Source organism: Salvia splendens, chromosome 2 (assembly GCF_004379255.2).
Source record: "Salvia splendens isolate huo1 chromosome 2, SspV2, whole genome shotgun sequence".
NCBI lineage: Eukaryota > Viridiplantae > Streptophyta > Magnoliopsida > Lamiales > Lamiaceae > Salvia > Salvia splendens.
In genome coordinates this window covers 23,878,142-23,950,230 of record NC_056033.1, presented here as the reverse complement: position 1 = coordinate 23,950,230, position 72,089 = coordinate 23,878,142, and the positions used below count along the sequence as shown (strand labels likewise).

The window sequence follows — 72,089 nt, the reverse complement described above, 5'->3', positions numbered from 1 at the left end:
CTTCATTACCTTTGATTTAAGACTTTGGTGTTAAAAGTATCTGTTACAAAATGAACAGGCAAAACACATTCTGAAGGAAGGGAAAATCTCAGAACTGCAAGATCCCAGTTTGGCGGATGCTTACGACCGCAATCAATTTGAGAGTGTGGTTTTAGCTGCAACCCTTTGTATCAGACAATCTCGTCCTGCTATTAGCCTCGTAAGCATTATTATTAACTCGCGGCTAGTGTTAAAACTTGTGATGAGATTAATTAATTTATGAACTTAAACAGGTTCTCAAACTCCTTCAAGGGGACTTGGACGTTATTGAATGGGCGAGACAGGAGGCCTCACATATCGATTATGTGAACGATGAGGAATCTGCAACAGATATCCAGTCCTTCATCAGTCTTGCATTGCTTGATTTGGAAGATGAAACCGCGTTTAAAAGCGTTGTTGAGCAGAATGTCTCGGTGGAGGAGGACTAGTTAGTCCTCAAGCTTCGACTAAATCATCCTCTCGGTCTCGAATGAGAGGATCAGAATCAGAAATTTCACTTCCTCATCAACCTAATTATCAAAAGCTGCTTCTGCTTCGGATTCATAAGTTTCGAGATTCTTTGATGATGTAGCAACAATTGCTACTGAATTGTATCTCTATTTATATTTCAAAAGCGGCTATGTTTTTTATTTATGTAAAGTTTGAGTGTATAGCTATGTTGCAGTTGAACAATTTATGTATCATATCTCCATTTGTGAAATCTGTTGTGAATCATGTAACCCAAGGAAAAATATGTTAACTTTGGAAATAGCGAGACTACTTCAAGTTCGGTTGTGTTAGAGAATCAGACCTACAGCCAAACCAAAACTCCCCTTACCAAATTTAAATCAATCAACTAGAAATATTGAATCATATTGAAATTTTGCTTAATGCCAATTATCATGGTAAAAATAAATTGTACTCCCTCTGTCACAAGTACAGCTATCAATGCAGCCAACCCGCTGGCTGACTCGAATAACCTGCCAAATTTATAGGATTAGGGTTGAAAATTTCTAGCCGATAAAATTACAACCCGATTAGCCCCTACCCGATCAACCAGCAAACTGTTAGGGCTAGACCCGAAAACCAATAAAATTTCTATTGTTCTGTTTATTTGACTCAAAATTCGACACTTCATTGATTATTTTATAATATAGATATCTAAAAAAATAACTTTCAATTTTACATTAAATATATAGATTATGGGTCCTCTTATATTACTTATAGCATCATAATCCAAAATCAAGACCAAATCTCCACCCTTAGATTTTAAAATGAGTGGATAAGATTAAATCTTACGAATTTCAATAAATAGTAGACAAGTCTCAACAAAAGGGTAAGATTGTCATTCTGTTATCATATCATAAATTTCGTGTTTTTTTATATATCAACATAGTGTATTACAAATATCAACACAAGTACACGAACATATCAACACAGTTTTGTTGAGAGTTTACATGCATTCTATTGAGATTTTTTGATGTATTTGTTGATAAAAAATCTCCTTATCAACATATATGAAAACTGAAATAAAACTCATCAAATTTCATCACCCAAACATTGTCGGAACATATGCAATTGAGATCTCGTTAGAATCCTTATAAAATTACTTTTAGTTTGATACATTTTTTGCCAAAAAATAATTTAAATCGAGAGTTACGTAAATTTAAAGTTTTAGGATAATTTTAATAAGAGAGAATTGACATTAATACCCTTTAATTTTATTTAATAATTATTTAAATTTTAAATATAATTTACTTGGCATTATATCAACTACTAGATCTCCAAATCTAATGGTTAAAAATTGGTCTTAATTTTAGATTGCTAATTAGTTAGCAATTGATCACATCCCTATAAACTATATATTAATTTTTATTAATAGTATAATAATAGATAAATAAATTAGAAACAAATTCACTAAAAAAATATTTAAATTTCTAAAACATGCCTTAAAATTTCTTGAAATATGTTTATGTTTTATTTTGCACAAAACTCAATAGTATATGACCTATTTGGTCGTATGTTTATGTTTGAATTTAAGCATATATCTCAAATTTATCATAATTAAACGTTTTACATTTTTATAAATATAGCTAATTTTCATCATTATTTATGCATGCTACCCGATTAACCCATCGGGCTATCCCGAAACCCGAGATTTTAGAGTTAGGGTTGAACTTTTATAACCCGAAAAATACAACCTGGTTAACTCGCACCCGATTGATCCGCAACCCGATTAGGGTTGACCCGAAATCCGGTGGGCCGGCCCGATTGACATCCCTAGTCACAAGCTATTTGACGCGTTTTCTGTTTATCTGTTTTGGAAAAATGATACTCCCTCTGTCCCTGACAAGTATGAACATTTGATTCGGCACGAGTTTTAATGTATAATTGGTAAAGAGAAAGATAAAGGGTAGTGCAAATAGTGTTAGTGCAAAGTGGACTCCACACCATTAGTAGTGTAGTGTAATGGAATAAGTCGTAAAAAAATTATATGTAAGGGTAATATATTGTTGAACTATTCCAAAAATTTGAAAGTTGATACTTTTTAGGGAAGGACTAATAACGAAATAGTTCATACTTTTCTGGAACGCAGTGAGAATAATAAATAATTAGAGTTGAAAGAGAGTAATGTAAGAAATAAAAACTGTATATAAGGAAATGTGAAAGCTTCTTTTTATATTTATATAGTAGACACGAGCGTACTCAAGTTGGCGCACAAAATTAAACAAAGGGGTTTCACACACTTGATCAAGACAGACAGGCTCTGGATCAAGAGAATGCTGACTAGTCGTTGTTTGTGCAACCTGAGAGACTCGGGCTTTCAATAATCCTTAACCCACAATACTACTAATGTAACACCCCAAAATTTTTGTGACTTTTATTTAATATGTCGATTTGGAAATTTCATTTATGAAATTTATGTTGTTGCTACGTGACTGAGTTTGAGTATGTGGAATAAACCGTCATGGGGAAATTGGAATGAAATGCTATTTATATTTTAATGTGGGGAAAATCAATTTAAATAAGATCATGCATCTTGTTCTAGCCAAATAAAGTGGCTATTGTCGGCCCCTCCAATTATTAGAAATTTATTCTTTCTTGGATTTAATTAATTGTTTTGGGATATTCATCCAAGTTAAATCCAAATCAAATTATCCCTAGTTTGTACTACATGAAATTCAAACTCTAGCCTATTATTTTTGTGAGTTTCGAAAATCTCCGATTTTAATTAGGAGGATGAATTAGTTTCTTCGATTTAATTGGTACCTTGTTGGTTCCCTTGATCTATTTTAAATCTAATTAAATCTTGCCACCTTTTATTTCCCCACCCTAATTAAATTAAGAAAGCCAATTTTCGCCCCCCCTCTATTTTGTAAAGGAAGAATATATTTGTTTCCTATTTTGTGGAACTCCATTTATTCAATGAAATACCAAATTAATACCTAAGTCAAATTAATTAGGATGTGAATATTACCTTGTGTCGCACGCCCCCTTGTGTTTAATTTCCTTGCGGAAATTTATTTAATTGTTACCTATTTTATGGGAGTCTTTTCCTATAAATAAATTACCAAATTTCAATCCTATTCTATTTAATTGATGATTTAAATTATTTCCTTGAGCATTCCCCATGGAATTTTCGGCCCCCTCCCTTATCTTCCTACTTGGAGATTTAAATTATTTTGTTCCCTTATTTATGAAATATCCATTATTTTATTTCCTAAGTTGTGAATATATTTCTCTCCAAGTAAATATTGCTATTTTTCCTTGCTAATTAAATCAGCAAATTTTGAAAATTCTCCCTCAAAATATACGCCTACTTTGTACCTTAATTTTGGGAATTTATTTTATTCTCCCACAATTTAATTATTTTTATTTGGGTGTGAGATTTAACCTAATGAATAAATAAACTAATCCTAAACCTAACCACCCTAATTCACACGCCCCCTCCCTCATTCTCTCCCTCACACGCCTCCTTCCCTCCTCTCTTCATTCTCTCCAAAAATCCTTCATTCATCCTTGTTCTTGCATCCGTTGGAGTTGAGTTTCAAGAGTTTCCGACGAATCGCATCAATTCTTGTTTCTACCGATTCGTTTTTATCAAGAAAGGTATATTTGATTCACTTTCCCTCAATCTTTCCATTTAATCCTTTTTCTTGAATCCTACATGCATATAGTGAGTGTAGGAACCATAGATGACAAAATTAATCGGTGGGAATTTGTGTTTGCATGAGAATTTTGATGAATATGCGATTTTGAATGAGTTTGTGTGAAGTTTGATTTGAATCTTTGGTGAATGATGTGAGTTTATGTGCAAACATGATTATGAGAACCTTTTTAAGCATGAAAAATTTTGTTTGGATGATTGAGGAAGAAACCCTATTTTCGAAATTCTTAAGCCTGGAATCTGTGATGTCGGACAGTGGATTCCGACGTATTTTTGACCAACCAAACGATCAAATTTTGACACGAAATTTTAACTGAGTAAAATTCAAGGTGTTTTCTGTATTGTGTGTGAATTTCAGCCCTTGTTGATGAAATATGAATTTTTAATGAATTTTTGAAGTCGAGAAACTTGTTTTCTCACCCAGAAAGTTTCGTTTTCTATTTGACCGACCAAATGGCCTCCTTTTGATGTGAATTTTGAACTAGATAAAATTTATGTGTATTATGAGTTGTGTGAAAATTTCAACCTCATTGGACATCGGATGAATTTTTGGTGAATTTTTCAAATGAGCTGCGCAGTGCTGCCAGAATTTTATGTTCCGACCAGAGAGTTGCATTAATGTTTTGACTAAGCAATTGGCATTATTTGAGTGAGAAATTTTAACTGGATGAACTTGAATGTGTCTACTGTGTTGTGACCAAATTTTATCTTCATATGAGGTCGGATGGATTTTTGGTGATTTTTACAAACCCACCGCGCAGTTCTGCCAGATTTGTTGTTATGTGGAAATATCACTTGTTGCCAAGTTTTAATGAATTATATGATGCATGTATGATTTGGGAAGGTACCCTGTGACGTGATTATGTGTGACGCGTTGAGAAATATTATGGCATGTTTTTCCCTTATGTTGATGAATGTTGGGATGGGTAAATTAAGGGAATGATAAAAGGAACGATAGGACATGCATGATAATATAATTTGATGGAAGGCTAATGGTGTTGTCGTTGGCAAGGGTGATTGTGGATACGTGAGATCGAGGAACAAGAGTTTCCATAAGTTGGGTTTTGTGTTGTTTAAACAATCGAGGTGAGCTTTCTTTTCAAATCTCTTTATTTTCCGAAAATACGATGTGGTGTTATAAGGGTGGTTTAACTGTTATGTCATGCCATGTTATTTTGTTTGTGAGATTGTTGCCTGATGCCTAGTTCGTCTGAGCTTGCTCCGTTAGGCTATATGGTTGTGTTGTGAAACGAATTCGGGTCTGAGTAGGGCCGCAAACCCTATCAGGCTGTGTACACTGGTGGGATCGTGAGCCGTCCTTGCTAGTCGACCGGTCTCGTGGGCGAATAGTGTGGCCACACTTTCGTCGCACTGTGATATGATGATTGTGATTGATGGATTGATGTGAAAAGTGGGGAGATAAATTGTCTGGCCAGACTTGAAATATTTTTGTGTTCTCGTGATATTTCTTACTAGTTCTTAAAGCGATGGAATCCACAGTTCTTAGAGCGATGTTACCAGTCTCGGCTTGCGAACGAGGTGGTGCGACTTTAATAGCTATAACAAACTAATTAAATCAACAGTTCTTACTTGGATTCTAAGAAGTTATTTTTCAGGACCTTTCAAATAACCATGAGCCCATTGAGTACAACAAGTACTCAGCCCTGTATATTCTTTTCTTTATGTGCAGGTTGAGCGGGATGTTGCGGAGGATGTTGAATTGGCCTAAGAACTTTGGATGCGTTGTGTCTTCATACATAGGCGTTATCCTTGACTCTCTTCAAACCTTATTTCCGCTGCTATATTTTGATCTATGTCTCAAGACTTTAGTCTTTTTCGTACTGTGTTTGAGCATGTTTGGTTGTGTTAGGTTTTAACCGAGTATTTACATTGTTATCTGAAAATGGCGTTTCCATAAATTAAACTAAATGTTTTTCTTTAGAAGTTAATTGGATTTTTCTTAAAGTTTATTTTCTCCGCTGCTTCTTTTAAAAGTATTTATCATAAGTCATTTCTAATTAATAGTAAAATTTTAACCTTAATCTTCTTTAAACTAAAATGTTTTTCTTCCTTTAAGCTAATTGAGTTTTCGTAAACTGTTATCCTTGTAAGTTGTTGTTTTTGTCGTCCCTTGGTCACGATCGCCGCGTTTGTAGTACCCCTAGTATGGGCGGTCGTGACAGAGTGGTATCAGAGCTTCGTTCTTTCACTCTGGTCTGAGAGTCTTTTTTTTTTACCTTAAGTCTAAACTAGTGAATCTTAAACTAGAAGTGTCACGAAGGCTCAACATCCAAAGCATCGCGCTCAACCAAAGAAAGTGAGGTATGTTTTAAGTTGTTGCAAGCATGTGAGATCGATGCATGAAATTGACGATGATATGATGATGATGTTTTGGCAAGTGTATGCATGCGAATGAATGTTATACGTGAAATTGTGATGATATGATTATGCGGAATATGAGCATGATTGACAAGATGATCTAAGCACGTGTTGTATGTTGATTATGTATTTGTTATGGTGTGATTATATGGAGTATGAGCAAGATTAGTATGATGACTAAGTATGTGTTATATGTGTGAAAGTACTACGACGTGAGCATGTGAACATAGGATGATGGAGTGTTTTACATGAAGGATGAAGGTTGATGAGTTGTTTTGAGTATGTTAAAAAAAATAATTTTGAGAAAAAAAAAGTAATTTTAAAATGTTGTTTCAAACATATATGTGAAGTGCATGAGTGTTTTGTTTGGAATACAAATGTGTTATGAGTTTTGAAAGATTTGCATGGTTTGATATGTATAAAAAAAAAGAAAAAGGATTTTGTGGTTGATGTTTTGTAATATTAATGACTAGTTGTTCTAGTGGAGTTTGATTGATAAAAAAATGTTTATGTTGTGGAAAGTTGTTGATTTTTTTTAAAAACAATATCTTTGAACTTTAAATGAAAACATGTTAGTTCTTTCTTTTGGGAAAATTTATTTGATCAATGGAAAATATTGTGTTTATGAATTGTACAAAAAAAAAATTTAATTACCTTTTCGTTTGGAAAATTGAGCCATGGAAGTGTGATGTTATGTATGTTATGAGGTGCGAAGTATGATGCGTTATTCTATGGAGTGTTTTATACGAGTGATGAAAGTTGATGTGAAACACGTTTTAGTTTGAGTCAAAACTTTTACTTTAAAATTGAGATGTGGGAAATTTTTTTTTGGGAAGGTGTGAAAGTGTAAAGAAATTTTGTTTCAAAAGTTTTGAATATAATTGTGAAGTTCGAAAGTGTTTTGCCATGGAATGTGAAAATGTTGTGTGTTTATCTTGAGGTTTGAATGAAGTAAATTGTGGTAGATGATGATCTATGAGAAGGCGAATTGTGTTGTGGACTTAGAGTACCTAAAATATAAGCCTAGTTGACAGCGCGAATCATAGTTCTAAGTTGAAAACTTAACTATTACTTCTCTGAGCAATGAATCGTACGAGAACATGAAAGTTGAGGCAGACCCTTAAGTCAAGGTGCGAGACGAGAAGAGCTGAAGCTAAGTGATATTTTCATGCAATGACGAGCGGTCATACTCGCGATTTAAATTAGTATAGTGTAATCTTGCGTAAGTGACAACACGATGGAGATGATCTTCATACCCTGCTAAGGAGCACGAGGACGACAACAATATCCTACGAGGATAATCATTATGACATGCAGAGAACTTTATGAAGATATGGACTCCGACTATCATTATTAGTGGCATTGACACGAAGAATCCCAGCGTGGAATCCACAGTTCTTAGAGCGATGTTACCAGTCTCGGCTTGCGAATGAGGTGCTGTGACTTTAATAGCTATAACAAACTAATTAAATCAACAGTTCTTACTTGGATTCTAAGAAGTCATTTTTCAGGACCTTTCAAATAACCATGAGCCCATTGAGTATAACAAGTACTCAGCCCTGCATATTCTTTTCTTTTTGTGCAGGTTGAGCGGGATGTTGCGGAGGATGTTGAGTTGGCCTAAGAACTTAGGATGCGTCGTGTCATCATACATAGGCGTTATCCTTGACTCTCTTCAAACCTTATTTTCGCTGCTATATTTTGATCTATGTCTCAAGACTTTAATCTTTTTCGTACTGTGTTTGAGCATGTTTGGTTGTGTTAGGTTTTAACCGAGTATTTACATTGTTATCTGAAAATGGCGTTTCCATAAATTAAACTAAATATTTTTCTTTAGAAGTTAATTGGATTTTTCTTAAAGTTTATTTTCTCCGCTGCTTCTTTTAAAAGTATTTATCATAAGTCATTTCTAATTAATAGTAAAATTTTAACCTTAATCTTCTTTAAACTAAAATGTTTTTCGTCCTTTAAGCTAATTGAGTTTTCGTAAACTGTTATCCTTGTAAGTTGTTATTTTTTGTCGTCCCTTGGTCACGATCGCCGCGTTTGTAGTACCCCTAGTATGGGCGGTCGTGACAACTAACTAGTAAAGGGAAGTAAGTGTCGAATCACTGATGCACTTTTTATTAGCACTATAAATACCTACAAGTATACAAAGTAGGAATAGTATAGCTAAAGATCAATACCGGATATCGATCGCGGGGAAAGCAAACACAAATTGTCTATCCTCTGCTAAAACTCAATTACTTTAGAAAATCGAAAGATTGGGAGATTTTTGAAAACAAAGAAACTACTAATTGCAAATAAATCATAGAGAAAAAGTATACAGATAAGGGGAATTCCAGGGATGTGCTTTTACAATTATGGTTTTACAAATTCCAATTACAACAAACTAGCACAGTTCTTACTTTGACAGAACGAGTCACCTAACTTATGCTCATGCGATGCAAACGTTGATTACGAACATTAGGGTTGTCAATCCTAAATATGTAACTCCTAGAAGCTCCTAAGACCCTTATAAAGTCTCCACTCTCAATTAACAGTGTCGTTTTAAAGGAAGCTAATTGTAGTGTCTATTAAGTGGATCTAACTCCCCAACCTCCTCTCACGATTATGTAGCAAGTTATATTAAATCATCACTGAATGTGTCGCTCAAACGTGATGTATTATGGAACAACTTAAGGAAGAAACAAAGTAATAACAAACGAAGGTTAAATAGAAATAGGAATTGTATAAACCAATAAAAGTTACTAACACATCCCTAGAATCCTATGAATATAGTTACACATGGTAGAATAAGCTAAAAACATAGATTGAAGGGAAGACAATGAAAACATAAGAACTAAAACAAATAAAACCCGAAGGTTGAATCCTTGTAGCCTTGATGATCTCGAATCCTTCTTCAACTCCTTGCATAATGAAGCACTCTAACTTTTGAACTCTGGCAGTATTTTGCAAAGAGAGGAACTTTTTTTTGATGAAGTTTTGGGGCTATTTATAGGGGAGAAATCGCCCCTTCTCAAATAAGGAAAAAGGGTTGTAAAATATGGTAAATCTTGGGAAGAAAGTAGGGCAAATTTGCTCGCCGCTTTTTCCTGGCAGGCCGCTGCACCTTGGCTAGCGGTTGCCATGAGTTGATCCGAGGCTTCTGACGTTTGGTTGGCGGTCGCTGCACTTGTTTCAGCGGTCGCCATCCATCATCCCGTAACTCTCTAGACTCTCGGTAGCGATCGCCACGCATTTTCCAGCGGTCGCTAGGCGTGTCCTGATTTCATGCACAACTTTTTCGGAGGCCGCTACTGGCTTAGCGGCCGTTGGGCGCCAGCGGTCGCTGGCAATGTTGTAGCGGACCGTTGGACATGCAGACCAACTCCAGATTTCCAACTTCGCGTTTTGACTCCCTTTTTAGGCTCAAATATACACATTTCTCACAAAACATGTCAAAATACCAAAATAGACAAAATATACAAATAATGGACATGTAATGTGACTTTGACATTAAAAATGGACCAAAAGATGGCCTTAAAACCGTGAAAAATCCGAGCGTATCAACTCCCCCAAACTTATATTTTTTTTGTCCTCGAAAAAATATAGAAGACACAAGAATAGACGCACGGAATGCACAAAGACTAGACGTCATAATTGCCTCAAAGTATGGAAAAGATATATCAAGCATGTATTAACGCAATCAAATCAAGCAAGACTTATTAGTGCACTTCCATTACTAACTCGTGGAACTTCCAAAGATGGGAAATGTTCTCTCACTCTCAAAGTGTATAAGGTAATGTGTATAGGCACTCAAATCACGCATCATGCAAAGTTTACCATATGCTTGCTCAAAGTCTAATCCCTCATCTACTAAATGTGATTAAGCATCAAAAGTTCGAAAGGTCTTTATTTTTTGTTGTAACGTAGGCTCTTTGGTAGGTATGGAATATTTAGCTAAAAAGTGACTAAAAATAAAATCTCAAGTAGAGTAAAATAGACTCCACCTTTTCTCAATAACCCATGACACTTTTGATAAGTCATTCTTCCTTCAACTCACTTTCCAATCCTTTAATTTTTCTTTCTTTCCTTCACAACCTTCTTTCTCTTTCTTTTCTATCCTTTCTTTCTTTTCTCATAGGCATCATTTCTAGATTAAGCACACTTTTGAAATTTTCTATTCACAACTTGCACTTTTACAATTAAGCACACTACTTTTCATAATTTCCCCCTTATATCTCCAATTCCTTTACAAAAGATAAAGTAAAAGCTAAACTAACCCAAGGAATTGTCCCCATTGATTTGACTTACAAAGAATAGGCTAAAAGGCTCAAAATTGGCTCCAAAGGGATAAATAATTTTTTGTGAAAAGGGTAAAAAATTTTGGATATAAAAGTAGGTATGAAAAGATGGCCTAACATCCTCCTAAATCAGCTTAAACACTATGTAAATTTATGCAGACTAGAAGCAAGTTCTAGAAACATATACATGAATGCAGATAAATCACACATGAAAGAAATTAATGCTCAAATCTCACAGGGTATAAGCATGATTCAAGGTGAACAAGGAATTCATTACTTATGCACCTTTTCACAAAACCATCAAATCAAAATGCCAAGCCATACTTAATCAAAGATGAAAGAAATTTATATCATAGGAAACTCGGTCTAATGTGTCCCTAAGCATGCGTGTTTCTAAGTTCTTCATGTTAAGTTCATGACAAGGATTCAACTTCGGGAATTTTCAAAAATAAAAAAATAAAACAAACACAAAAATCTAAGCTCACGGTCCACCACTTCATGTTAATGTGAATGGCCAGCGGGCCGCTGCGGATCGCTGGGCAGAGTCCAAAGACTCTCTCTGTGCGTTCCCAGCGGGCCGCTGCGCAAGCGCCAGAGGACGCTGGGAATGGTCCAGTACCTGCGAAAAACTCCAATACAGCAGAAAAACAAAAATCACACAAAAACTAAACTTAAAAACTGGAAAAAGCGTTGGGTTGCCTCCCAACAAACGCTCTTTTAAAGTCATTAGCCATTTGCTTCTTCACTCGGTGGCCATTTGCTTGAAACAATGTCCCATCCGGAGCTAGCAACTCAATTGTCCCACTATCATAGATTTTCTTGATCATGTAAGGACCGGTCCATTTGGACTTCAACTTTCCGGGAAAAAAGAGAGAGTCTAGAATTGTGCAACAAAACCACATCCCCAAGGTGAGCTCTTGTGGGCTAATCATCCTATCGTGGTAGGCCTTCATCATTTCCTTGTAAGTAGACGAGCTATCATACGCTTCCATCCGAAACTCGTCCATCTCATTTAGGAAGAGGCGCCTTTCCTCCCCGGCCTTTTGGAAATCTTTATTCAACTTCTTTACTGTCCAAAAGGACCTATATTCCAACTTAAAAGGCTAATAACATGATTTCCCAAAAACTAATTGATAAGAGGACATTCCTATAAGAGACTTGTATGTGGTACGATATGCCCACAATGCGTCATCCAAACGGAGTGCCCAATACTTTCTATTAGTGCTCACTGTTTTCCGTAGGACAGACTTGATCTCCCTATTTGCAAGCTCGGTTTGCCCATTGGCTTGGGGGTGGTAGGGTGAGGCGACTTTATGCTTAACTCCATACTTGTCCAACACGTTGTCTAGCCACCTATTGTTGAAATGAGATCCTCCATCGCTTATGAGAGCGCGGGGTGTACCAAACCTGCTAAAAATGTTTTTCCTCACAAAGACAGTTACAACTTTAGAGTTATTAGTTTTGGTAGGAATTACTTCCACTCATCTAGACACATATTCAACTTCAAGTAAAATGTATTGGTACTCCCCTGACTTTGGGAATGGTCCCATAAAATCTATCCCCAAAACATCAAACAGTTCTATCTTAATGGTTGGCCAATAGAAACTACTTTGAAGGATTTTGATCGCGGTCCTTTGTACACCAAAGTGTCCTCCGGTTGGCGATGAGTGACACCTCTCAACTATGGCTGCCCAATCTTCTTGTGGTACACACCTCCTAAGTATAGTATCTGCACATCTTTTGAACAAGTAGGGCTCGTCCCAAAAATAAGATCTAACATCTCTATAAAATTTCTTCCTTTGGTAAGGAGTGAGGTAGGGAGGGTGTACCGTGGCTACTAAATAATTCACAATGTCAGCATTCCATGGAAAAGTGGCCTGAGTGAAGAACAAATGCTCGTCGGAGAAGTCCTCATTGATTTCTTGTGATAGATCTTCTTCCTGCACCGGGTGCTCCAACCGAGACAAGTGATCCGCTACTACATTCTCACATCCTTTTCTATCTCTTATCTCCACATCAAATTCTTGAAGTAGTAGGATCCACCGCATTAGTCATGATTTTGCGTCCTTCTTTGCAAACAAGTGCCTGATAGCTGCATGGTCAGTGTAAAGAATGGTCTTTGTCCCAACAAGATAAGCTCGAAATTTATCAAAAGAATAAACAATAGCAAGCATCTCCCTTTCTGTGGTCGTATAATTAGCTTGTGCAGAATCTAAAGTTCTACTGGCATAAAAAATGACTCTAAAAATTTTATCTCTCTTCTGCCCTAGGGCGGAACCAAAGGCAATGTCGCTTGCATCACACATGATTTCAAATGGTTGGATCCAATCGGGGGTGATGAGAATGTGAGCACTTACTAAAGCCTTCTTCAATTCCTCAAAAACCTGCAAATAGTCTGAAGTAAAATTAAATTTCACATCTTTTTCAAGCAATTTACAAATTGGCTTAGAGATTTTTGAGAAATCCTTGATGAATCTTCTATAGAATCCCGCGTGCCCCAAGAAGCTTCTCACGGCCTTCTCGTTGGATGGAGGTGGTAGTATCTCAATGGCAGCAATCTTGGCTCTATCAACTTCGATCCCCGCAGAAGATATTTTGTGTCCTAGAACTATACCTTCTTTCACCATGAAATGACATTTCTCCTAATTAAGAACAAGGTTAGTTTCTACACATCTCTGCAAAACCTTAGCCAAATTTTCAAGACAATGATCATAAGACTTCCCAAAACAGAAAAATAATCCATAAAAACCTCCATCACATTCTCAATCAAATCATAAAAAATGGCTATCATGCATCTTTGGGAGCATTACATAAGCCATAAGGGAAAGTAAAGGCAGACTTATGTTGATCCTCGGGAGCAATTGCAATTTGATTATAACCAGAATAACCATCCAAGAAACAATACTAATCGTATCCCTCTAATCTATAAAGCATTTGGTCAATAAAAGGCAAAAGATGTGATCTTTCCTAGTGGCGGCATTTAACATCCTACAATGGACATAATACGCTGATGGATTTTCTTTTAAAATAAGTGCTTTAAGTCCATTAAATTCACCCCTCATATTTGAAGCCCCATCATATCCCTGACCTCTCAATCTTAACAAAGAAAATCCCAACTTAGAAAATACGAAGTCAAATGCCATTTTCAAGCATTTTGAGGAAGTCTCTTTAACATGAACTAAGGCTAAAAATCTTTCTATTATCTGTCCATTTTTGTTCACATATCTAATAACAATAGCCATTTGCTCCTTCACCGAGCAATCTCGAGACTCATCAACCTTTATGGAAAATAATTCATCACCAAGTTCCTTCATTATTTCAAGCGTAGTTTCAACTGCACATGCATTCATTATTTCTTTTTTAATTGATGGAGCAATCATTTGATTATTTCCAGGAGCATTGTTCAATACAACTTGACCAACTTCATCATTCCTTAAACTATAACAATATAATAGCTCCAGAAAGTTGCCCCTATTTGAAGAAGTTGACGTCTCATCATGTCCTTTAAAAGCCAAACCTTGATTCAAAAGGAATCGAATAACATCAAGAGTCGCAGTCAAACGAATCCTATATTCCTTTTCTTGTTTTGAACTAACTCTACTAACAATATAAGTCACACTCTGCTTTTGATTTACAAAATTTTCATATTCAATTCTAGCTTTGTTGTGTGAACTACCCGTTGACCCAACGTGAGCTCTAAATCTTTCATTAGCCTTCTTCCAATTAGAGAAACCACCACTAACAAATGCTTCATGTCCCGGTGCTAAATAACCACGCTTGAAAAGTAAACACCAAAAACAATACGCAACATCTGTTGTCGTACTATATTCAAGCCAAACATAAACTTTATACCAAACATTCCTAAAACCTCTCTTATCTTTTCCATATTGTTTTATTGGAAAATCATGGCCATTTGGTTGGCAAGTACCTTTGGCAACATATTCTCTACGAATACGATCCCGAATATTCACATCAAAACTATAAATAGAGTCTCGTAATCCGGGGTCGGCTTTATTTTCTCTTTATCAATTTCAATCTCGTCCGGATTATTTTCAACTACCACATTATTTCCCAATTGTGGTGGTCCTTGCTCAACATTAGCACTAGAAGAACCGATAGAAACTCGAGGTCTTTTATTAAGATATTTATCCATTAACCTTAAAATAAAGCAACACAAATTTAGAATTTATATTTAATCATTTTTCATATACAAAATAAATGAATAATCCACAACTCCAAAGCAATTAAGCAAAGAATTTGCAATATCTACTTAAATGATGATCAATTTAATAGTGCTAACTGCTACTTAAATGTGAAAACTGAAAAAAAAAACAAATAATAGTATTACTAATGAATAATGATTTATTGATTTTACCTACCTCGAATCCTCGATACAATGAATAATTGATTGTCAAATTGCCAATTGTTAAAATATTCTTTCAAACTTCTTGCACAAAACCTGTGAAATTTCTTCCAAATAATTTATGGTATGGAATAAATGACTTTTTTTTATTGCTGTTATATAATTCGTAAAGGCAGTACAACAACCTTTTGCCTTCTCCATATTTTAATAGGTTAAAACGTGGACTACTCCTATTAGAAGTTGGGTCAATTCTAGAATTAATGAGTAAATTGTAAAGCCCAATTGTAAAAGCAGGCAGCCCAAATTAGAATCTCTCTTCCTTCTTCTCTGCAGAATCGGCGACTGGGGTATAAGCTGGGGCAGGAGATTGGCGGCGTGGTGTCGGCGGCTGAGGGAGGGCATTATCCGGCAATTCTCCGGGGACAGCGGTGGGGTCGGCTGAACCCCCGACCCCACCTAGATCCGCTGCTGATTATAGTCTAGGCTAGATGGCTGTACTACACTTAATCACATGTAAAATTATCTATTTAATACATTTTTTATATTTCTCATATATTTTTAAATGTTTTTACTAAACTAAAAATAGTTACATTTAAAATATTAAACCATTTAAAAGATTTTATATTTATAATAGTAGTTCATATATTTTTGTTAGATAATTTTAAAATAGTGTAAAATACTTCATTACTATTCCCTCTGTCCTATCATAAGAGTCACATTTGGTATGGCACGAATTTTCAGAAATGTAAAGAATAGTGAGTTGTAAAAGTTAGTGGAATATGAAGTCCACTTTCTTATATGGTTTTGTAATAGAATGTGACTGAAATGAATTAGTGAAATATGAGACTTACTTATCATTTATGGTAAAAGTGAAATGTGAATCTTATTGTGGGACCGACCGAAATGGAAAAATGTGACACTTATTGTGGGATATAAACAAATGTAATATTATTTATTATATATGCATATAAATTTATATTATTACTATTATTTAAGAAATTTCAATTGAAAGAATAAATTTTGAAACTATACTCTTTCGTCCTAAAATAGTTGATGCACCTTTTTAGACACGGGATTTAAGAAATTGATGTCTTAAAAGTTAAGGTGGATAGAGTAAAGTAAGAGATTGAATAAAGTCAGAGAGTGGAAGAGACAATAAAGTATGAGAGGGGATAAAATTTTTGCCAAAAAAAGAAATGACTCAACTATATTGAGATAACTTAAAAAAATACGTCTCAACTACCTTAGGAGGAAATAAATATATTAATATAAAAATTTGGGAACCATGCTTAAATTTAAGTTAAATTTTTTAGAAATAATTAAAATATTGAATTAGTAGTTGCAGACATTAATTGGATTGGCCTTGGGCCTAAGCCGTGTTAGAATGAAGAGAAGATACGCATTAGAAACCTTACATTGATACTACATTGATAATTTTTAAGAATAGAATGATACTTTTCCTATATATATCTTATAATCTCTATATAAAGAACTTTTTAAGAATAGAATGATACTTCTAGAATAGAATGATACTTTCCCTGTATATATATCTTTGTAATCTCTATATAAAGAGAATTTGAGTAGTAATAATCATTAATCAATGACACAAAATTATTCCTCTCATAATATCTAATTCAACATGATATCAAAGCCGTGTTTGACTTCGGGATCGGTCACTGTCTCGACCCAAATCGTGATAGAATATCAAATAAGCAGTTCAGAAATGGTACAACCTAGAAACATGATATCTTGGGTAGTACTCCCTCTATCACAATAAATAAGAAACATTTAGTGTTCGGCACATGGTTTGATGCAATGTTATTTTGTGAGTGAATAAAGAGAGTAAAATAAGATGAGAAAAAAGTAGAGATGATGTTGTTTGTATTTTAGGAAATGTTTCATTTTCCATGGGGCAACTCAAATAGAAAAATGTGTTATTTTTAATGGGATAAAGCGAGTATTAATTAAATGGCTAGCATATATCAGTTAATACATTGATGCATGTGCATGCTTGATATGATAATATTCCCAAAAGATATCTTATTTCCTCTTTTAGAAATTTTTTTCTCTCTTATTAATATAAATATACTCTTTTCTCTCTCCACTCAACACACAAAACATCTCTTAAAATCTTGTGTCATTACCCAAGTGTGTCATCTATTATGGGACAGACGGAGTAGATCAAAATGGAACCCAATTTTCTTTTAATTATGGAATTGGACGGAGACTATGTATTATTTTTTTATAGTGGTACAAAATATTATTCCATTGGAAATATATTAAATTATGAGTTTATTGATTTAATACTCCCTCCGTCCAAGAAAAATAGGGCACTTTCATTTTCTGCACTCGTTTTAAAAAAATGATAATAAATAGGGCTACTTACTCATTTCACGCACATTTCATTTAAAATTAATACTCCCTCCGTCCCAAAGAAATAGGCCATTTGGGATCGACATGAGTTTTAATGTATAATTGGTAAAGTAAGATAGAAGGAGAAAAATTAGTTGAAATGGTGTAGTGGATTGTGGTGCCCATAAATGATAAAGGAAAAAGAAGGAGAAAAATGTTTCCATAAATGGATATAGACTATTTCTGTGGGACGAACGAAAAAGGAAATATGGCCTATGGGACAGAGGGAGTATATATAAGTGGGATACATATTATACTAACTTTTTCCACCCACTTTTCTTAACACTTCTTAAAATATTGAATAGGACTTCTGAAAGGAAATGAGCTAATATTAGATTAATATGGATTAAGTAATTATAGTTGGGCTACAATTATATTAGTCCATAAGCCCAACAATCATGGAACCCTAGTGACTCTTCATCTATATAATGGTTATTTATTCTCCATTGTGGGGAGGAGAAATAGAGTAACAGTAGAGAGAAATTACGAAAAGCTTTATAGAGAGAATTCCTAGCATTCTTCTAAGGAGCAATTGTACGGGATAGTTCCTGCATCGGATTGGATTGCATGTGGACCTCGATAGTAGTGGATTCAACTTGCAGGATCAATCGTAGAAGAAAACAACACAACAAGTAAGATTTAGTTCCGTTGCGTTTTACATGCTCAACGTGCAATATGATTGTGAATCTAGATCTGTTATTCTTGTATGCAATTTCCGTTGCGCTCATTAGATGAATAAAAGAATTACTAACAGTATTATCAGAGCCCGGGGCTCGATTCATAATTAATATGTGTGTTAAATATTTGTGGATTTCGGTAATCTGGTTTTGTGATTGGGTTTGTAGATGAAATATGATTTCACTCGAAACAGTCTTCAATCTTTTGAAGATCAAATTGAATGAGGAATGGAATTAGAAATTTCTATCAAAATTGATTCGTAATTAACTTTGGAAGTTAGCGATTAGATTTCTATCCCTTTTTGAAGGTTAGAGATTAGATTTCTATTCCTTTTTGAATGTTTTATGGAAAGCGAGGAAGCTTTACTTTTGAGTTTTTCAAGAAAATTTTGAGATTTTGAAATTCTGGAGAATTGTTGGTTTAAATAAATATCTTTTCTGAAATAGTTTTAAGCGTGAAGTTAGTTTATAGTATTATTTTTTGCTCACAGGTACGCAGGTGTCGTGTAAAGCAAGGATGTGTCCTACTGATCAGGATAGAAACCCCAGCTAAGCCTGAACCTGTCTATCAAAGAAATTCCTCAACCCACTTCTACTGATTGGTATAGTGGAGGTAAGGGTCGAATCCCACAGAGATGATGCGTTTGGTAATTGTGGTGATATTCTGGAAGGGTTGGTTAGCTACCACGCTTGGGTTGAGATTCTACCTAGACAGGAATTAAAAGGGTGTACTCTACTGACTAAGTGGTGTGAAAGTGATCGACATGTGGCTGTGTACGTGAGAATGTGGGACAAAGTGTTTCATGGCCATGTGGAAAGTAGGGTGTTACTATAAAAATCTAAACGGAATTTCAGAGAATAAAAGGTAGTTAGGTGCCTGCGCTGACAGATCTGTAGGGTACAAGCATGAAAAGCAAAGGACAAAAACAAAAAAGTAACTAGAAGGTAAAAGTGGTCCCAAACTTAGATGTGGATGTTATCTTCTTCAACAAAAATGCAGAAATCAAACAAACTCAGATTCCATGAATAACATTTGCAGATTAACAACTTCACAATTCAGATCCACAAATTAACTCACTAAAATTCGAAGATTAACAAAGCGAAATTAAGAACTATACATATTGGACGACATGCAAGGTGGCAGAATCACGTAAACTCAGATCTTGTACTTGAACACTTCGGAATTTTGAATCTAGCAACTCCAAATGAAATCATGCCTTTAACACCTTGAAAACACCACGACAACTAGATCTAAGCTACCTAGGCAGAATGAAACAGATTCGAACCGAAGAAATGCATAAAAACAACTTCATTACATTAAAGGCGTCTGGATCTAAACGAAACACTTCAAAAGCAAACAGGGACTGAAATTTCAACAAATCCACGTAAGGAAACAAGCAAGGATTAACTAAGAAAGCAAATAAAGATTGTTTTGCCACTCCGGGCAATGGAACTGCTACGACTACGAAATAGACTGGCTGGAACGATGGAAAGCGAATCTCCGGCGAACTGATGGAACTTCAGGTGACCATGGCTGTGGCGAGGAATGAGAAAATGTAGGATAATGCTGAAGGAGCTGATCTACCGAGAGAGGATACTCTAACTAAGTGTGGATGTTGATGATCATCCTCCTCTCTCCAAGTGGCTTCCTTTTATAGGGAGGCCTGCCCTTGTATTTTAGGGTAGACTCTCTTCGTGAAATGACTCTTTTGCCCTTGTTTGTGGTTGATCCTTCCCAGCAATCCTTCTTCTCCATCTCGAGCCTTTTTGGCATGCATCTTGGTCAGTATTGCACCCTTCTGGCGCTCTTTTTCACCTGTGTTGTCCGAACCTTTTCATACTGACTAGAACCCTTTCCCTGCACACTTTAGCAATTGTTTTGCAGATATAATCCAATTAAGCACGTTATACTGACCAGTAACCAAGGCCTAGAATGCGACTTATCAAACTGCTCACACTTACCACATGCTTGTCCTCAAGTGTGAAGAACAAACAAAAAGAAATAAGTCAAATTCTAGCCTAGTTACACCCCTGACCGACTCTATCCTAAACTAGACTCTAAACTTTGACGCAAGTAAAAAGAAAACACATAAGCGACGGACAATCACATATAACAGACACACAAAACACTTAAACACATTGATCGGGCTATATTCTTAACCATCCCTCCCCTTGGGATCAGGTGCAATCCAGCCTTAGACAGCCTTGAACTTCTGCCGCCCCCTTTTCCTTCCCAGTCAGTATATCTGCTCGTCAAGATCACCCAAACTCTCGGCCAAACACCAGATTCGCTCAGTCACTCATTCCTCACCGGGGATGTTAGGACTATATTCTCTCATAATGCTAAACCACAGATGCTTCAGATTCAGATCTCATGTGTGGCTCCTGAAGGGCTTAAAGGCTTGTAACAGGGCTATTGGTTTGTAGAGTATGGGGTAGATGTTCCTAAGGCTCTAAGGTTTAAAAACTGCTACTTTATTTCGATGTGGGGGAACTGTGTGCATTTGGGCTCTTGGCTGTTACTTCTTTTTGGCTGGACGTTTCCTGATATTAGGCTCCAACTAGTCAGTAGCTTCCTTGTGGCTTCGCCACCCTTATTCATTCTTCCTTTTTTTGTGGTCAAGTGTTTTTGACCATTTTCTTCAACATTTTTTTATGTGGCTTCGCCACCCTTATTCCTTCTCATTTTTTTGGACCTGGGATTTTCCTGGTCGATTTTCTCCTTTTCTCTCGATTTCTGTCTCCAGTTGGCATTCTTCGTACGTCCTCCTGGCCAGTTGCCTTCTTGCCTTATGCGTCGCGTACACACAGTCCCAGTGGCTAGTGGGTTATATCTGGGTATAGAATTGGCTAGAAAGAGGGGTTCTAAGGGTGGTTTTTTTTGTGGGGATTTCCTATTGCCTTCAGGACTTGCTACACGCGGTCACCTTACCCTAGGCATCATGTGGCAGCCACTCTTTTCTTTTCTAATTTGGTGGAAAGTGGTTCCACTTAGGCTTATAACTCACCATTTAAGAGGGCTTTTGCATCTGGCTCTAAGGATGGGTATTTCTCTCATACTTGCATCATCTATACTGACTAGGAGATACTAAGGGGGTGGGTTCCATTGTCCAGCATGCCTTATCTCCCTCAATTCCCCTCACCGTCAGTTCGAGGCAGTTGAGTTTTAAGCCCATTCATAAACACATATATACAAATCCTAGACCCTAACAAACACTATCACGCACAGTTAACACAAACCACACATATATACATGTCATACTGGCCATTGTATCCCCCCTCCCACTTCACAAGTGTCTGCCCTCGGATACGGCTGTAAAGTGGAAAATTGGAATGGCTAGTATGGCCAACGTACATACACATGAATAAAACAAGAACAAAACATACTTAGGCTAAATTTCTCACACTTAGACTATGCAATAGGCTAAATGGGAGGGTTGAAAACCTAAACAGAGTTAAACAAACACAAACACATATATACACAAACTCCCTACTCTTAGGCTATGCAAGAGGCTAAGTGTGAGTTAACATGCATACGGCAAGAAAATAAACACACACGCATGCGCCAAAATCGCAAACCCTGTACTTCTCACACTTAGACTATTGCATAGTCTAAGTGTTGTGAATGGGGTTTGCAACACACATACTACACAAAAATTATTCTACCTAAAAAAAACAACAGAACAACAAATAAAACTAAAACTGAAAAAAAAATAAAGAAAAACTAACCGGTAGGGGGTGGTCACATATTCCTTCTGTTCCTTCGCGGGGCAGGGCTGGGTGCAGGTGGTTCTTCTAGTTCCTCTTCCTCGGATTCGGATTGATTCTCCTCAGATTCTGTCGGTTCAGCGGCACCTTCTTCCTTTGATTCTTATGCCTCTCTCTCGGTTCCCTGTGGTTCATCATTCTGGCCCCCATGGCCGCTTGTTCCCGTTCCTTTAACTGTCTTTCCTTTCTCCAACTCCTTCAGAATTCTTTCCATCACATTGGTCAGCCGTGTCAATTCTGCTCTGGCTTGCCGGTTTTCCTCCACCAACTCTGTCACTCCTCTTTCCAAATTTGCTTGCCTTTGAGCTTGCCTCCATTCTCCCTGGCCTGTTGTCGCCCGTCCGGTAGGGATAGCCTCTTCTCCCATATCGTAGAAACGTGGGACTCCCTCCCTGATGTAGACAGTTTTCGTGCGGACAAAGAAGGGTATATCAAACGGTCCAGGAGGATCCACCATATTCAGGGGGGACAAATCGTCAGCCTCCACAATGATGACATTGTTCCTCACAAAGACTCCCAGCAGGTGGCATTGGGAAAGATTTCTAGCAGGATGTGTAGCGATGAGATGGCACTGATATGCGGTCCAAAAACCCAGATGTAATCTCCTTCCGCGCTTGGCGCACCAAAGGAGGTAAAGTTCTGTCATCGATGTCCGGACGGCTGAATTTGACTGTGACATCCCTAACCCGAAACGTACATCATTTTGCATCATTGCATATTTTATTCCGTATTTCAAAATAAATAATGAATATATTATGTATAATATAAATTTGTTTAGTATATTAAATCATTGAATTAAAGTAGTAGTATATAATATATATAAATAAGTATGTGTACAATATGAATGTGTGTATATGGCTACGTATAGCCATGCACAACTAATTATAGTTATAAATTAGTATGTGTAATAATAATGCGTGTGTATGTTTAATAGTATGTGTAATATTATGGGAGTGGGTGTGCATGGGACACGTAGGTGTTGTTGTGCATGGGACACGTAGGTGTTGTTGTGCATGGGACACAACACATATTTACAGAAATAATTAGTCTTGTGCAAGGAAAATAGGTACTACACGTGTAAGTAGGAAAGGAATTGCATGACCTTTATGCTTATGTGTTTGCTTAAACACAAAAAGAGGTGACTAATGGCTAAGCCGACTTCTTTTCGACACATAAGAGATTATTATTGAGAAAATAAGGGAAAAAGAACATAAAAAAAAGTAGGAAGAGAACGCTCACCACCACAAGTACGGGAGAATTATTTAAGCTCTTTTGAGGTTTTTAATCATAGGATCGAGTATTGTAGGCCGGGAAGCAGGAACATGTGCTCGGTTAGATTACTTGTCGTGATAAGGTGTGTATAAATCACACTTTTAGTTTTACATGTGTTATGTGGTTGATTGTTATATGTTGAATTTTAGTAAATTATTGGATTATATGGTGTGAAATTGATATGATTATGAATTATTTGATTTTGATGGTCGAATATGATATGAATATTGGATTGCTAAAATGGACATGTTTGTTTAGATATATTGGATAATTTGATGGAATATGATATGTATATGTTATTGGTGCAAAGGATATGTTTATGATACTGATTATGTGAATCATTGGATTAAAGAGGATCTGTGACAGCCTTGTACTGGATCTGAAATTTTAGAGGGACCTATGAGTCTAATTACAGAGAGGCCTTCGGGTCAAATACAGAGGACCTATGAGTCCAGTTACAGAGGGACCTATGAGTCCAATTACAGAGGGACCTTCGGGTCATAGAGGAATCCCGGGCAGATACCAGGCATATGCATATGAATATGAAATAGTTTGTTTTTAAATTATGTTATATATTGTTTCTGATTATATGTATTGATAAAAGAATATGCTTGATGTTTGTATCATGTGAGATTAAAGGTGGAAATTTATATATACTGAGTTGTAGCTCATATAAACCACTAAATTTTTCAGGAATAAGATAACAGTAAGTTTTCACTGACATGGGTCATAGGAACTCCACGTGTTATCAGGTTCGGCGGCTGACGCATATTGACAACCTTCTCGTCCTCATCATTTTGCATGTAGATAAATGGATAGTATATAGAGTGGTGGGAGGATTCCACTACTGTGTAGAATGTTTTGAAATATGTACCGGATAAGTGTTGGTTTGAACTTATATAATATGGGTGTTCTATGAATTAGACACGTGTATTGATTGCTTGTATGATAAGGGATTTATTTATTAAAAGATTATAATTACAGAGGGGTTGAGGTGTGACATTGACTGACCTAGCAGGTTGAAGTCAAGATAGAGTTGAACCAAGCGCAGGATGGGGTTGTTGAAGTGAATGGAGCGGGATATGGTGGATAAAAACTGCCCAGCGGCTGGGTGAGTGAGTTCCTCCCATGCCTCCTGAGGTTCAAAGTCAATGTGCCTGTGGGGAATCCCCATTTTCTCTATTCCTCTAATCCGGCTCTATGGCCTCCTCTAAACTACACATCCCCAATCTGACCATCCATTCAACCAAACTCATGCTCACTTCTCCTCCGAACAACCTAAAGCTTATTGACTCCTCGTCCAAATCGGTAGTAACCTTGAATCTGAAAGTTGTGAAAAATTCCTTCGCTAGCCTAACAGGGATATTCGTATCCCTATTCTCCAATAACCAATCAAATCCCAACGCACGCACATAAGATAGAAATGGTTCACGAGCATCCAACTCATCGAGGGAAGGAAGATGGAGTACCTTTCCACACTTAACTTGTTTGCTTCCGTCATCCTTATCAGCAAAAGCATCTTGGAACTTTTTGGAGTCGAACAGCTTCATCTCTTCCACCACTTCATCTGTGAGTTCTACTGACCAGCGCCTGTATCTCAGCCTGTCCACCGGAGGGTGTTTTAACTCCCGATGGTCATGTGGGAGATGCATCTCGCTAAGTTCCTCGTCTTTTAACGAGATGTCGCTTTCTGACCCTGACTCGTCGCTGGCTATGTACTCGCTGTCACTTGTCTCTTGATGGTATGGTGAGATTCCTTGCTCTGGCTCTCTGATCTCAATGCCGGTGTTACTTGTGCGTTGTTTCTTACTTCTTGGCCTGGTTGTCACAGGGGCTTTCCCCTTCCTTTCCTTTCTTTACGGTATCTCTCCTCATCTTCATTTTCATTTTCTTCTTGTTGCTCTTCTGCAGTTTGTGTTGAAGGCTTATCCTGAGCAGTAGGTTGGGTCTCCACGCGGATATGGGTACTGTCATCTCTTGGCTCGTCGTGACTTACTGACTCAGATGCGAGGTCCAGACCCTAGCCATTTTATCAGTTTCCCCCTCTGGTCACTCGGCGTGGGGGTGACCACTTCGGTTGCCGTCGAAGCATCTTCCAGGTTCGTAGTTGATAAGGATTTCTCCCCAGGTTTTGTAGGAGTAGTCCTTTCTTCTTCACACGAAACCTCCACTGCATCTGCTGCTCTGTTTGCTTTCGCCTTGCTGGATGTCCACTTCCCTAGGCATCTTTGCGACACTCGCTTCAGCTTCAGCCGTTCCGCCTTAGGACCGCTCTTCAACACCAACTTCCTCTTAACTGCCTTCGGTTTCGACACTGGAGGTGCCTCTGGCTCTAGCCCCTCTTTTCGTACTACGGTCTCACCCTTCTTGATATGTGCATCACTCTCCCCTGCTTCTGGCTGGGGAGTCACTGATTTTGGCTCTTCTTCTCTGGTCCGCCTCTCTTCCACCTTGTCTCAGGCTGGTAGGCAAGGCCTTCTGGGTCGTTCCTTGTACTAGCTTCTTCACCCACTCCGACTGCCTCCGATGCGAGGTCCAGACCCTCAGCCATCTTGGCAGTGCCATCTTCCATCCTGGTCACCTCGTTCAAAAGCGCCTCAAACTCCTCATCGGTCATCAGGCCTTGCTTCCTGGCCGTTTCGTTCAGATCTAACTTCTCCCTTCCCATTCTATGGGGAACGGTTTCCGCTACCTGTGTTCTCTCCGAATCAGCTCCTTTCTCCCGACTCCTCTTCTCTTCGCCTTCTTTCCCTTTGGTCACTTCTGGATCTGAGTCATAATAGGTGGACAGGGGGTCAACTTCCATTGGTTCAAGAGGAGGGGAGGGTTCCGAGTATTCTGAAGGTGCGGTCGTCGAGGGAGATCTCCTTTCTGGTGGAATCGTTGATGAAGCCGGAATGGAAGTCGGTGGGTGCACTGTGGGTTGAACATTCGTTTCTGGGGTAGGTACTATCAGGGTTTCTCCGGTTGCGCTCGATTCCCGTTCGACTTGACTAAAACCCGCCAACGCAGCTGCCCAATCCTTGTTCGGGTCCTGCAGTCTGAGGAACTCCGCTAGTGCGTTCAAGGAAACCATCGCTGGAGCCTGAGGAACCTGCTCTTGTTGTTGCGGGTTCGGTGGTCGCTCCTCCGTTGGCGGTTGTAATTCTGGGGTTTCATCCCAGTGGGTCAAAGGGGGTTTGGTTTCTCAGCCGTTTGTTTTCTTGCCATTTTTTTTTCCCATGGTTTGAATAGGTGAATTTTTGTGGTAGTGTGGGTGTTGAATTTCGTGAAGAACGGTGAGAGTTTTTGGAAGAGAGAATGGGGGTGAGGGTTTGTGAGGTAAAGGGAATGGACGGTTGGCTTATTAGAGTGGAATGAAGCAGTTGAGGGTTTGTAACCGGCTATAGGCTGTTTCCAGGTCACGCCACTTCGTGTGGGAGACGAATGGAAGTGCTGGCTTCTGATTGGACGTCGCCTGTCCTTTCTTTGCACACGCGCCCTCCCAGTCGCTATCCCTCCTGCAAACGTTGCGCCAAACACAAATTCAAATTTCACCCTATCCTTTTCAACTCTCTCCTAACAATTTCCCCCCTATTTTCCAAGAGTGGAAACAAAGTAAAAAGGACACTTAAATACAATTGGGAGTTTCACCGAATTGGTATTCTTGTGGTCAGTACGTACTCGAAATTAATATTTAAGGTCCGAATTTTTTTTTTTGGATTTAAATTTTTAATTGGATGCAGAAATTAAGCTATAAACTATCAAGTATTTACAATATTTACAATTTACTTTAGGTAATTTGGAATTCTACTTGGCCAGCACACGTGAACTTCGTTAAAAGAAAACTTAGCCTAGTGGAACTCCAAATTCCCATCCTACTGGTCAGTATGCAACTTTAGTGTGTGGTTGTAGTGGAATCTCATCCACTACACCCAGATCACTATTATCCCTAAACACCTTCAGTCTATGTCCATTTACGATAAAAGGTTCAGAATTAGGAATACTCCCTGAAATCTCCACTGCTCCATTAGCACGGAGTGCGATTATGACATAAGGTCCTGTCCACTTCGATTTGAGCTTTTCAGGCATTAGCTTTAATCTCGACTGGAAGAGTAGTACTTTCTGGCCAACATGGAGGTCTTTGGTCCTTAGATTTCTGTCGTGCCATAGTTTAGTTCTCTCTTTGTACCACATAGCGGAATCAAACGACTCCAATCTAAATTCTTCTAACTCCTGTAGCTGCAGCTTCCTTTCCTCCTCACAGGCTTTAGCATCCATATTAACTTTCTGTACTGCCCAGTATGCTCGATGTTCGATCTCCACTGGTAAGTGGCACATCTTCCCAAAAACGATTCGGTATGGGGACAGTCCTATGGGAGTTTTGTAGGCTGTCCGATACGCCCACAGAGCATCCTCTAACCTCAAACTCCAGTCCTTCCTAGAAGGGTTGGCAGTTTTTTCCAGAATGTTCTTTATCTGTCGGTTAGAGATCTCCGTTTGACTGTTCGCTTGTGGGTGGTAGGGGCTAGATAATCTGTGGTGCACACCGTACTTCTTCATATGTGTATCTTATGAAACATATAGATTAGATCTTCCCTCAGGACATAGACTAGATTTACATAATTGTTATTTTGTTCCAGTTATTTCAAAGAATATTATTTCCATTCCGGCGTTAGACATTGAAGGTTTTTCCTTACATTTTGCAAACAACAGATGCTCGTTTTCTTTTAATGGATTGTTTTATGGAAATGCCACTCTTGAAAATGAATTATATATGCTTGAATACAAACGAAATATTCTCAATGTGCAAAACAAAAGACCTAAGCTATGTAATACGAATAATGCAACTTATTTTTGGCATTGTAGACTTGGTCATATTAATGAGAAAAGAATAGCAAGATTGAGAAAGTTAGACTAACTCACTTCATTTGATTTAGAATCATATGGAGCTTGTGAATTCTGTCTCGAAGGAAAAATGACAAGTAAACCATTTTCTAGGAAAGAGGTGCGTGCCAAAGATTTGCTAGAGTTGATTCACACAGATGTGTATGGACCGTTTCCAACTCAAGCAAGAGGTGGTTTGTAACGCCCCACTTTTTGAACCATAATTTTCGAACCCTAAAGTACTTGCATTTAATGCTTTTAATGTTGCGAAGTCCGTGGATTAATTGTCGAGTGGAATTATTGTTGGATACTTTTCGTGACCAAATTTTGAGTTGGAATTTTTGACTGGGTCAACTTTGTTGAGTATGTGACATGGTTGTTTTTGAATAATTGATGTGGGGTGAATCTAATTGTTTTTGAATAAATGAAAATTTGTTATTAGAGCGATAAATTGTGAAGTACATCACAATGCGAATGTAAATAATTCCTTTCCGTGAGGAATATTTATTGGACTCGATTCCGTATTGGATCCGATAAATTGAATAAATAATATAAAAATTTAGTCTATGATAATTAAATTGTGGGCGGCACAATTTAATTAAAATACAATGAATTAAACAAATCAATTTAAATCTTCTTCCTGTTGACTTGGTCACCAATTCGATAATTCAATTTAATTAAAGATTTTTAGAGATTTTCCTCCTCCGTGATATGCAAATAAAATAGTAAACAAATTCAATTTAATTCAAAAAAAGGAAGAATTCGAAAACCTCCCTCAACCCACATTAAAAACCGTTTCCCCTTTCAGTCGTCTTCCTCTCCTCCCATCAAATCATTTTCCAAAATTTAACCACCAATCAGCCTTTAATTCCAATTAATTGAGAATCAATTACCACAAATTCTCTTATAAATCATAGTCTTTCTACTCACGCCGCTTCCACAATTCCTTCCCAAATCAAGTTCCACTTCTGCAAGAATTCACAAGAACAAGGCTGCGTTTCTTCCTATTCCAGTCGGAACAGATTCCCTGTTTCGTTCAGTTGCAAATCTGCAAATTGAAGGTATACCCTTCTTCCACCCAATTCCTCTCCAATTCCATATTTGTGCATCTCATGAAAAACAATAAACGAAACAAATCGATAATTTGAACAATCTAAATCAAAGATTCGAGCTTTAATTCATGAATTCAAATCAAGAACTTATCTGCGAGGTTTCGGGGTTGTGCGGGGCTGTTTGGATTGGTTTCGGGACATTTCGGGGTAAATCAGGGCAACGGAGCGGCGAAGGCTGACCGACGGACGCTGCTGATGGTGGCGACAGCAGCGTCTTCCCGGTGAGACAGCAGCACCGTCCTTTTTAGGCGAGCGTGGCAGCAGCGGCGCGCGGTATGGGATCTGTGGGGGCTGTCGGCGGAGGCGTACATGATGCAGGGGCTGGAGCGAGCGAGCTTGAAGACGTTGGCGAGTGTAGTGACCGCCGCCACGCTGCAGCTCTGCGTCCGCGATCGGTGCTGGTGTACCAGGGCACTCCGATTGCATCCCTGATCCGCTGACGACGGCTAAATTGGAGAAGCTGACGGGAAATCTGGAGTATTAATGCCGATTTTGTTGAGAGAGAGAGAGAAGTAGAGAGATGGGGGATGAAGAGATAGGCGTGGAGAAGGTGGGAGTATAAATGGGCAATTTGTTCTTTTAAAAAAAGGATTTGGGCCCTGTGTTTGTCTTTTTAGAAATTGGGCCTATTAAATTAAGGTAGATGATTTATTTAGTGTGGGCTCTATTTATTTTTGTTTGGGGCTTCTTAATTAAATTTGAGAGATAAGGTGGGGAAATTTGGGTTTTGTAAATAAATTTTTGGTTCGATAATTAAATTAGTTGTGGGAAAATTATTACGATAAGTTAATCATGAGATTAAATAAATTTTACGAGTTATTTAATTAATTTCGAAACTTTTCAAAGGACGAGGAATTTTATCCTAAGTCCGGAATAAATATAAAAGCGAAGGGAAATAGTCGCGATAATTTAATTATGCGCTTAAATCTTAGGATTTAATTCGATATTGTTGAGAAGAATACGAGGAGCCAACAGAGGAATTATGGGCGTAAGCGGCCGACCGGCGTCTCACGCGACGCCTTGGGCGACCGCCAAATAATCCAAAATCGAGAAAAAAACGAGATAAAAGACTTTACTTAAGATGCATGCATTTTTATTTATTTATTTGAAAGTGTGTTGATTTATGTGTTATTTTAATTCTAAAGGTGATATCTCGCAAGGGAATCGTGAACGCAAAGGAAAGAAAATAGTTTCGTATTAAGCAATCGAGGTGGGCTTTCTTTTAAATAAGGACAACGTCCTAATTATTTTATCGATGGAAAGGAAACTGTATTTATCATGCCGTGATTTGTGTTTTAACGTGCCTATCTGATATGGCTATGCGCCATTGTTATATAAATCGAATTCGGGTTCTCGTAGGGCCGCAAACCCTACTTGGACTAGTGTACACCTATGGTAGATCGTGTGCTAGCGTACGGGCTGGCCGGTCTAGTGGCTTGGTTTGTGGCCACATTCCAAGTCATGTATTGGCAGATATGGCTAACGTCTATGAGAAATAACTGATCAGTCGATGTTTAAAATGGAAGTGATTTTGAGTGCCTCGGGCATTTATAAAGCTAAACCCCGATGGTTACTTGTGAATGGCATGATAATTTACCGTTTATTGAAAATGTTTTCGGCATGAGCCACTGAGTATTTTTTTTAATAATACTCAGCCCTGCATGTGTTTTCCCTATGTGCAGGTTGAGCGGCGACGAGGATGTGGTGGTGTTGAGCAAGTGAATTTAAGATATTATTGTTGTCTTTGAACCTTGAGTGTCGTTGTGTCTTCACACATGATGTCACTCTTTTTCTTGGTCGTTTCCGCTGTGACGTTTCGTTTAATCATGTTTTATTTGAGCCGACAACTTTAATTGTTAGGATAATGGATATTTTGAATTTCTTGTTGGATAATATCTAACTCTTGGTTATTTATTGGGATATTAATTGTTGGTCCAACTTGTGTTGAAACCCTAATTCTTTTCGTCTGTTTATTAAATTCTTTTAATCACGATCGCCCGTATTTATTAACCCTAAAGGGCGGTCGTGACATGGTTATTCGTATTTTATATCTTTTACTGATGATTTATCAAGGTATGAATATGTGTATCTTATGAAACATAAATCTGAGGCCTTCGAGAAATTTAAAGAGGTTAAGTGTGAAGTTGAGAAACAACCTGGGAAAAGTACCAAGACTCTTCGATCAGATCAAGGAGGGGAATACTTGAGATGAGAATTTATTGATTACTTGAAGTCACATGGAATCCAGTCGGACTGGACACCTCCTGGTACACCTCAAATGAATGGAGTATCTGAAAGGAGAAATCGAACATTATTAGATATGGTTCGATCCATGATGAGCTTCGCCAGTCTCCCTTTATTCCTATGGGGTCATGCATTACTAACGGCTACTTACATTCTAAATAGGGTTCTTTCTAAATCAGTCAAGAAAACACCATATGAGTTATGGTGTGGCAAGAAAGCAAGTCTTAACCATATCCGAACCTGTGGTTGTCCAGCTTTTGTTAAGAAAATGATGACTGATAAATTGAAACTAAAAGTGAGAAATGTTATTTGTGGAATATCCTAAAGAAACTAAAGGGTATAATTTCTACTGTCCTGAAAATCACAAGGTGATAACATCAAGGAATGTGACGTTCCTTGAGGACAGTTATGTCTATAAGGAACAAGGTCAAAATATAGTAGATCTTGAAGAAATTAAAGAACCACAAGGTAACAATGAGGATGAGTTATTATCCACTGGATTGGACAATAACTCAGTGGGAGTTTTTGATGATCTATTGGGAGGGGAGATTACTCTTAGAGAGGACCTTAGAGAGACTCTGAAGGACCACCTCAAAACAATGAGATGCATCAAAGATAAGATGATGCAATAGTTGCATCACCTCCACCTCAAGAAAATCATAGTGATATTCCTGAATCTTCTCACATACGGAATGAACAGCTTGAACCAGAGCAAAACCAACTCGATAGGCCTAGAAGGATTCGTCGTGCACCTGAGAGACTAAATCTAATGGTTGAGAACCAAGATGATAAAGTTGATTTAGATGATGAAGAGCTTAAGACCTATACCGAGGCGGTGTAGGACACCAATCGAGAGAAGTGGCTTGAAGCCTTGATATCTGAAATGGACTCGATGTACTTCAACTTAGTCTGGGAACTAGTTGACTTTCCAGATGGGGTTTACCCCATAGGTTGCAAATGGATCTTCAAAAAGAAGAGAGATGCAGATGGCAAAGTACAAACCTACAAGGCTAGGTTAGTGGAAAAGGGTTATAGTCAGCACGAAGGCATTGACTATGATGAAACCTTTTCGTCAGTTGCTAAGATAAAGTCCATTAGGATATTACTTGCAATTGCTTCATATTACAATTTTGACATTTGGCAAAATGGATGTCAAAACCGCATTTCTCAATGGAGAATTAGAAGGCGATGTCTATATGACACAACCTGAAGGTTTTGTATCGAAAGAAATGTCGAATGCAGTGTACAAGCTAATGAAGTCCATCTATGGACTTAAGCAAGCTTCGAGGAGTTGGAATATTTGTTTTAACAGAACAATCAAATCGTTTGGTTTTGTCAGAAGAAATAGGACCCATGTATTTATAGTAAACGCGAGAATGGTAACGTTGTCTTCCTTATCATATATGTTGATGACTTCCTGATTATGGGAAGCGATTGTTCCATGATGCAATCCGTGAAAAATTGATTGTCTAGTTCTTTTATGATGAATGATCTAGGTGATGTTTCCTATATCCTTCGAATTAAGATCTATCGAGATAGACCAAATAGGATGTTAGGATTATCACAATCCACTTACCTAGACAAGTTGCTAAGGCGCTTCTCAATGGAGAATTCTAAGAAAAGTTTTCTTCCTATGGGACATGGCATTGTATTGTCAAAGAAGGATTGTCCTTCTAATGACAAAGAAAAAGACAACATGAAAAGGATCCCGTATGCTTCGGCTATATGATCTATTATTTATGCCATGATCTCTACTAGGCCAGATGTGGCCTATGCATTTTGCATGACAGGCAGATTTCAGAAAAATCTCGGTGAGGAACATTGGAAAACTGTTAAGACTATTCTTAAGTACCTTAGAAGGACTAAAGAATATTTCTTAGTCTATGGTGGACAACTAGAGTTATCAGTTACTGGGTACACTGATGCTAGTTTCGAAACAGACCATGACGACTATAAGTCTCAGTCTGGATATTTTTTGTCCTCAATGGTGGAGCAGTGAGTTGGAATAATTCCAAACAAGGTACAACTGCCGATTCCACCACCGAAGCCGAGTATATTGCTACATCTGAAGCTGCCAAAGAAGCTGTTGCTTTGTTAGAGTTCGTTAAAGAACTGAGTGTCATTCTGAGCGCCAATAGTGCAATACCTTTGTATTGTGACAACACCGGTGCTGTTGCACAAGCAAAAGAATCCAGAGCTACGAACAGGAACAAGCATGTTCCCAGAAGATATCATCTGATTAGAGAAATAATTGAAAGAGGCGACATGAAAGAGTACCCACTGATGATAATTTGGTTGATCCTTTCACCAAAACGTTATGTATAGCAAAACACAACAAGCACTTTGAGAGCTTAGGTGTTAAGCATGTTGGTAGATGGCTTTGAATCAGTGGGAGTTACAGTTTTATATGTCTTAGAAACATGTTGTGTTGAGACAATATTACTTGATCACATTATATGAAAATTTTATTTTATATGGGTTTTGTGCACTTATTGGAATAATTGTTTTAAATGTTTGATTTTATTCTAAATATTTGTTCCCTTGAATTATGACTGTCGTTAATGGCGTGAGACATTAATGATATAGTATAATTCTAAAATAGCCCTAACCAATGATCATCAAGAATGAGATATTGATGATATGTTATAGGTTAGCATGGGGTTTGCATCACATTCTTCGAGAATGTAGTTGTTCTCACAACTATGAGATATTAGATACTTGTGATGGACACATGGTATACTTTGGAGAGTATTGATATACCATACTATTAAATTGTTTTATTAAGTGTCTACAGTTTATTAGTACATGAAGTATGTAATAGTCCTTGGATCTGAGGTCATTACACATTTTGTTTGTTGAGTGGTGTGCTTTGATCTTGTCCAACGCTTTGCCTCCCAAAGGAGGATTGAGACACGGACTTGTGTTGGGTATATCATAAGATAAATGGAAATGGTAGTTGAGCCAAGAATGAGATTCATTCCTCGATTAGAATTTTGAGAGAACACTCAAATTCTCTATATTACTTGACCATTAAGTCATTGACCAATGCAAAGATATATTCAATTAAAGTAATAGAATATGATCGAATGGGTCATTTAATAAAGATGAGATAAATTGATTGAGCTATTTGGATGACACATGACAAATCTTAGGCTCAATCGGGTGGTTCGGGAATGAAAGGATATTACTATAAACTTTTTGTAAAGGCTTGTTTACCGAATTCACGTAAACGTCCTTCATATATCGAGCTACGCTGCCAACGCAGTCTAGGAGTTTTGTGCAGACTTCGATTAGATTATCGTCGATAATGAGGGCCTAATGGGTCACATTATTTGTGTATTTTGATCCGCTCAAGGATACAAAGTTGGAACTGCGTATTATATCTAATGGTAGTCCAAGTGGGAGATTGAAAGGAAATGGGCTAGATTTAGATTAATATGGATGAAGTAATTATAGTTGGGCTACAATTATATTAGTCCATAAGCCCAACAATCATGGAACCCTAATGACTCTTCATCTATATAATGATTATTTATTCTCCATTGTGGGGAGGAGAAATAGAGTAACAGTAGAGAGAAAATACGAAAAGCTTTGTAGAGAGAATTCCTAGCATTCTTCTAAGGAGCAATTGTACCGGGATAGTTCCTGCATCGGATTGGATTGCACGTGGACCTCGATAGTAGTGGATTCAACTTGCAGGATTCAATCGTAGAAGAAAACAACACAAGTAAGATTTAGTTTCGTTGCGTTTTACATTCTCAACTTGCAATATGATTATGAATCTAGATATGTTATTCTTGTATGCAATTTCCGTTGCGCTCATTAGATGAATACAAGAATTACTCGCAACTTCTAATGACGAACGGAGAGAGTACAATTTATTCCTCTAATATAATCTGATTCAAAATGATGGGCTTCTAATGGGCCTTGATTCGAGTTTGAAAAATAACACAATTGAAGATCACTTCAACCAATGAATTCAGTCCAAGGCAGACCATACCAGGCTTGGCCTTGTTGAGTTTGGTCAACTCAAACTAGTAGACATCGAAGCTGAATCACCTAATATTATTTATACATTGAATAATTGATTTTTTACCTATCTATTTAACTTATAATTCATGATTTAATTTGAAATATTATTTTAATTCAAAATATGTTAAACCCAAATACAAGAAAAAAAATTAAGTTTAATCCAAAATCGAACCAAACCAAGATAAGGCAAATCTGAAAACCACCATACCGTATACCTTATTAAAAATTCGATATGAGAACAAAAACATACATTTATCTTAACAAAATTTTAGGTATACTGTACTTCGGTATACCTAATTTTCGATATGGCCAATTTCAATACCAATATCGTACCACATTCTTTGTATGTTATAGCGAAATTCAGTATACCGTACTTTTGCCATGTATCGGACTTTTAACATCAATAAAAATAGAAAACAGAATGCAATCTTTTCTACATTATTCTTTCTCTTACTTTACTCACTCTTCACTTTAACTAGTAGTATTAATTTTTTAAAACGAGTGCAAAAAAGAAGCGCCTCGTTTAACGAGAGACAGATGTAGTAATACTTTAATAGAGAAGAATTAAATAAATGAGATTGGAAAAAATAGAGAAAGATAGAGGTAAAAAAACTAGAGAAAGTAAATGGAGAGAGATGAGGGAAATAATGAACATTGATAGATTGACAAAAATAGCCCTATGACTAAGAACTGAAAAAGAAAACAAAAATGTCTAAAAATCGTACACATGTACATCAAACTAGGTATACTTATTGAAGTCTTTACTTTAAAACACATTGAAAAAATAAGAAATATTGGAAACAGTTGTACTTACTAAGTAGCAATGTTGTACTCCTACTTACTTTTACTTTTTCAAAAAATACAAAAAAAATAAAATGAAAAATATGCTGGCTGTGGGGTTTGAACCCACGCGCACTTATGTGCAGAAGATCTTAAGTCTTCCCCCTTAACCTCTCGGGCAAACCAGCTAATGTGTTGTTGACTGTTAATTATTTATATATTTATATTGAACCAAAAGATAAAGTTGGTATTACTCCTATTTACCTATTGGAATGTCTTAGCTATAATATTGAGATTTCATTTATATTGAGATAAAATTAACTTATACTAGTAAAATTTAGTCATAACTTAAAAGCTCATATCATTATTACAAAAAATGAATAGCAAGTAAGATAACTTTTTCTAAATTGACATAGTTCACTATCCTCGAACAAAAGACAGCCTCCCTCATTTTATCCGTGAATATGCAGCAAATATACGTTTTCATATCACATAACCATAACAATGCTAACCAACAAATGACTTTTTAGCTATGGTTTATTTATACATAGTTAAAACTCGTCCTTGTCAAGGTTTCTTTCCTTAAATTTGTCGTAGCTAATTTTTTCGTAAGAGGTTGAAAAACAATAGAGAGGAAGTAATAATTTAATGAAAAATTCGAAGTCAAAGAAGAATCCAATGTGAAAATTCCAAATCAAGAGTTAGAACTTTGAAGCATAAAGCTTTTGGAGGTAGCACAATTGCTTTGTCTCTTTGTCTTTAAATGCTAGAAGCTAGAACTAGTGGATGGTCTACTGACTCTACTCATATCATCAATCATATAAAACAGTACTCTTTTTTTTGTTTGTGTCGGGGCTAACATCATAGAACATCTAAGGTAGGACTAGGGACTTAGGGTAATAGGCATTTTCAAATATTACTCTGTTTGACTTGTCACAAGTTTTAAGAAATTATTTGATTTTGTGAAAAAAAAAATGGAGAAATGAGTTAGGGGAATATCGACTCCACTTTTATACATTAATTTTATAATAAAATGTGCGTGTAATGAGTTAGGAGAATGATGGGGTCCATTTACTTAGAATGGAAATAGATAAATGAGATTATAAATAGCGGACACCCCAAAATGGCAACATGAGACATTATTTCACGGACGGGGGAGTATTCATCACTTACAATTCAATAGCTAGGTTTTAAGATTAAGCCATAAATAATACTCTCTCCATCTCACCCACTGACCCAAGTTAGATATCACATTTTTCTTTTGAATTTGTCCATAAAATATGTCACATTTTAAAAAAAGTTTTATCATACATTAATATAACAAAATATATTTTCTCTATCCATTTAACACACAAAACAACATCTCTTAAAATCTCATACCATCACAGAAATGTTATTGGATTAAGGTCCACATTATTAGTAGTGTTAGTAGTGTTTACCGTCTATTTTTAAAATCAGTCTCATTTTGATGAATAATCCAAAATGGTAAAACTAATACTCCATCTGTCCCTAAATTTTGTCACATTTTTCCATTTCCGTCCGTCCCACAAATTTGTCACATTTCACTTTTTACCGTTTTTTATAGTGGGCCCTACATTCCACTAACTTATTCTCACTCACATTTTATTATAAAACTAATACTTTAAAAGTAGGACCCACATCCTACCAACTTTTTCAACCCACTTACTATTACATTTCTTAAAACTCGTGTCCGGTCTGTGACAAAATTCGGGGGACGAAGGGAGTATATCTTTTGTGGACGAAGGTAGTACATTTTATGCTAAAAAAATACTCCCACCGTCCCGGCCTAAGCGATATGTTTCTATTTTGACACAAGAATTTAGGTAGTGGTGTTTAGTGAATTAAATTATTAATAGTAAAGTAAGAGAGGAATTAAGTAAGAAAGAGAAAGAGAGAAAAAAGTAAGAGAGAGAATAAATAGAAAGAGATAATAAAGTAAGAGAGATGATAAAGTAAGAAAGAGAGGCGATAAAGAAGATAGATAAGAGGACAAAGTAGGATAGAAGAGTGAGTTGATTGTTACCAAAAAAGGAAACGTCTCACATAGGTTGGGAGTACCAAAAAGGAATAGATTTCACTTAGGCTGGGACGGAGGGAGTATATTAGTAGCTCCTCCTCTCAAATTAATCAAGCCATTTTTTATAATATAAGATTTAAGAAAATAATATTTATTAAGTTATATGAACAAAGAATAAAGTAAAATATGTTAAATTAATAAATAATTCAAAGAGAATAAAGTTTGAAATAAATATTGATGATTAGAATTATGTAAGTAATTTAACCTTTCTTAACTACTTGTGGTATTTTTTGGATATATTCGGGTAATATAATCTAAAATTTGTTTCATAACATTTCAAGTAAGTTTGCTCAATATCGACAAAGCTATTATTGAATATGATATTATATTTTTTAAATATTTTTTGTACTCAAATTTTATTTTGGACTTGTTTAATTAGGAATGCTATACCTAATTCTTGTACATATATAATTATATTATAAGCAGTTATTTCAATTTTATTGGTTATGAAAAGATTATTGATTATGATTGATAAATTCAGTCGTAGACTACCGACCAAAGAACTTCATAATACTCCCTCTGTCCCATTAGAAATGAAACGTTTTTCTTTTTGGTCTGTCCCATTAAAAATGAAACGTTTCTAAAAATGGAAACAATACTCTCTCTACTTTTTCTTCTCTCTTACTTTACTCTCTCTTCATTAACTCACAAAACAACACTACATAAAATCTCGTGCCGAAAAATAAATGTTGCATATTTAATGGGACGGAGGGAGTACATACATTAAACAATCATAGACTACCGGCCAAAGAACTAAATACATAGCAAAGCTAATACTTTATTTTGACATAAACAAAACTTTACTAATTAAATTAAACAATTAGTTAGGTTTTTTTCTAGTTGTATACTCTCTCCGTCCCTTATAATTTGTCAGCATTTGACCCGATACGAATTTTAAAAAATGTAATAGAAAAATAGTTGAAATGTTAGTGGAATGTTGACTCTATTTTTATATATTAGTTTTATAATAAAATGTGAGTAGGAATGAGTTAGTGGAATGTGAGATCCACTATTAAAAATGATAAAAGTGAAATGTGATAAATTTTTAGGACAGACAATAATGAAAATAAGTAATAAATTTTCAGAGAGGATGGAGCAGTATTTTGCGAGGATAATGGGTGGAGGGGTGTCTCACTCTTGTAGCATTGCAATCTCCCACTAAGCTACAACCGCAAGTGTTTGTTTTATTTTGTTTTGTTTTGTTTTGTTCACACATTACATATTTGGATCTTTGTTGTATTAATGAATAACTCCAAATTTAGGCCAGCTCTTATTCCCATCCATTATGCATAGTGACAATCCCAATTTTTAATGGTAAAAAATATCATCTCCCAAGGGAACAACAAAGCACAAAAGTGACAAAATCTACCCCTTCGATTTGTCATACATGCACACAAAAAGCGGCCATGGAGAAAGTCTAGCACAACCAAATGATTTAATTCCATTTGGCTCTCAACAAACTCATTTGGGGTAAGTGCAACACCCCATGGAAACTTCTCTAGGGGATTTTGGAGTTTGATTTTTCAGTGTTTTTATTCAACATATTAGTGCATCCAATACTGGTGAGTTTCTTGAGTTTGCTTTGTTTCTGTTGATTTCTTGAAATAAGTTTTCATTTATGTTCTATGTTTTGTTGAAATTGATTATGGTTTAATCATAATCATATATAATTATATTACTCGATGAAGTAGTAGTAGTAGTTGATTTGAATTTTGAATGTATTCCTTTTAAGTTCTATGTATTTCATGTGCTAAAATCAGAATGCATTTAGACATTAAAAGAGGATTGTTTATTCTAAAATCAGAATTATTTCTTCAACTATTTAGATATGTAAGGACAAAGAAAGCTTAATATGATTCCACAATAATGATTTTCATGGCCAAACTCATCAAATAGGGACTATGCACACTATCTGAGTTAAATTTCAGAAATAAATTTTGTCTATAGTTTGGAGTAAGAAAGAGAATACTACATGTTAATATAGTTGTCACTTTTAAGAAGTTTTTTATTTGAATATTTGGCTAGATGTTTGTGATCACTTTTGATACAAATTTGCAGTTGAGGGGGTGTTGGTTGCTATTAGTAGAGGGTAGATATGGTTCCGGAAGAGGCATCGTCGTCTCCGTTGCAGATGTTCTCGATGATGTCGCTATCACCGGGCTTAGGCTCCCCCTATCCTTGGCTGAGGGAGATGGAATCCGAAGAGAGAGGCCTCTGCCTCATCCATCTCCTCCTGGCCTGCGCCAAGCACGTCGCTGCTGGGAGCATCGAGAATGCCAACACGGGGCTGGACTACATCACGCACCTCTCCTCTCCAAACGGGGACACAATGCAGAGGATTGCAGCATACTTCACCGAGGCTCTGGCTGACCGCGTGCTCAAGGGCTGGCCCGGGCTGCACAAGGCCCTCAACTCGACCAAGATGATCTCCCCAGCCGAGGACCTCCTCGTGCACAGGCTCTTCTTTGAGTTCTGCCCTTTTTTGAAACTTTCGTATGTGATCACGAACCAGGCGATCTTGGAGGCGATGGAGGGGGAGAAGGTGGTCCACATAGTCGACCTGCATTGCTTCGAGCCGGCCCAGTGGCTCAGTCTCATCCAGGCGCTGAGCACGCGCATGGAGGGGCCTCCTCATGTTAGGATCACGGGGATCCATCACGAGAAGTCTGTGTTGGAGCAAGTAGCCATCCGGTTGAACGAGGAGGCCGAGAAGCTGGACCTCCCCTTCCAGTTCCATCCCATTGTCAGCCAGTTGGAGAGTCTGGATGTCGGATGCCTACGTGTCAAGACAGGGGAGGCGGTCGCGATAAGCGCGGTTCTCCAGCTGCATTCTCTCCTGGCCTTCGAGGATGCCAAGGCGAGCAAGAGCCCGAACGGGGTGCTCTTGAGGGACTTCCTTGATAAGGACTCGCTGACTGCGAAACCTAAGATGGCGGGCTTCTTGGACGGGATCTTGGGGCTGTCACCGAAGCTGGTGGTGGTGACTGAGCAAGAATCCAACCACAACGGGACCGGCTTGATGGATAGGATGATGGAGGCTTTGAACTTCTACGCAGCGCTGTTCGACTGCTTGGAGTACACGGCGCCAAGTGAACAGAGGCAGAAGATTGAGAGCATGGTGTACGGAAGGGAGATCAAGGACATCGTGGCGTGTGAGGGAGTGGAGAGACGGGCAAGGCACGAGAAGCTCGAGAGATGGATTCCTAGGATGGAGTCAGCAGGATTTGGGAAGGTGTGTTTGAGCTACCATGTGATGATGCAAGCAAGGAGGCTGTTGCATAGCTACAACTATGATGGCTACAAAGTGAGAGATCAAAATGGTTGCTTTGTCATTTGCTGGCAAGATCAGCCTCTCTTCTCTGTCTCTGCTTGGAGGTTTAGACCAACAAGATGAAGATGAACTCTATTACTTTTTGCATATAATTATAATTTTGACGCTTAATCTTATGTTATGTTTAAAGAATTTTGTTTAACAAGAACAAGTAGATTTCAACTTTGATAAAAGTTTACATCAATAGAAATGAAAGTTTCAATGATGCATTACAAAGACATTGTATTCAACCACAGCATCCCCTGTCCTGACCACAAACTTCTTAGTCTTGGCCAAGGCGTAGCCACGGGCGAAACGGAAGGCTCCAGTGCCTCCGACAACCGGAAGCTCTCTCACTGCTTCAAGATACTGGTTGTTCCCGAGTATGCTGATCGAGCTCCCGTTGTACTTGCCCTCCTTGAACACGAAAGTCATCGCCATGTGCAGAGCCGCGCCTTCCTTTGTGGACTGGGTGTACACTCCCTGAGCCCTCCCCACCGCCCTTGACTCGGGCTCCGGCCCCTCTGTCAATGGGTCATCTATGATTGTGGTCATGCCAAATGCGTTCCTCTTCCCTGCAACCACGATGGCAGTCGGGTCCTTCCCGCTGACTACATCGTGGAAGTAGAAGTGCAGATGGCTCACCTTGTCAGCACGGTGAGCGCTCTGCAGTTCGAGGGACTGCTCGGAGAATTCGGCTTTGGTTAGTATAGCATATATTGAGAGAAGGATGAGGGTGAGGGCAAAAAGAGTGCTCATTTTTGGAGTTTGTTGATGGGAGGGAGGAGAGAGCTTAAATAAGGTTTTTTTTCTTGGCATGTTGCTGTATTTTTGCTTTTCTATGACATGCTTATTCAATGTTATGATTGTTAGTAGTGGAAAGAAAGCAAGAGAGGCTTGGAAAAACATTATAATGTGTCAACATTGATGGAACAAGGCATTACCTCAGTGGGCTTTTAGGTGAGGGATTTTTCAAACCAAATTAAAGTGGACTCCTTTCATATCATTTTCTTGTAACATATTAGTTGCAATCTAAGTGAGAGAGATGTGATTCAGAATTTACATGATATATGTTTGAAATATGAAAAGTTGGATATAAATCTTGTTTTAGCAAATCTCAATTAAAGATGCACACTAAACATTAAAGATTAAGAGCTGCCAAAAGTGGCCTAATTTCTGGCAATTTGGCTCCTTAGGGTGGGCTGACCTCTTTGGGCCGGCAATGTTTGCTCGAAATCCCGTTTCGGTGGCTTGCCCCGTATGAGTCTATTTTCGGCATGGTTCATAACTACTCCTCTTACTAAACGCAGCGTGCTGAACCTCGGATCAAAACCTAATGAGATAGAGTGGGAAAGAGGATCCATATTTTTTTTCAAATTTGGAAAATAACTAGACATGAGTGCACTTTGCTTACAGACAAAGTCTGCCATACAACTAGGAGTCTGGCATCCTTCTGCAGTGACTAATGTGGAAGGCTTCGACTGGTTGCTGGATTCATTGATATTAGATTATTAGTAGCAGTACTTGTTATTGAAATCATGAGGTTCCTTTTAGTTATGTCAATAAATTGCATTTATCAAGTCTTTGCATTTTTTAGGTATGGCGGAATAAAACAATGAAGGAGAGAATAAAAGGAATGAGGAAATGGAAATACAAAGAAATTGTTATTTCAATTCTATTTTCATTCAATTCCTTCCTTCATTCCATTTTATCATACCAAGAAGGGCCTTAGAGCATCCAAAAAAGGAAGGACTAGCCACACCCGTTCCCCTTTCCACGTCATCATTCCATCTTTTTCTGCATAATGCCACAACTCCCACAATGAGACACCCTCTCTTCATGCTTCTCACATTAATTTATACTCTATTCATTATTTTAGTTGTAAAACTGGGATACGAGGGAGCAATATATAATGTAAAATTACTTACAGAGGCACCCGATTCATCATGTCACACTATGATGTTGTCTCATTTCTCTTTAAGTATCATGTTGTGCATCAGTGGCGGATCCAAAAATTTATATTCGGAGGTACGAGTCATATGATAAATCATTATATAACATACCCCAAAAAAAACTAATACTAAAAGCAATATATTTTGAAATATTATAGAATTTTTAGAGTCATACATTTCAAAATACAAAAATAAACTACATTATATCTAATTTTTTTTCGACGAGTCTTCATTTCTTCAACACCATTCACTATATCGTCATCGGATACTTGTAGAAACACATCTTTCTCAATGAAAGTGACCAAATAATCATTCAAAGGTTGATCACCCATACTATTTCGCAACTTATTCTTCACAAACGCCATTCCAGAAAACATTCTCTCTACACTTGCAGTGGCGACCGGAAGAAGCAAAATCAACTTGATAAGCAAAACCACACTCGAATAAACCAGATCTCTTTTTTTTCAACAAGCTTCACCAAAAGAGAAATAATATCTCGCAAATTCTGAAAGTCTTCATCACTTCTCTTATCTCCAATGAATATATCAAGTTGACACTCAAGGTCTATCAAATCAATATTTGAAAAATTGGAAGGATAAAAATTGACAAGTTTGAGTACCTTTTCCTTGTCAAAAGAAGAGAATCCATCTTTAGGATTGAAGCAAGCCATACATCTGATCAACTCCATATTAACTTCATCGAATCGATTATCAAGTTCTTGAAGTAATAAGTCAATCACTTTGATAAACACATCAACACGAAAATGACGAAGATATGAAATTTGTTTAACAAAAGGTTTTGATCTTCCATGAGGGCTATAGTGAGCTTTCATATCTGGAACAACAATACCATGTTTATTGTAAATGGAGATTACCTTGTTCAAGTGAATCTCCCATCCATCGTCCCTCATTTTCTGTAGTTGATCTTTGGTTAAAGTGACAAGCTTCATAGCATTAATGATGTCTTGATCTATTCTTTGCAAAGCAAGACACAAATTGTTAGTGTACCCAAATATAGTAGTCGTTAGTTGTGCCATAAACACGAAATCAAATGACTCTAGTAAGTACAAAATGCCTTGAGCTTTTCCCTTATCATTGAAAGTGGAATCTTTCTTTCCAATCATCGTAAGAACTTCAAAAATCGTAGAAAATAAGTCCATGATATTCAAAAGAGTCTTGTAGTGAGAACTCCAACGAGTGTCTCCAGATCTCTTCAAACTAAGTTCTTGATTCAACCCCGATCCTAATTCAAGTTCACCAATTTCCAAGGCTTGAGCAACTTTTCGTGCTTGAACTTCGCGAACAATTCATTTCTCTTACAAGAATTCCAATTACATTCAACAAAATTCCAATAGTTTCAGAAGACCAACTACAATCATCGTTCTTTTTTGAAATGGCTACCAATGTTAGTTGAAGCGGCAAAGCAATGTACGTAGTAAGCGCTTGGAGTATCTTTCATGATCAAAGTCTTGAGTCCATGTATCTCACCCTTCATGTTACTAGCCCCATCATATCCTTGCCCTCGAATCTTGGATGGGCTTAATGAATGTTCAACAAGTAAAGTCACAATTGCACTTCTAAGAGACAAAGATGTAGTATCACCAACCAACATGTACAAGACCAATGAATCGTTCAACTACCTTTCTCCTTTTCTTTTCAACATAGCGCAAACAAAGAGCCAATTGTTCCTTTTGGGACACATCACTAGATTCATCGGCTAATATAGCAAACTAGTCATCACCAAGATCATCTATAATTCTCTTCATTGTTTCTTTAGCACAACAATTGATGATGTCTTTTTGAATAGTTGGAGATGTCAATTGACAATTTCCAGGGGAATTTTCCAAAGTCACTTTTAAAATAACTTCATTATGTGCCTTCAATCATTTTAAAAGTTCAAGAAAATTTCCCCTATTAAGGGAATCTTCACCTTCCCTTTGACCACGAAATGTCATGTCTTGTCCCAATAGGTAACGTAAACAAAAAATTGAAGCCTTCAAGCGAGCATTATATTCTTTGTTAATCACATCACTGACATTATCTAAAGAAACCAGAATCGATTTCTTTTTGCCATCCCTCAAGTTCTCATATTTCTTATAAGCAAGATTATGAGCACTTCTAACTCCACCAATATGTTTTATAAATCGTTCCGGCTTATTCCACGACTTAAATCCTTTATTCACAAATGCATCTCCCCCTGCATTAACTCCAACTTCATTCTTGAACAATTAGCAAACAAAACAAAATGTAGCATCTTCATCCATACTATATTCAAGCCAATCTCATTTATTAAACCATGAAACCATAAACCGACGACACGAACCTCCAACTTCTTTTTGAGGAAAAGAAAAAGTTCTTGGCTGACAAGGTTTTCTAAGAGTATATGCCCTCCTAATCATATCTCGTTCATTTGGAGGATATTTCATTATATTGGTTCTTCTAATATGATCATGATGAAGTTTTTCGATATCATAAATCAATTCTTCCTCATGTAGTGACACACTAGCATCTGAAGGAGATACAATATCAATTGAAGGTGGAGAGCTTGAACTATCATGAGTTTTTCTCCTTTTGGACATAAATTGTCGAATATCAAATTGTTTTCTCATCACTTTTTATTTTATTTCCTGCATACGATGTCATTACAAAATTTGTTAAAATCAATATGGGCATTCAATTCTACTATTGTGCATTCACAACAATAATAACTAGACATCGAAAACAACTTATCATAGAAGTCAGAAGATCAAATTTTTAAAATTGAAACACAATAATTTACAATCTGAAACAACAATTAAGCATTGCTATTTAAAATTAAATACTAATGCATTTAATACTCTATAATCCCTAAAATAATACTCCCTCCGTCCCATGCTACTCGCACTTTTCATTTTAGGCCGTAAATTTGAGATTGATTTTTTTGTGTAATTAAAAAAGAATTTTAGGTGTAATGAGACATCACTTAATAAAAGAGCTCTTAACTTAAACTAACATATTAATTAAATGCATTAATTCTAACTTAAATTATAAATAGTGTAAGGACTTTGTGACGAGCCGAAAAGCAAACGTGCGAGTAGCACGGGACGGAGGGAGTACATAATTGAGAATTTCTCATCCACAAATAATTAGGGGCACGATTGTTTTCAATTCACCCCAATTCCAAGACAATAAAGAGAGAGTCATAAAGTGTAAAACATTATTCTATTTTGCACGAGCTGCCAAAATCCCTAAATTATTTAATTAACTAACATTTTACACCTAATCAATTTACTCACCTTTTCAACAAAGAACAAATTGTAAGAGGAAAATTTAGGCGGCGAGTCGGCAACTCCCTGGGTCTTTCCGTCACTCGGCAGTCGACGGAAGAAGGCAAGAAACCGGAGGTGAAGAGCGGCAGTCAGCGCCCGGCGGAAGAAGGCAAGAAGCAGAAGCAGTCAGCGGCAGTCACGTTTCCAATTGGGTCTGGGTAGTAGGTTTGTTATTTTTACCATTATGTAAATAAGCTTTGAATTAAAATTGAGTTTTTACACTCTTTGATTTATTAAATGTACTTTATTTCTTTCCCAATATTTGTTGGAGGAATAGCCGAACATGGGAGACATTTTATATATATTATTAATATAAAATCGTAATTTGTATATAAATACAATACTACTAAAAAAATAATTGGGGGTACACTCGTACCCCCTTGCTCCTTACTCCCTCCGCCACTGTTGTGCATTATGATACACACATACATGATGTTAGAGATTATCGTTCGGAACCACGAACATGCCAAACCTTCACTATAGCCCATCATGCTTGGAGGACCTGGAATGCACATTCCACATCTTTCCGAGCTTCCTTTTGCTTTTAAACGAATAACTCCACCTTTAGAGTTTTAAGACATGTTATCGTCTTTACCAGCACAGACCACCTTCAATAAATCACATCAGCCAAATAATACTCCCTCCGTACACGATTATTCGACACCAATTTTCTTCTTCGTCCGTCCACAATTAATTGACATCCTTATTCCTACTTTTGGCAATGGGCTCTACATTCCACTAACTTATCACACTCAAAACTAATAAATTAAAGTAGGATCCACATTCAACTAACATTTTCAACTCACTTTCTTCTATCTTTTTTAAAACTTGAACTGAGTCAAACAGACTCAATTAATCATGGATGGATGGAGTACAACATATTGTGAGGGTGGCCATTTGTTGTGAATTGTACATCCATTGATCGTCATGTGCACAAATCGTTGAACAAAGGGGACTCGTTCAATACATTGTGATCGTTGCTGGACTTTTTGATTGCGAAGTACATATACCAAATCCGCAAACACAAACGTTGGTCGACAACTGCCTCTAGCATGATTTACATATTTGTGCCCTTGTGCCTTCTAGTGAATTTACCCTTGTATGCCATGAGACAACAACTGCATTTGCAATGCGCAGAGTTGTTGCATACGGAACCAATGCAAAAATGAATTTGATGTGTAGTATAATTGGAGAAGTTTTCCACACCCAAATGAAATTTAATGTATAGTTAGAGATAACTAAGTATTAAGATTCCAACTATCATCTTGTTATGTAATAATAAAGTTTACACGAATGCCATTACGGTTATAACTATATTTTTTTGTTAAAATTATTGGTCTATAATTGAATAATAGCATTACGTTGACTCATCTTAAGCAAATAAAGTATTACTCCAATATGCAAGGTTCCATTTAGTGTTTCACGAATGAAAGCTAGATTAAAGGTTTGTCGGCACTGACGGACCCAGTAAAGGAGAGGGGAGGGCTTAAGCCTCTACCCAAAGGATTTTTTTGGTTTTTATACGTTCTAATTTTTTGAAATTTTCGTAAAAAATGACTTAAGCCCTCACTGTATAAATGTTTCTGAAGACTAAATTATTGAAAACTGATTGATTAAAGGGGCTGAAAATAGAAAAATTGCAGAGGAAAACTAAGAACTATGTAAAACGGCGACTACGAGATGATGAGACTGAATTCTGTATTTTAAAACATGACTAATATTATTATATTATACAAACTCTTTTCAAAAAGCGTCTAAGTTATTATGCCTAAAGAAACGTGTCAAATTCTTTATTTCATATTATTTTTTGTATCTATAATTTTTTTTACATGATGCAATTTTCACCCTAAAATATCCTTTAAATAAATACATTTTCTCATTTGTATCATAGAGGATATTTTAGGCATACACAAAACTAGTACTAAAAGTAATATTATAATATCTTCTCTCATTCTCATCACTCTTTATATTATTATTATTAATAAATATTAATATTATTATTTTGATGCTATAAATTAATAATATATTTATTTTAATTATCATTTATATAGGTTTGTGTTAAAATGACAACACCTCTTAAAGTGACATCATACCTCCGTTCCTAGCCAATATTTGTACATGTGGACGAATAATTAGCTGTCATGTAGCAATCATAAAAAACGTCCAAGGGCAAATTTTCTCGGGCTGCAATATCCAATACGGTAGACTGCAATTTTTGCAGGCGCTTCTTGCCCGCCTGCAATATCCAATACGCTAGACTGCAATCTATAGATTGCAGTGTAGCGTTTATACTAGGGAAATTAGTCTCTAAAATCATGAACTTTGGCTAAAATTTGGTATTTCCCATGAACTTTGAAATTGATCTATAATATCACAAACTTTCATTTTGTTTGGTATTTCCCAAACTCACTTAAATAAGATATTTTCATCAAAATCTTATTTTACGTACGCAACCGTGATACGCTTATGATATTTTAAACCATCTTTTAAGTTCATAACATGTAGAATTAAAATGTCACATTGAAAATCACGTTGATTTAATTGTATCAAGTATGATAAAAAAAGTCTCGTAAGTTAGTCAAATATAGTAATAGACATGTCGTAGGAAATACCAAACAAAGTGCAAAGTTTGTGATATTATATACTAATTTTAAAGTTCGTGGGAAATACCAAATTTTAGGCGAAGTTTATGATTTTAAGGACTAATTTCCCTTTATACTATTGCAGTGTAGCGTTTCTAATATGATACGTGATGTCACAGTGTCACTTTAAAAGGTGTTGTCATTTAACGCACCCCCATTTATATATACTTAATTGTAATTATAGTTATAATTATATTTAATTATTATAATAATATTATAGTTATAATACTAAAAATTAGTACTCCCTCCGTCCTAGCCTAAGTGAGACGTATTTCTTTTTAGTACGTCATTTATTCTATCTCTTACTTTATTCTCTCTTCTTCTTTATTACTTTATTCTCTCTTTCTCTTTCTTAATTTACTCTCTCTTACTTTACCATTAATAATTTAATTGACTAAACACCACTACCTAAATTCTTGTGCCAAAATAGAAACGTCTTGCTTAGGCCGGGAGGGAGGGAGGGAGTAGTAATTAATAAATAATTATTGTATAATTATTTAAATTATGAATCATATAATATTATATAATAATAATAATTATTATTAATATTATTATTTTATAATAAATTAATAACTAATCAATATAGTCTTAATTAAAATTTAAAATTGTGAATTGTATTGATAATGATATAAAGAGTTGAATATTTTTAGTTAGGTGTTTCAACCCTAAAATGAGTATAAAATAATTTAATAAAAAATATTCAATTGATTTAATTACTTTAAATAATTAATTTAATTAGGTGTTTTGTTCTTCATTTATGTTATGAATGCAATTAGATGTATGTATATAACACTAAAAAGAAAGAAGAAAAATTAGATGTATGTATATAACACTAAAAAGAAAGAAGAAAAAGAAGAAAAAAGAAAAAAAAGAGGAAACAAAACTAAGGAGAAAAAGGAAAGAAGAAAGGAAGATAAAATACTAAAAAGAAAGAAGAAGATGAAGAAAAACAAAGAAGATGAAACTGAAGAAGAAAAAAATATATAAGGAGGAAAAAATAATCACATGTTTATTTAATTGAAATTTTCAAAAATATGCTCCATAACAAAAAAATCACGTGTTTAGTACCTAAAGTTATTGTTGTCACGTGGTACAAAAACCGTTACAAAATAAAGATCTGGTACCATTTATGTACGGATGTGAAAGATCATGTATCATTTATGTAGCTCACTCTATATAAAAATGGGATCTACATTAAGAGTTTCAGTTAGAACATTCCACTAAAATTTTATTATAAAATTAATACTATATAAAAATGAGATCCACATTCCTCTATCTTTTTTCACAAACTTTTCTTTACATTTCTTAAAACTCGCGCAAAACTCACTGGGAGTAATATTTTGTTCGTCCCATAAAAATAAGGAAATTTTTTATTTTTGGTAATTTTTTCTCTTTAATAAGGTGGGCCCCATTCTCCCTAACAATACTAGTATAATTATTTTTTCTTGTTCTCTCTCTCCTATTTTACCAACTAGTATTAACACCCGTGCTATGCACAGGGCATAAGATTTTCAAATAATGAATACAAATTTTAATCAAACTATAGAAAATAAGAATTCAAAACAATAGAAAGATTTACAAAAATAAAAATGTACTCCCTCCGTTCCTTGTTAATAGAGGCGTTTCTTTTCGGCACGGAGTTTAAGAATAGTGTGTTAAGTGGTTGGTGAATAAAGTAAGAGAGAATAAAGTAAGAGAGATGTAGAGAGAATAAAGTAAGAGAGGGGGTTACTTTTTACCAAATATAGAAATGACTCAATTAACTTGGAACTTCCAAAAATGGTAAAATGACTCTATTAACATGGAACGGAGGGAGTACTACTTATGTTGTCACACTCTAAAGTCTAAATCAGTAATTTACTCCTTCCTAATAAATGAAACATTCCAATTTCGGCAAACGATTTTATACAATTTTAATTTGTGATGGAGTAAAATAAATAAAATAAATTACAAAGAAGAAATGTGTGACTAATGATCGAAGAGTAAAGATCAAAGAGAAAAATAAAGATAATTGGAAAAACCAAATATGACTCTTATTATTGGACGGATGGTATTATTAAGATTTTTTTATTGTGAAATGGAGTACGTTATACTTACTTTATTCCTAAATATATAGTACTCCCTCCGCCTCTGAAAATATGTGTCATATTTCCATTCCTGTCCGCCCCATAAAATTTGTCACAGTTCACTTTTTACCATTTTTTATAGTGAATTCTATATTTTACTAATTCATTCTCACTCAAATTTTATTATAAAACTAATATTTGAAAGTACGACATACATTCCACTAACTTTTTCAACTTATTTTTAATTATATTATTAAAATTTATGTCCAATTAAATTGTGACAAAATTTAAGGGACACAGGGAGTACCTAATTTTATTGTTACTCCATCCGTCTGCATTAGGAGTCTCGGTCACTTTTGCGTACTCGTTTTATAAAAATAATAATAAATAGTTAAAGTGGAGAAATGGTAAAGTAAAAGAGAGAATAATATTAAGAAGACTATTCTTAACATTATTCTATCTTTTACTTTACCATTTCTCCACTTTAACTATTTCTTCTTAACATTATTCTCTCTTTAACTTTACCATTTCTCCACTTTAACTATTTATTATCATTTTTATAAATTGAGTTTTTCCAAAAAATTCATACACGTTACTACAGATTGCAGAGCAGCTTTAAAATTCAACAAAGTACAAGTCTCGATAGAGACATTGATATTAACTAGAACTTGGCTTACAGATAAAATTAATTTAATATAGATATCAATCACATGTCAATGAAGAAAAATGTAACAATTGTAACACAATCATATATTTATAGGTTGAGGTGTTACTTCAGCTCTTAATTTTGAGTACTACAATAAAATACGACTAACACGTCCCCATTAAATTTCCTATATTTCCTTATTTGAACAATCCTCAATAAATATCTCATTTCACTTTTTCTATTTTTAATAAATAGACCTCACTTTCCACTAACTTATTCCACTCACAATTATTATAAAACTATTATATGAAAGTGGTGTAATACCCGCCCCTTTATTAACCTCTTTCGTTGTGTTTAAGATCGAACTAGAGATTTATCGCTCTCTTGTTTCATTGTTTTAAATGGAACTCATTACCACTTTGTTGATGCTTAATGTCGTTAGTTCGCAAAACAAAAAAAAATTAAAGTGCTAATCGAACAAACTAATGTATGTTATGAAATATGTGAACATTGTACAAGGAAATAAAGTAGTTCTCCCGAACTAAAATGTTCGTATACATCTCGAATAATACAATTAATCTAAAAGGAATACTATACTATTACAAAAAAAATGTTCAAGAATAAGCCAATAAGGCTAAGAAACTAAAGGCTTCTTTTAGCTATACTTTGGGCCTCTTTCTCCCGAGCCCAAACCAAATCCCCACCGCGGCCCTATCCGATCAACCTGTCGGGCCCAAGGCAACAGGCCCATGTCTTGGAAGGCCCAGTTTTCCCATCCCTGCAAAATGACAAACAAAACATTAATTGCCTAAAAACAAGAGGAATTTAAGGGACATCCTTTTTGGAGAAATAAACAACAAGACTTTATTAAAGAGGGAGTTGAGAATGGCAAGGTCAGCCCCCTAATACCTACCCCCTCTCTCGACATCAGCCTACACTTAAGGAAAGATGGCAGTGAGAGCATCATGCATCGGGCGGGCTATCGTCCGCCACTGTAGTCATGTGGACAATGCTCGATGCGTCGTCCGCGACATCGTCCGTGGACGATGGCGTCGGAACACGCATCGTCCGCGGTATCGTCCGCCCCACTGCGGGTCACGCGGACGATACCGCGGACGATGCAACGCGTTTTTCTTTTTTTTTCGATATTTTATCTATTTAAACCCCATTTCTCATTCCATTTTGCACACCAAATTTTCTCTCTTATCTCTCAATTTCCCCACACTAATATTTCTCTCCCAACCTTTCTCACTAAAAATATGAGACTCAGCGACAACTGGAGTACCTCTGAGGGCATTACTCGGGCCTTGACTCGGACCTTATTCGATTGCGTTCATGAGGCTGCGGCGGAATGCTTGGCTGACATGGAGCGCGAAGCGGCGAAGCCCAGGCGGTGCAGATCCCGAAACCGATTCGGCTTCGGACGTTTGTTCGCAACGAGCACGACGTAGCTCTCCAACGTCTGTTCGAAGACTATTTTGACGAGCAACCACGGTGGGGCCCATCGTTTTTTCACCGCCGTTTCAGAATGCGGCGAGATCTTTTTCTCAGCATTGTCCAAACGTTGGAGGCACGTGATGAATACTTCCAGTATCGGGAAGATGGCATCGGTAGACCCGGACTTACGCCGTTGCAGAAGTACACGGTTGCGCTCCGGCAGTTGGTCTACGGCACCACGGCGAGCATGTTCGACGAGTACCTTCACGTCGGGGAGACAACTAGCCGCGAGTGCCTGAAGAATTTTTGTAGGGGAGTTGTGGAGGCTTATAACAACACATATTTGCGAAAGCCGACTGCTGAGGATTGACAGGCCCTGATGAAGTTGCACAAGACGACGCACGACTTTCCTACAATGCTAGGGAACATCGATTGTATGCACTGGGAGTGGAAGAATTACCCGACGACGTGGAGAGGCAAATTTACTAGTGGATACAAGGGCAGCCACCCGGCGATGATCCTCAAAGCCGTCGCTGACCATCGGCTCTAGATCTGGCATGCTTACTACGGTGTAGCGGGGTCGAACAATGACATCAACGTCCTCAACTCATCCAACCTCTTCACCGAGCAATGCAATGACAACGGCCCGACCATCGACTTCACTGCCAACGAACGCCAATATCATATGGGGTACTACTTGGCCGATGAAATATACCCGAGGTAGCCTGTTTTTTTGAAGACGATCAGCTACCCAATGGGTGATAAGAGAGTTTTATTCGCGCAAAAGCAGGAGGCTGCGCGGAAGGATGTGGAGCGGGCATTTGGTGTGCTCCAAGCGCGATGTGCAATAGTGAAGGGTCCTGCGCGGTTCTGGTACAAGGACGTCATCGCCGATGTCATGCATGCGTGCATCATCTTGCATAACATGTTAGTCGAACACTAAGGTGGAAGAGTCGCTGATTGGGGCGATGATGAAGGTGGATCTAGCTCCAGCACGACGACCCCGCCCCACGTTCGAGGATTACGGATTGGCTTCAATGAGGTTCTACCAAGACATGCCTCAATGCGCAACCAACAAGACCATGCTCAACTTATGAACGACATGATTGAAGAAGTTTGGGACCGTAACCGCCATTGAGAATTTATAGTTTTTTTTTTATTTCGTATTGTAATGTATGAATTTTCAATGAAATGAAGTTTTTTTTTTCCAAATTTTGTAGTGCTTTAAATATTCAAATAAATAAAATGCTTAGGGCAGACTATAGAGCGACCTATAGGACATCCCGCTGCAGGTGGATGGGTAGGAGGATAAAATGTTGATGTGGCGGGGCATAGGGCACCCTATAGGGCGGACTACAGGGCACCCTATTGTGGATGCCCTGATACCTTTGCTTAAGTAGACCAAGGACTTACCCAAAAGGGGCAAGTCAATGCCTGCAACATCCTCCTCTTATCAACACCTGCACCTTTTCCCTCTACACCTTGTACATCTACAAAATCAAACAAAGATCATAAATATAAGAGTACTTAGGCTCAAGCAAAACACCAAAATTCCTTAAGTTAAAGTGTTGCAAAGTGGATCAAATAAGAGATATGCTGCAAAGTAAAGACAAAGTGCAGTGGTAACCATTTATTCCTCCTAAGGACAATACACTCTACCTATAAGAACCCCCACACCACCTCCAAAAACTCCCCTCCAAATGAATCTTTTACAGCCACAATAGCAAGTTGAGAGTGAGAAAGCTTGGAGTAGAGTTTCTGCAGAGTTCTTGTAGGCAACTCCTACCCTCCATAGGTAATCAAATCCTCCCTTCCTACAATTTCTCTTCTTGCAAAAAACTCAAGCTCACCCCTTTCCCTTTCACTCCCTTTCACTGCAACTAGGAACTCCAAGGTAGGTGGGTGAACCTGGAGTCTAGGAGCAGAAAACTCAAGGATCAGAAGCCGTTTTCAAGAGGTAATACACTTCTTTTCCTTCTTCCAAACAATCCTTCATATCATCATGTAGAAGCGCAACAACTTAGAATTCTCAAATAGCATGCTAAACCCCAAATAAGATCAGTAAATCACATCATAACAAGTTAGTGCAAGAAAAATCATAGTCTACCTCATAGGCCAAAATCAGTAGCAACCATGTGGAACTCCACCACTGTGAACAAATCCAAGAATTATAATTTCACAAAGCTACTGCCTAAGCTTTGTTTATAGCATGCTACATGATAAATGGAGCTAGGACATAGAGCAGAATCCCTCCAAATCGAACTCAGTTCACCAGATAACAACCAACCGTAGCTACTGAGGAACAATATAAAGAACTTAGCTTCATGTTGGAGAAACGCCGAGAAAATGGATATAAAGAACAGCGGTGGCGACGCCTTGAGCCTCGCCGAACAGCAGCGACGGCAGAAGCCTCGCGAAGCGACGAGGAGCCCTGCTGGGCTAAGGCAGCGGTGTTGCGAGCGCCGAGAATAGATGACGGCGGCGAATCGAGAGAGGAAAGGAGGAGGCGCTGTTTTTGTTTCAACTAGGGATTTGAGGACTTGAGGGAAAAATTCGAGGAAGTGTCGATGGAAAGAGAGGGAGGATGGGGCAGGAGAAACGAGTATCCGGCGGCGTGAGGAGGAGGCGCTGCTGAAGGAAGCTCCTTCTTCTTCCGATCGAAATCCCCTTTCAATTAGGGTTTTTGATTTGGGATTTTTGTGAGATTAATTTAAGGGAGTAACCGATAGTGTTCGGAGTATATGTTGTTATTGCATTCTTTTTGGGTCACTCTCATATTATAATTGGGGCCATGGATTTAATTAATTTAGGGGAGTAATAATTAAAATAAAGTATGAGGTTTGGGGCCTGCTCTTTATTTGACAATATGGGCTACGAATCAATTAGAGAAATTGGCAGCCTTTTTTTTAAAAAAAATTATGGAATTGGGCCGCCAACTAAAATACAAGTAAGGACTAAGAATTTAATTAAATCATGGGCTCTCTTAAGTTGCCGATTGAAATGTTGATGCTAAGTGATGGACCGCTAATGAACTCCGCGATAATGAATATAAGCCTCAGACTTAGATTAGTGCTTGAATATTTTCACATAGGAGGTAATTCTCTCTCTTGATTACACAAATAATTTTGTAAGCCTCCACAATATCTCAATTTAATTAATGCTCAACGACTATTCTATGAAATAAGAAAAAGAATAAAATGCTCATGCACTAAGGATGCATCCACGTTTGTTTTCCCTCGACTTCTTAAGTCTAATTAAGTATTATTCTTATGTTCCTAACGAGGCGTTCGCACGTCGTTTACAACCAAATCAAGGGACTTCCGACTAAGGGAAATAGCTTTTGAGGTGGGCATTCTTTTAAAATGTGACTTTTAGCATGAATACATGGAAATTTTCTATACTTGTTTGTCATGTCATATTTTGCTTTTATAAATACATATCTGCTTGGCTATGTCAATTATGCTAAATCGAATTCGGGTCCCAGTATGACCGCAAACCCTACTCGGACTAGTGTACAAATATGGGGACCGTGAGCTAGCTTTCGAGTTGGTCGGTCATTCAAGTTCCGATAGCCACTGCATCAGCGCCAAAGTCGTCTCTAGTGCATGAAGCCTATTCCCTTCGATTCTTCAAAAACCGCCAGCCTTTACCATCAAGACATCCGTTCATTTTCCTTTAATTTCGAAAGCATCCATTCATGCACAACTTTTAAAGAGTCTAATTTGATTTATAGTACTAGAAAATTTTCAGATTAATGAATAAATAATTTTCAACAAATAGACAGCTTTTCATTACACAGTCAGCTTTCTATTTTCACTTCAGAAAGGGAAAAAATGTCATTTCTTTCAATTGGCCTTTAGATTATTATAGATTATAAATTACACATATAGATTGTGCATTAATTCCAATATCGTTCTAAACATCTATATTTTTATAGGTCGGGAAGAGTATAGAATATTAAGAAATATTTTGAAAATATACTTATTAAATATTGTAAATATTTGAAAAATGTAATATTGAATAGGACTGACACTTGATAGATTCATATTGTAAAATAAATGACAATAGAATGTAAATTATATTGTACAATATACATAATCAAAGTTGAAACGAATCATTTATAAATATATACAATGAAGTCTTTAACAAAACAAAATGTATTCAGTGTAACATAACATTTTTTTGGTTTGGATCCCCTTGCATAGTGGAAGATTTGTACAAAACAAATATATCAGACAAAGAATCTATTTGACAGATTATGGGATTAATCTATTCACATGTTAACACAAAATTGCATGCAAATACTAGGCGACGTGATCTTCAATACTAGACCACAAATCTTCTGACTGGTTCCCGAACTGTATTTCGATATCAAGGTGGGTTGTTCTTATCAAAATACTAGGACTTGAATAAAGAATACAAAACTCCTAAACAAAGTAGAAGAAGAAAATTGGCGCCTCCACTCAGAGAGAGGGGAACGAAATTCTTGAGAAAAAGTGTTTCTGTCTCTCTTTTATTCTCATAGTTATGCTATTAAGTTATATATTGGGTTCAGTAAGGGATCTATGGAGGTTTGGATAAAGCCATACATTGGTTCTTCTAATTAAATTGAACCCCAATACAATTCAAGCTCATAATGGAAATATTATTATCAGCCACTACAATAATAATATTGAATTACACATCCAAATCTGAAATTACAAGTAATCCGAGTTTCCACTTTTAACGAGTTATTTCCCACGCTTAATATATAAATGTCCATTAGTTAATTAATGTCTGGTATGGACTTAATTAATTAATATCTTTTTAATTCCAAGAGTGGACTTAATTATTCATGGAATAATTAAATTCCAACCGGCTAGTTTCCTTATAATAAAACCTTGTTTCGAGCTCCTCTTGAGAATATTATCAAACCACTAGGCGCGCGATTCAACATAATAGCAATCGTAGCACGATAGATATTAATTACCACTACCCAAGATATCAGGATTATTGGGTTGCGAAAACCCGCACCTAGCAATCCTAGCACGGTAGATATTAATTATCACTACCCAAGATATCAGGATTATTGGGTTGTGAAAACCCGCACCATTTGATTTTTTTTAAATGAAAAATATGTTGGATGTGGGGTTCGAACCCACGCGCACTTATGTACAGAAGATCTTAAGTCTTCCCCCTTAACCTCTCGGGCGTCATTTGATAAGTCAAAGTAATGCGTAATTAATAACGTATACTCAAAGTTAAATATATTCATTAAGAAATGGTACTTTATCAAGACCTAGTCTTTCAGCAGATAACATAAAGACACACCTTGCTGTTAGATCCATTCAGTGCTATACCACACCAATGTCATCTTATTTCAGTAAGGTTTAGAAATATCGGACTAGCATTGCAACCTTTCGCGATAGGTAGCCAAAGCCTATCTAGGTTGTAAAATTTTTATTTCTCTTTTGCAAACCAATGTATAGAACCGATTGTAGCTACCTTAAAGTGGACGACGCCCACAACCTGCTACTAAGCAAAAGACTTAGGCTTTGTTTGCTTTTAATAGATTTAAATGTTTGAAAAACATCTTATAAACGCTCAAGCAAACACAATGTAATAATAATACCGATTCTATTCGTGCGAAACTGCTTGAATAAAACTGAATCAGGTTAAAAGTGGATTGTAGAGTTTTTGTATACAAGCAAGATTCTATTTGTGCTCGAAACATGCTTTTCAGTATACCAAACCTAACGAGCATTTAATAAAAGTCATGGGGACTATATAATGTTATTTAAATTCGATGCACAATAAAAGCCAACATCAAAATCTGGTATTTCTGAAACAAATAATCCATTCATCCCATAAAAATAGGACATTTAAGACAACACGAAATTTAATGCATAATTAGTAAATAAGAGTGATGATTAGAAAAGTACTTAAAATAATAGTATTAGTGAAAAGTGGATCCACGTTATTACTAGTGTTTTAATAATGAGATGGCCTATTGATGATGTTCGTTTCATGCATGTGTTCTGTGATAAAACTGCACCCAATTTTACTATCTAACGTGCGAATATGAGTCAGGTGTGTGTGCGAAAGTCCGCCATATTCAAAGGATTGAATGATCAACTAGGCGGACATGCGAATCGAGGAAAAGGAGTGAAACTGTTTTTGAACGGATCAAGTCAGATCAACTGGAGCCAACAGGAGTTTCCGCATTAGAAGATAGAGCTAAAAACCTACCAAAAGCCAAGGGCAGGAATGACATTTTGAGCGAACGGTACCCTAGGGATCAGAGCCCTACGCCTCTCTATAAATAGCAAGCCAAGCGCGAGTAGGAGGGGGGGCACACAAAGAGAAACATATTCCTGATTTCAGCTCTCTTCAGGGGCTAAAATGGGAACTCCAAGCACTTAACACTCTTGAAATCCGTCGCATGCACACTTGGTTCTTAGTTTAGTTTAGCTTAGCAGCGTGGTGGTGTTTGGTTTATCATTTACTTCTTTTGAGTTCTGTAATTCCACTTTGAGAAGGAGCGATGAAACAATTTCCATTTTCTTTTGTGTACTTTTAGTTTATGTTTTTTGCTGCAGTAAATTTAGTGTTATGATTTCAATTCCCGTTGTAATGTTCTGTTATTATGCATGAATTCTCTGATCTACTTTTGATTTCCTATTTACGATGCATATCTTAGCTCAAGTGTTTTGTTGCGGTTTGATTTGGTTAGATCTGATCTTTGATCTATGTTTTGTCTAGTTGCGAAGAAAATTATGAATGAAGCGTTTTAGAATGATTCATATCTGATTATGCTCTGTAATTTATGTTGATTCCGTGAAGAAGATGAAGTTGTTGGAAAGGTTTTACTTTATATTATGTTTTGCAGGAGCCTGATAGTCTTCCACTTTATTCTGTTTGTCCATTTCAGGAAATTACATGATGAGTTGATCAAGTAGATTTTATTCCGTTTAGCAAGTGAATCAATTAGTTAGTTTAGTCTATCAAGTCAAGTAGTTTAACTTAACCCATCCCTGGAAAGCGTGGCCGCGGCCATTCCTATTCGTGTCCGCAACCAATGTAAAACTCATCATCTCTGTGGGATCGATCCACTCACCGGCATTTTGCAGGAAGAAGACATATACCTGACCAGCTGGATCAGTTTGACGATTTAACTTGAGTAATCCAAAACGACAGAAGAGCAAAATTATTGGTTTATTATTTCCACTCACCTTTCACCTATCCCACAACCATCTCATTTCCACGTCAATATTATTTCTATATTTATTTTTTAATTATTGGTAGCAAATAAACGAGATAAAATAGTAAAAAAAAAAAATTCAAGACAAAATTAATTATAGAAATAACGTACTTCAATTTTTTTTAAAGAGAAACATCCTGCATTTTGCAAAAAAAAACCACAAAAAAGAAGTATAGAGTAAGAATGAAGGGGTAAATGTAAATAATGGGGTATGGAAGTATATATAGAAGGTTTAAAAATAATTTTAAAAAAGTACATATTCTGATAGTCATCGACCCTATCGCTGCAATGATGGGCCGATCATGGCCCCATGAAGATTGGCCATGACCGTGGGAAGGACCCTTTGAGGGAGGTGAAAGCGGGCCGATCATCGATCCCGTTTCCGCAGGATGATCAATCTTCGGGCATATGATGACCTCGGGAGATCGGCCATCCATTGCTAATGCTCTTAAGACTCTTTTAAGATATTTTTGTACTCTCTTCGTCCCATATAATATGAAACACTTTTTTTTGTCCCAAATCAGATGACATATTTATATTTTTGGAAACAATAAAAAATCTTTTTATCTTCATTAGCGCACACAAGTACTATTTATCCTTTCAATTAAAATATTCGACTCTCTATCTCTCTCCATTTAATATTTACACCATTTATCTTTAAGCAATTAAACATATTAACCAACAATTTTTAAAATTGCGCACGGACTAAGAAATGTGCCGCTTTAGTTAGGACAGAGGAAATAATAATTTGTATTAGTAGTATACTAATATCATATTTTGAGTACTCCATCCGTTCCTTTATAGTTGAGGCAAAGCTTTTCAGCACGAAGTTTAAGAAATTGATGTTTAGTGAGTTAAGTAAATAGATAAAAAAATAAGAGACAAAAAAATAGAGAGAATAAAGTAAAACAAAGTAAAGTAAGAGTGAGAAAAGTGTTACCATACATAAAAATGACTTAATTATGAGGGGACTTTCTAAAGTGGAAAAATGACTCAACTATGAGGGAACGTGGAGAGTATTTTATAAAAAGTTATTGTACCAAAAGTCCTATCATTATAAGATATGTATTAAAATTATCATTTTAAAATTTCTAGAGGATAGGTATTACTAAAACAATTTGTTGGTTGTAAGTCATATGATGATTGACTGATTGTGACAATGACAACAAAATCTATTGATGGTTGTGATGATCAAAGCCAAAGCCAAGGCCAAGGAGTGAATCCTGCTGACGTGGCAGTAGAGGATGCAGAAAAAAATGTTAGTAGGGGCTATATTGTATGTTTTATATACCCCTCCGTTCCATAAAAATAGAAACTTTAGAACAACACAAGTTTTAATGCACAATTAATAAAGTATAAAAGAGATAGAAAGAAAAGTTATTGAAATATTATTAGTGAAAAATATGATCAACCTCTTTGGAGGAAAAAAAGTTACCAAAAATAAAAATATTTTTTTTTAAAGAATGAACTAAAATTGAAAGGGTGTCTATGGACTTAGGAGTATATATTTTTTGATGTAATACTCCATCTGTCCTACTAAATATTATGCATTTGTTTTTCGATATGACATTTTATATGGTAGTATTAATTTTTTTCCTGATTCTTATCCTCAATTTCTCATAATAAAATAAATAGAAAGAAATGTATAAATAAGCAATGGTTGAATACAAATTAAAATATTTAAGAAAAGAAAGAAATAAGAAATGGAAAATTAAAAAGGTCTAATAAAAGCAATTGTCATTAAGGAAGTTCCGATGCTGATTTAGTGATTTATAAAAGATATGAAGATGAATCGATTTTGCTATAAGTAAAACATAGATAGAGTACTGTGAAAGCATCCCAATAGGCAGGCTTATAATACAGTTAATGTACGTTTTTTCAATTTTTAAACATACAAAAGATCACACTCACACGCCTCTTAGGGTGTCCACTATGGGGTGCCCGCGGCTATAGGCGGAGGGCGGACGGTCCATGGTGGCGGAGGTGTCCGCCCACAGGGTGGACGACGAATTTGGGGCGGTGGGTAGCGGACGGCGGATAGGCGAGTTTGGGGCGAGGACGCGGCGACTCCGGGGCGGACGCGGCGGATAGGGGGGCACCTATAGTGGAGCGGTGGGCGGACACGGCGGTAGTGCGGCAAATTTTTTAATTTTAATTTTAATTTTAATTTTAATATAAAATTTAAGTTTAATTCTAATTTCTTCACGTATAGTCATTTTCTTCTAATTCACGTATAGTCATTTATTCATAATTGCTTGAAACATTAAAATAAAAATTTGGGGCTATTGGTGTCCACCATAATGGGCGGAAATAAAATTTTGGAGCTATGGACAAAAAATCTGGGGCTATGGATAAAAACTGGGGTGGGGCTATTGGGCGTGTCCGTGGACACTCTTAAGCCCCTCCCCTTGTCTTACTGTGTCTGCCAGTGTGACGTGACATAGATCTCAGAAAGTGGATGCAGATGGATCGATTATAGAGATGGAACACATTCCTGTATGCATCACGTGCATTTGCATGCGCTTATCTGTGATAGAAACCAGGAAAATTATTTCAATTCACTCTCCGATAACCCAGCTATGTTTGTTTGGCAGGATTAGGATTGTAGCGTGGGAAAGTAATGTTGGAGAAAATATGGAAAGTAAAATGATTTGTATTTATTAAATTAATGTGTTTGGTTGAATTATAAGGAATTAAGGAAAGTAATCAAGGGAATTCTTGTATTCATCTAATGAGCGCAGCGGAAATTGCAGACAAGAATAACAGATCTAGATTCATAATCATATTGCAAGTTGAGCACGTAATACACAACGAAACTAAATCTTACTTGTTGTTGTGCTTTCTTCTACGATTGTGTCCTGCAAGTTGAATCCACTACTATCGAGGTCCACGTGTATTCTGATCCGATGCAGGAATAATTCCTCGGTACAATCGCTCTATAGAGAAAGCTAGGAATTCTCTACAAAGCTTTACGTATTTTCTCTCTAATGTTACGATATTTCTTTTCACCCACAATGGAGAATAAATGACCATTATATAGACAAAGAGTCATTAGGGTTTCATGATTGTTAGGCTTATAGACTAAATATAATTGTAGCCCAACTATAATTATTTAATCCATATTAATCTAATCTAGCCCATATCCTTTCAGATCTCAGAAAGTGGATGCAGATGGATCGATTATAGAGATGGAACACATTCCTGTATGCATCACGTGCATTTGCATGCGCTTATCTGTGATAGAAACCAGGAAAATTATTTCAATTCACTCTCCGATAACCCAGCTATGTTTGTTTGGCTGGATTAGGATTGTAGCGTGGGAAAGTAATGTTGGAGAAAATATGGAAAGTAAAATGATTTGTATTTATTAAATTAATGTGTTTGGTTGAATTATAAGGAATTAAGGAAAGTAATCAAGGGAATTCTTGTATTCATCTAATGAGCGCAGCGGAAATTGCAGACAAGAATAACAGATCTAGATTCATAATCATATTGCAAGTTGAGCACGTAATACACAACGAAACTAAATCTTACTTGTTGTTGTGCTTTCTTCTACGATTGTGTCCTGCAAGTTGAATCCACTACTATCGAGGTCCACGTGTATTCTGATCCGATGCAGGAATAATTCCTCGGTACAATCGCTCTATAGAGAAAGCTAGGAATTCTCTACAAAGCTTTACGTATTTTCTCTCTAATGTTACGATATTTCTTTTCACCCACAATGGAGAATAAATGACCATTATATAGACAAAGAGTCATTAGGATTTCATGATTGTTGGGCTTATGGACTAAATATAATTGTAGCCCAACTATAATTATTTAATCCATATTAATCTAATCTAGCCCATATCCTTTCAGATCTCAGAAAGTGGATGCAGATGGATCGATTATAGAGATGGAACACATTCCTGTATGCATCACGTGCATTTGCATGCGCTTATCTGTGATAGAAACCAGGAAAATTATTTCAATTCACTCTCCGATAACCCAGCTATGTTTGTTTGGCAGGATTAGGATTGTAGCGTGGGAAAGTAATGTTGGAGAAAATATGGAAAGTAAAATGATTTGTATTTATTAAATTAATGTGTTTGGTTGAATTATAAGGAATTAAGGAATGTAATCAAGGGAATTCTTGTATTCATCTAATGAGCGCAGCGGAAATTGCAGACAAGAATAACAGATCTAGATTCATAATCATATTGCAAGTTGAGCACGTAATACACAACGAAACTAAATCTTACTTGTTGTTGTGCTTTCTTCTACGATTGTGTCCTGCAAGTTGAATCCACTACTATCGAGGTCCACGTGTATTCTGATCCGATGCAGGAATAATTCCTCGGTACAATCGCTCTATAGAGAAAGCTAGGAATTCTCTACAAAGCTTTACGTATTTTCTCTCTAATGTTACGATATTTCTTTTCACCCACAATGGAGAATAAATGACCATTATATAGACAAAGAGTCATTAGTGTTTCATGATTGTTAGGCTTATGGACTAAATATAATTGTAGCCCAACTATAATTATTTAATCCATATTAATCTAATCTAGCCCATATCCTTTCAGATCTCAGAAAGTGGATGCAGATGGATCGATTATAGAGATGGAACACATTCCTGTATGCATCACGTGCATTTGCATGCGCTTATCTGTGATAGAAACCAGGAAAATTATTTCAATTCACTCTCCGATAACCCAGCTATGTTTGTTTGGCAGGATTAGGATTGTAGCGTGGGAAAGTAATGTTGGAGAAAATATGGAATGTAAAATGATTTGTATTTATTAAATTAATGTGTTTGGTTGAATTATAAGGAATTAAGGAAAGTAATCAAGGGAATTAAATATAAAATATGCGCATTCTTATTCCTTGGCTAAACCTAAGTATTCTTTTTTCCAAACTAGTATTATCACATGTGCTATCCACATGATAAATGATTTTCGAATAATGAAGAATTTTTTTAAGGTAAATAGATTAAAAAAAGAGGATGATAAGAATATAATGAGATTTATGATTAAGAATATGTGTTAATTACATCAAGTATTCATAACATTATAAACGATTAATAACATTATAAACAATAATAAATTGAAAAATATACTCCTCCCAACTCAATCTAAATGAAACAACTTTAATTTATGAACTAAGTGCGAGTATATAAAAATAGAGATAGAACAAAAAAAAAAAAAGTGGAGTAAAATAAAATAAAAATAAATGAACCATGTATTACCTATGCTATGCACGGGACATAAGAAATCTGACCCGAAACCCGACCCGAAACCCGACCCTAACTCTAACCGAAATCTTCGAGTTCTGAATGGGACATAAGAAATCCGAACCAATATATTATATCTTGTAAATATGTAGATGTACAAATAATTAATTCAGTTGTTGTTAGATTATTTAATTAGTATGAGTAATCATATTAAATTAATGTCTGTATTTTTGTATTGATGCATAAGAACAAAATTACAACTTGTGTTAGATTTAACTTTATTTATTACTCCCTATCAAACTCGTTCATAAAATAAACTTATTTTATAAAGGTTATAATTTCTCAAAATATAATCTGATAGGAGGAAGATATTGACTTTGGATTTTGTTTTGTTAATAGTCTCGCATATGACACAGTTCAAGGGAACTGATGTTGAAACTTGAATAACAACATCAGGTCAAAGGTATTAATGATATCCTAGGAATTAAAATTTTATGATCACTTAAAACATAAAATTAAATAAATTGAAAATTAAAATAACATAGACGCATATATCTTAACTCAAAACAGAGCAATCACACTTTAATAACATCTAATATTCAAGTATTAATTATTGATGACACTAATAGCAGGGGATACAAAGTATATGTCATACAGTAATTGATATAATTTGTTATAGTTTACGCGCAACTTAGGTTGCATGTCCAAAGGCCAAATTCATATTATTGGAGATATGCAAAATGTTTTTTTACTAATCAAAATACATCCCTAACAAAATTTATATACAATGAAAATTTTATAATTTGCCTTGTTATTGGAGACTCAATGATTTCTTCACATTAATTTGAGATTATCAACAAATCAAATTAATAGAATTATAATAACATTAAACAGAGTTTATAAATCAATATTTAATTTGAAAAATAGATCAAAGTACTTTAAATTAAATTAGAAAAATTCAAATACACTTTAATTATAGAAAACGTTTTAGTAAACAACATAATAATAGAATCAAATGTAACATCAACATCTTCACTATAGAATATATAGTTTTGTCTCTTGAAAATACAACATACATTTGCCCATGACTTAAAACATGTCTTTTAGAAATAGGCCAACATGAACAAGCAAATACTAAAATAGTAAAAGTTTCACAATTAATATACTCGCTTTAGCAGAATTTAAGTTCAATAGATAATAGTATATACATACATATATTCCAATATTTTGAGAAGCCTAAAATTTTAAAATATGGGTATATATCTTGAATAACTGATAAGGCTCATTTCAAGCATTTGTTATGTGATAAAATTCTACATTTTTCTATAGACTAACGTGCAATCTTGAGCCATGTGTGGAGAGAATCCGCCACAATCGAAAGTTTTGTGGAGAAATTAGGCGGACAATGGATCAAGGAAGAATGAAGCTTTTTACAACACGCTGCTAGTTTTGATCAAGCTAACCAAGCGGGAGGAGTGAAGGGCACCCAAAAAGGAGTTGGAGCATATTCTAAGGATCCTAATGCTAAGGGTACAACCGACCTTTTGGAAGGAAGATTGCCCTAGGGATCAGAGTCTTAAGCCTCCCTATAAATAAGAAAGGGAAGGAAGATCGAATGAGCTCTTATCATCAGCTCTGTCCTAGAGTTGGATCTGAAAGCTCACATACACTCCATCTTCTTCAGAATCCATTCTACACACTTGGTTAATCGTTGGCTGCGGTGGTGTTTTTAGTTCTCTTGAAGTTGTGCAACACCGTCCTGTGTGGGCGAAGATACAATCGTTTTAATTTCGTTTGAAACAATGCTATCTGAAGTATTTCTCTGTTTTCTTATCTGCGTAGTTGCTGGAAACTGATTTGAAACCATGACTTTAGTGTTTTCTTTGGAATCTTACGCAAGTTTATAATTCGTCTTACTTATCTTGCCATGGATTTGAGTTGTGAATGTGTTTGGAAATGATTAGCTGTCTAAATTTCGGAGTAGTAGTGTTTGCCTTGTATCTGGGTTGTGAACATTCAGTTTCGTATTGTGAAGAATTTTGCATATGGAAGTCCTAAGAATGCTTAGGTCTAGTTTATTGAAGTCTGTTGTGGCCGCCGATCTGAGTTTGCTTGCAATAGATGATGGTAGATTTAAGTTGAATTTGAATTGGATCTCGTAGATCTGGTAGATTTTTTGTTTTGCATGATTATGGCTTTTCTATTTGAGTTGAAGATCTGGTAGCTTTTCTTGTTTTCTTATGAATCGTCTTACTTATCTTGCCATGGATTTGTGTTGTGAATGTGTTTGGAAATGATTAGTTGTCTGAATTTCGGAGTAGTAGTGTTTGCCTTGGATCTGCTACTACCACCGCTCCCTCCGCCCCGACTCGCCGCTGCTCCACAGCCCTGCATCGCCGGTTCATCCACCGTACTTCACGCCTGCTTCCTTCACCTATCTTACCAACCTCGGCCAGCCGCCTACCGTTGTCCGCTGCTTTTGTTTTTCTCCTTCGTCTACTTTTCTCCTTCTCGCCATTGCGTCATATCTCTTTCGGTTTCACGCCCCACCCCAGTTGTTGCTGCAGCGGCCCCGACAGCCACTGCATTCAGTGGCTGGGCTTGCTGCCGTCACACTCTGTTCCTTCATGTCGGCGTCGCCCATATTCACGGTGAGAAATATTTCTCTTAATTTTATTCATGTTTTACAGAATTTGTAAAATAAACTCAATATTTTGGTGTTCAAATTTTCAAAAACGGGTAGATCGAAAGATACTACCTTTGTCTGTCGTCGAATTGATTGTCGGATTTCGGGCTGAATCGTTCCCATGAGATAAGCATTGCAATCAAAAAATTAGTTTACATTAGTTCACATGAATGAATAAATTTAGTCTCGATTGATTGTACACCTATTTACCAGTATTTCAAAACTTGTTTGGGAAGTCTCTGCAATGCATTTGATTGGACCATTAATTTGGCCACTGTTTTTTTTCAATCAATATTTGTATATTAGTATAGATATAGAAAATGAAAGCTTCAATGCAGCAACGCAACTTTCAAGAACTCTTTCTATCTCTGCAAATTAATTAATTATTATTTTCATGTTATAAATATTTTGGAAGGCTCAAAATAAAGTAATGAAATAAATGACACGTCAATTTTCTATTTTCCCTCCAAAAAAAGATATTAAAGACTTATCCAACTGTTACTTTTAAAAGAACGGTATTCTCACGCCTCCACTCTGCCGCTCTTCACTCATCTCTGTGTTATATTTTTTCATTGCTATATTTTTACATTCATCTCATCTCTGTGTTATATTTTTTCATTGCTATATTTTTACATTCATTCTTCTATGCTTTCTTTTATATATTATATTCTCACAAGTTAATTAGGGTACAATTTCTTCTTCAAGCTTTCATTTAAAAGTCCAATTTGAAATGAATTCCTTAATTTGTTGGTAGTATTATAATGATTAATGCTGACATTATTAAGTAGAATTGCGTCATATCCATGAAGATGAAAAAAGCAATAGGAAATCATATTTTTGACGGGATTTTTATTTCGCAACATTGTGTTTTTGTTATTTGCTTAACTTTTGGTCAAATTTTATTTGATCATTAGATTAGTAATGATACCATTGCTATTGATTTTATCTGAATTAATAAACGTAGTGGATGATGTGGTTTAATCTACAATTTTTTATTTCAACCTCATTTTCTGTTGAAATAAAGCTTTGTTTAGTTAAAATTTAGAAAAATTTCAATGTTTGAATTTAATAATATGTTTTTCTTTTCTAATGATGAAAATAATATTTTAATGAATAATACTTTTATATTCTTTATTATTATGTGTATAGTTTTTAACCTATTACTTTTCGTAAATAAATAGTTATATTTGACTAATTTTAACATGTATCCAAACACATGAATTATGACCATGTTTGATTGTCATGATTCTATATGGGAAAGTAATCTGATTTCTTAAATTTTAAATTCCTGTGTTTGTTTTGGTTTTTAATCAAACTAGGAAAGTAATCAGAATCCCGAGAACAAGGAAAGTTAGTACAAGTTTCCAGGATTCTAAATCCTAACTTTTCTTAGGTATTCTTTTTTCTCAGTTTTAGGATTCTTACATATTTAATACAATATATTATTATTAATTACAATATTTTAAAAATAATTTAAAATTATAAATCATACTTTATTTTAGTATAATAAATAATTATAATTGAAATTATCATAATTATAATATATTATTATAATATTTTATATATAATTGTTAATATCACAATAATATTAATAATAATAATCATTTATTATAATTAAAATATAATTATATAATATAAATCATATAATAATAAATACTAATTATTATTTTATAAATAAATAATTAATCAATAAAATCATAGTGAAATTTTAAATTATAAAATTTATTTAGTTATAATATCTGTAAATATTATAATAATAATAATAATAATAATAATAATAATAATAATAATAATAATAATAATAATAATAATAATAATAATAATAATAATTGTTAACTCAATACTTTATTGGTAACTACAATTAAATAAATCTTGAGAGGTAGTACTTCCTGCCTAATTGATCATCTCTGCACCTCTGTGCTCATGGTTTGGCAGTTTCCTTTCCTCCTCATAACTATCCATCCTTTGATTTCCATAGCCACCCTTGCAAATGACTTGATCCAGTGGTTTTGAGTTGTTTTCCAACTTAACCAACTCAGAAGTACGGAAACCATTATGGGGATAGTCTTGGACTAGAGCTCCTGCATTAACTTTTCCTCCTTCTGTCTACTGATTTTTCTGAGGATATATTACCATTGTGGCTGCCCGCTTTATCTTATGATTCTTATAAGTCCCCTGGATCTTCTTATTCTCCTTGTGACGCAATCCAGGGTCAGGAGGTTTCTTCGCCTCGAGCGGTTCCGGCTATGATTGTAGTTGCATCCAGTACATGAATCTTGCAGCCTTTCTTTTAGTTCCCCATTTCTTCGGCTCTGGCCCTTCTTCTTCGTAGCAACACCCCTCAGACTTGTCAATCACTGGAGATGGTCTCTCCGTCGGTGCATTTTCTCCTTCCACCGCAGTTGTGAACTTCTCCATCTTTTCACCAAGCACATGCACTTTTCTTGTTTGGAGACAGAACAACGCAGTGTCTAGTCCCTCCCAACGCTTGATGATTTATCCTTTCGTCTCTTGAGACTCATTCTTTGGTTCCTCTGCAATGTTCTGTGACATCTCGTTCTCAAGAATTACGGAGGTAGACTCTTTTTCAGTTTAGGACTCTTCTCCTGCTGGTTCTACTCCAACATCTTCGATCCCTTCTTGTTTCTCTAGTGATGGCTCTGACTTGTCCTCAGCACTAGATGTTTCTTTTTCCTCGGCTTCACTTACACCTTCTCTCTCTTCCTTCTTCTCATTTACCTCAGACTTTGCTCTGTCCTCTTGTATCTCTTTCATCATCTCAGTTAATAGAGCAACCTACCTGATCATTTCATCCATGTTGGATTTTTGTTCATTGTGAGTATGCTGCCTTTCCATCACCAGTTCATCATTTGACCTCATGCAGCTCCTCATGTTCCGCTGTGATGCGTTCAACTCCTCTATCTCCCCCTCTGTGGAGTTTGCTTATTATTTTCATTCAAGGGTGGTTCAAAACTCTGTTGAGGTTGATATTGAGGTTGATCAGGACAAGTTTGGTCTTGGTAGTAGTGAGTATCTTGAGTTTGCCAATCCTCATTCGACCATGTAGGAAAGTAATCCCCTACCTCGTGAGGGTAAGTCTGATAAGGATGACTTGG

The 72,089-nt window shown here is 36.3% G+C and overlaps 2 protein-coding genes, 1 long non-coding RNA gene, 1 other non-coding gene and 1 pseudogene across 6 annotated transcripts; 2 read left to right on the top strand and 3 right to left on the bottom strand.

Annotated features, from left to right (window-relative positions):
- LOC121769600 overlaps window positions 1–804 on the top strand; it is a 3,649-nt pseudogene extending 2,845 nt beyond the window's left edge.
- A 35,678-nt stretch (window positions 805–36,482) lies between these two features.
- Window positions 36,483–36,565, bottom strand: TRNAL-UAA. Its single transcript has one exon. It is a non-coding gene; the product is annotated as a tRNA-Leu (tRNA).
- A 3,282-nt stretch (window positions 36,566–39,847) lies between these two features.
- Window positions 39,848–42,000, top strand: LOC121763034 (scarecrow-like protein 3). 2 transcript variants are annotated; one of them, XM_042159096.1, is made up of 2 exons: window positions 39,848–39,945; window positions 40,534–42,000. In XM_042159096.1, exon 2 carries the CDS (start codon window positions 40,571–40,573, stop codon window positions 41,867–41,869), a length of 1,299 nt encoding a protein of 432 aa, XP_042015030.1. In that variant the 5' UTR covers window positions 39,848–39,945; window positions 40,534–40,570; the 3' UTR covers window positions 41,870–42,000. The 2 variants fall into 2 exon arrangements, with proteins under 2 accessions (XP_042015030.1, XP_042015023.1); XM_042159089.1 differs by having other exon boundaries at window positions 39,876–40,037.
- LOC121763046 (dirigent protein 1-like) lies at window positions 41,944–42,639 on the bottom strand. The gene has a single exon (XM_042159104.1). The coding sequence runs from the start codon at window positions 42,602–42,604 to the stop codon at window positions 42,005–42,007; it is 600 nt and encodes a 199-aa protein (XP_042015038.1). The 5' UTR covers window positions 42,605–42,639; the 3' UTR covers window positions 41,944–42,004.
- Window positions 42,640–52,859: 10,220 nt separating this feature from the next.
- On the bottom strand, window positions 52,860–57,037 carry LOC121791956. 2 transcript variants are annotated; one of them, XR_006048786.1, is made up of 2 exons: window positions 53,684–57,037; window positions 52,860–53,176 (listed from the first exon to the last, which is right to left on the bottom strand). It is a non-coding gene; the product is annotated as an uncharacterized LOC121791956 (long non-coding RNA). The 2 variants fall into 2 exon arrangements; XR_006048787.1 differs by having other exon boundaries at window positions 55,107–57,037.
- Window positions 57,038–72,089: the final 15,052 nt, after the last annotated feature.

Excerpts from the sequence above, each read along its gene's own strand:
- LOC121763034 (XM_042159096.1), top strand. The coding sequence starts at position 40,571 with ATGGTTCCGGAAGAGGCATCGTCGTCTCCGTTGCAGATGTTCTCGATG.
- LOC121763046 (XM_042159104.1), bottom strand. The coding sequence starts at position 42,604 with ATGCCAAGAAAAAAAACCTTATTTAAGCTCTCTCCTCCCTCCCATCAA.